Source organism: Balaenoptera ricei, chromosome 3 (genome assembly GCF_028023285.1).
Source record: "Balaenoptera ricei isolate mBalRic1 chromosome 3, mBalRic1.hap2, whole genome shotgun sequence".
Taxonomy (NCBI): Eukaryota; Metazoa; Chordata; class Mammalia; order Artiodactyla; family Balaenopteridae; genus Balaenoptera; species Balaenoptera ricei.
Window position 1 is genome coordinate 176,960,139 of NC_082641.1, and position 57,245 is coordinate 177,017,383.

Below are 57,245 nucleotides of genomic sequence, written 5' to 3' on the forward strand. Positions count from 1 at the left end.
CCTGGCCAGAAACACACACACACACACACACACACACACACACACCCCTCTTGTGATACATCAGCTTCCTCTGACTCCACTCTTGTCCAGCTCCTGTGAGCTGCAGGGCAGACCCTCAACCCAGAACCCAGGTCCTCACTGGAACCCCAAGATTTCTTAGCATTAGCTAAGTCTCAGACAGAGGTAGTCTGAAGCTCCAGTGAAAGCCCAACTAACTCTGTTAGTGATGAATGTTCACCAAATGTTTCCAATGCTCTCTCTTCTGAGAGAACATGGTAGGGCTGTTCTGTCCTGCCCCCTCTTGGTTGGGTAGGACCATGTGACTCGTTCTGACCAATAAGAAGTGAGCAGAAATGCTGTGTCATTCCTGGGCCAGAGTATTTAATTGCTGGTGTGAGGCCCGCCAGAGAGTTTCCTCTGCTATGGTGACCTGAAACATTCCAGATAGTTGCTGCTTCATCACCTGGGTCATGGAGTGTGGCACGTGGGAAAGAATCCCCAGGTGACCTGTGATGGATATGTCCTGGGAGTGAGAAATTAATTTTGTATTGTTTTAGGCCCACAGGTTAGCATAATCTAAATTATCCTGACTGATACACCAACCCATCTACATCATGGTACCTGGGTCCAGCCAAGGGCTCTCTATTAGTTTAATAGGGCTGCCATAGCAAAGGACCACAGACTGGGTAGTTTAAACAACAACTTTTATTGTCTCTGGAGGCTAGAAGTCCAAGATCAAAGTGTTAACAGGGTTGGTGGCTTCTAAGGGCTGTGAGGGAGAATCTGTTCTGTGCCTCTCTCCTAGCTTCTTAAAGTCTCAGGTGTTCCTTGGCTTTGTAGATGATGTTCTCCCTGTGTCTCCACATCGCTCTCCCTCTATGTGTGTCTGGATTCAAATCCCCCCTTTTATAAGGACGCCAGTCATAGTGGATTAGGACCCATCTGAATTACCTCCTTTTAACTTTATTACCTCTTAGAGACCCTATCTCCAAATAAAGTCCCATTCTGAGGTACTGGGGATGAGGATTTCAATATATGAATTTGGGGGGATGCAATTCAGCCCATAACAAGCTCCATTCCAACTCCAAGGTGCCAAGGGTCCCAGCCTTCCCAGCATCAGTGAGAGAAGGTAAGAGACATTGATGCTGCGTGACCAGGGGGCTCCTTCTAGATCCATGGAAGGCTTCTTTCCTGAGGATCAAGTGCTGTCCACAGGAATGCAGCCTAGCATGGAAACCTCAATAAATCCACTTCCCAGGGAGATAGCATAGGGTGGTGGGTAAGCTTATGAATATGAATCCCGGCTGCATCTCTTAGCCACTGTGTAACTTAACCCCCTCTTTGAGCCTCAGTTATCTCATCTATGAAATGGGATAATAATAATAATATGCTCTCCATAGAGCTATTGTGAGAATTCGAAGAGAGAATATGCATGCATCAGCACGAGGCCTGATATATGTCAATCTCTCCAAAAATGAATTATTATTGTTATTGCCGCTGGTGGCGCTCATATGTGCTTAAGGGAAAGAGGACATTATGTGGCTTCAGGGTGGGGGGGTCTCGAGATTCCTAGAGAGTGGGAGACATCTCAGGTATCTTTGCTTTACCTTCAGAGCTTGACCTCATTTGACAAACATTACTGAGCACCTACTATGGGCCAGAAGCTCTTCTACACAAGGTTCTACCAGTGCTGGAACTTATATCTGGTCATGTCTCAAAGAGACAGATGACAAACAAGTGAAGCAACTGTGGTTAGCGAGCATGATTAAAAGGCAAGAAAGGGACTTCCCTGGTGGCACAGTGGTTAAGAATCCGCCTGCCAATGCAGGGGACGCGGGTTCGAGCCCTGGTCCGGGAAGATCCCACATGCCGTGGAGCAACTAAGCCCGTGTGCCACAACTACTGAGCCTGTGCTCTAGAGCCCACAAGCCACAACTACTGAGCCCGTGTGCTACAACTACTGAAGCCCGCACGCCTAGAGCCCGTGCTCCGCAACAAGAGAAGCCACCGCAATGAGAATCCCAGGCACCACAATGAAGAATAGCCCCCCACTCACCACAACTAGAGAAAGCCTGCACGCAGCAACGAAGACTCAAAGAGGCCAAAATAAATAAATAAAAATTTTAAAAAAATAATAAAAAATAAAAGGCAAGAAAGCGGGGCAGTGGGAGTGAGGGAAATGCTTTAAACAGTAGCTTCAGACAATCTGAAGGTGGGATATTTGAGAACAAACATTTCAGCTACACAGAATAAAGAGCAAAGGGCTCCCAGGCAGGAATCTACGGAGAGTTGAGTAACAGAAGAAATGCTAGTGGAATTGAGGAGCAAGTGAGAGTGGAGCGGGAGGCAATTAGGGTGGAGATGTCAACAGGGGGCACACTTGGGCTGAATTTTCAGCTTAATGTGCCCCCCAGAATCTGGAAGGGGCAGGGATGTCGGGGGCTCGGAGGGGGATGTGGGGGGGGGGGGGGCTTAAGCAGCACCTTGGATAGCGCCCTTTGCTGTCCGTGGTGCTGACATCCTGAGACCTGTTTCTCCAGAAGGAAGAAGCCATTGATTCAACAATGGAGACCTACCCTCGAGGTGCTGAAGTTCCAGGTACAAATAGTCAGAACATCAGTAATGACCAGCTGATCATCCTAGTAACAACCGTCATTCATGGAGCGTCTCCTACTGGCTCAGCCCCTGAACTTGGGAGGAAGCTGTGATTGGCAAAATAATGTCTACTCCCCTCCAAATATGTATGTGTACTAATCCCTGGAACCTGTGAATGCGTCACCTTACATAGAAAATGGGCTTTAACCCACGCACCTATGGTCAATTAATCTACGACAAAGGAGGCAAGAATATACAATGGAGAAAAGACAGTCTCTTCAGTAAATGGTGCTGGGAAAACTGGACAGCTACATGTAAAAGAATGAAATTAGAACATTCCCTAACACCATACACAAAAATAAACTCACAGTGGCTTAAAGACCTAAATGTAAGACTGGATACCATAAAATTCCTAGAGGAAAACATAGGGAGGACACTCTCTGACATAAATCGCAGCAATGTCTTTTTGGACCAGTCTCCTAGGATAATGGAAATAAAAATGAAAATAAGGAAATGGGACCTAATTAAACTTAAAAGCTTTTGCACAGCAAAGGAAACCATAAACAAAATGAAAAGACAACCTACAGAATGGGAGAAAATACTTGCAAACGATGCAACCGACAAGGGATTAATCTCCAAAATATACAAACAGCTCATGCAGCTTAATATCCACAAACAACCTAATCATAGAAAAGGGGCTTTGCAGATATGATCTTGAGATGGGAGATGATCCTGGATTACCCAGGGGGGCCCAATGTTGTCACGAGATCCTTATACGATGGAAGCAGGAAGGTCAGAGTCAGAGAGGAAGATGGGGTAATGGAAACACAGGTCAGAGTGATGCAGGATGAGAAAGATTCAGCCAGCCATTGCTGGCTTTGAAGGTGGAGGAAGGGGCCATGAGCCAAGAAATGCAAGTGGCCTCTCGAAGCTGGAACAGGCCAGGAAACAGGTTCTCCCTCAGAGCCTCCAGAAAGGAACTCAGCCCAGCTGACACCTTGGTTTCAGCCCAGTGTAACCCATTTCAGACTTCTGACCTCCAGAATTGTAAGATAATAAATGCGTGTTGGTTTAAGCCACCAAGTTTATGGTAATCAGTTACAGAAGCAGTAGGGAACTCATCAAGGAGTCAAAGCTTGGAAAAGCCAGGTCTCTTCCTCTCAAAATCTAGGAATTGGAAGAAATGGGAATTCGGACCAAGTGGTCTGACTCCAGGCTTATGTCCTTCACTACCTCACCATGCTAAAAATATCTTCCCTGGTGTTATGGATTGAACTGTGGCCCCTCCCTTCCAAATTCGTATGTTGAAGTTCTAATCCCCACGCAATGAACTGAAGGTTTGTGCCCCCCCCAACCCAGTTCATACATTGAAATTGTAACCCCTAATGTGATGGTATCAGATGGGGCCTTTCGGAGGGGATTAGGTCATGACAGTGGAGCCCTCATGAATGGGATTAGTGCCCTTATAAGAGAGACCCCAGAGAGCTCTCCTGTCCTCTTTCCACCAAGTCAGCAGTCTGTAACCCAGAAAAGGGCCTCCTCCAGAATGTTGATCTTGGACTTCTGGCCTGCAGAAGTGCAAGAAATAAATTTCCGTTGTTTATATTACTTTACAGTAAGAAGGAACAAGGTACTGACCCATGCTGCAATATGGATGAACCTCAAAAACAAGTTGCTAAGTGATAGAAGCCAGATATAAAAGATTACATTTTATATGATTCTGCTTATATGAAATACCCCTGCAAAAGACAAATTTGTAGAGGAAAGCAGGGTAGGTGGCAGGTGTGGCAGGGTTGGGGGAGAGACAAGGGGCTGCAATGAGCTTGAGGGAATTTGAGGGGGGTGATGAAAATGTTCTAAAACTTGATTGCAGTGATGGTTGTACAACTCTATACTTTTTTTTTTTTTTTGGCTGCGTTGGGTCTTCGTTGTGGCATGCGGGATTTTTCATTGCGGCGCACGGGCTCTTCATTGCGGTGCGCGGGCTTCTCTCTAGTTGTGGCACGTGGGTCTTCTCTCTCTAGTTGTGGAACGGGCTTAGTTGCCCCGTGGCATGTGGGATCTTAGTTCCCCGAACAGGGATCGAACCCTCATCCCCTACACTGGAAGGCGGCTTCTTTACCCCTGGACCACCAGGGAAGTCCCTATGGTACTTTGTTATAGCAGCTTGAATGGACTAAGACACCCCAGTAACTCAGAATGTGTGTTTTTAGAGAAAGGACCTTCAAAGAGGCAATTCAGTTAAAATGAGGTCAGTGGGGTGGGCCCTAATTCAAGTGACTGGTGTCCCTATAAGAAGAGGAGATCAGGACACAGACACACACAGAGGGGGACCATGTGAGGACACAGGGAGAAGACAGCCATCTACAATCCAAGGAGAGAAGGTTCAGAAGGAACCTACCCTGCTGACACCTTGGTCTCTGACTTCCAATTCTCCAAAACTGTGAGAAATGTCTGTTGTTTAAGCCCATCAGTCTGGGGTACTTTGTTATGGCAGCCCCAGCAAAGCAACATACCTGGGGACTCTGGGAAGCTGCACCCCATCTCTGGCCTAACCTAAGCCCCCCTGAAGAGTAGCACCCCCCAAACCCACAGAGGCACCAGAATTAGGATGCTAGACCCATCCCAGCTGGTTCAAATCACGAGCTATTTCGAGGTGAGGAGGGGACTTCAGAGGACCATCTAGAGTCAGGACACACATGGGCCACAGGGCTGTGCTTGCCTGTCACATCCTCTCTGCACAACTTCACCCATCCACACGGCACCTGTCTCCACCGCTGTCCTGACACCTCCAGACATGTTCCCGGCACAAATCTCTCTTCAGTTCCCATCCCAAATGTCCAGAGCCCCTGCTGTCTCCCCTGGATGGTTCCTCTGGCTCCCCAAACTCAACATGGTCAAAACAGAGCCCAGCAGCACTGTCCCCTGCTCCTGGTCCTTTCCCCTCACCCTCATCTCAGTCAAGATGCCCTTCCCTGTGGAAAAAGGAACCCCCTATACAGCTGGTGGGAATGTGAATTGGTGCACCCACCATGGAGAACGGTATGGAGATGCCTTAAAAAACTAAAAATAGAACTACCATATGATCCAGCAATCCCACTCTTGGGCATGTATCTGGAGAAAACCATAATTCGAAAAGATACATGCACCCCAATGTTCACAGCAGCACTATTCACAATAGCCAAGACGTGGAAACAACTTAAATGTCCACTGACAGATGAATGGATAAAGAAGATGTGATATATATACACAATGGAATATTACTCAGCCATAAAAAAGAATGAAATAAAGCCATTTGCAGTAACATGGATGGACCTAGAGATTATCATACTAAGTGAAGTAAGGCAGACAGAGAAAGGCAAATACCATATGATATCACTTACATGTGGAATCTAAAATATGACACAAATGAACTTATTTGCAAAACAGAAACAGACTCACAGACATAGAAAACAAATTTGTGATTACCAAAGGGGAAAGGTGGGGGGAGGGATAAATTAGGAGGTTAGGATTAACATATACACTGTTATATGTAAAATAGATAGTCAACAAGGAGCTACTGTATAGCACAGGGAACTCTACTCAATATCTTGCAGTAATCTATAAGGGAAAACAGTCTGAAAAAGAATATATGTATATACATATGTGTGTGTGTGTGTGTGTGTGTGTGTGTATAACTGAATCACTTTGCTGTACTCCTGAACATAACACAACATTGTAAACCAACTATACCTCAATTTAAAAAAAAAAAACAAGAAAAGGGACTTCCCTGGCTGTTCAGTGGTTAGGACTCCACGGCTTTCACTGCAGGGGTCTGGGTTCGATCCCTGGCTGGGGAACTAAGATCCCACAAGCCGTGTGGCGTGGCCAAAAATATTTTTTTTAATTGAAAATAAATAAATGTAAATTTTTAAAAAAAGATGCCCTTCCCTGGTCACCTATGCCAAGGTCCCTCCGTCCTCCTTGGCATCCCCTGCCCCGAGCTCCCACCGAGCATTAATCTCTAAGTTCTGCCATATTTTCTTGTACACATTTCTTGGGTGTTGTCCCCTCCCCACCGTCTCCGTGTCCACTGTCCTAATTTCGGCCTTGTCATCTCTCCCTGGTCTCTGGCCCCCTGCCTCCGCCTCCTCCAATCCATCCGCTTCCAGAAACAGACCTGACCGTTCTCTCCTTTGCTTAAAAACTACCCATGTGCATTGCAGGTGGGAACATAAAGTGGTGTAGCTGCTGTGGAAAAGAGTTTAGCACTTCCTCAAAAAGTTGAACATAGAATTACCATATGTCCAGCAAATCCACTTCTGGGTATCTACCTAAAGGATTGGAAAGCAGGGATATTTGTACACCTGTTTTCATAGCAGCACGATTCACAACAGCCCCAAAGTGGAAGCAACCCAAGTGTCCACTGACGGGTAAATGCATAAACACGATGTGGTCCATCCATACAAGGGAATACTATGTAGCCTTTAAAAAGGAAGGAATTCTGACACCTGCTACAACACGGAGAAACCTTGAGGACATTATGCTCAGTGAAATAAGCCAAACACAAAAGGCCAAATAATGTATGATTCCACTCACGTGAGGTCCACAAACAAGTCAAATTCCTAGGGACAGAAAGTAGAGTGGTGGGGACTGGGGGCTGGGGGAGGGGAGCAGGGACTGAGTGTCTCATGGGGACAGAGTTTCAGTTTGGGAAGGTGAGACACTTCTGGGGATGGATGGTTGCACAATGTGAATCTATTTGGTGCCACTGAACTGTACACTTAAAAATGGCTAAAATGATAAATTTTATGCCATACATATACATACATATGTGTGTGGGCCTACAGGTGAATGTGGGGATGGCCACTCCCAGTGGGGGAAGCTCAGCCCGAGGCTGGGAGCGCAGGTCATGGTGACAAGCTCAAGGCCGTTTCCGGCCCCAGCCCGGGCCATCCTGAGCATGGAAGGTGGGGCGAGGTGCCCCCTGAACCCAAAGATGAGATACGGCCGCTTCCGAGAGGGGAAGGTTTATTGGTGTGACTGATCAAGGGTCATCAGTGCAGTGCTGCCCGTCCCCCGGGGGACAAGCCAGTCCAGTGTGTGGACCCTGGGGGCTGGGGGTCAAGGGGCACCCCGGGGGATCACAGGCATAGCAGCAGGCAGAGGGGGAGTGAGCCGCCCCCAGAGGGCCCACCCCTAGTCCAGCCCAAGGTGGGACCCCTCTCGAGGTCCTCAGGCATCCGCAGATCTGGGGGGGTTCTGCGGCAGACAGCTCCGGTGCCGGAGGATCGACTTGCCCTCCTCCTGCAGGGACAGGGGCGACCCCGCTCGTGTCACACAGCCCGGGACACCGGCACAGTCAGCCGGGTCTCCCCACCTTGTGGGGGGCCCGGGCCGCCCGCTCTCACCGTCTCGGAGGCAGTGCTGGGGCTCGCGCCCTCCGGAGAGCCCCCTTCGTCCCGCGAGCAGTCTGGTCCCGCGTCCTCCTCGTACTCCGTCAGGCAGTCCGACTCTTCCCCTGGAACGGCAGTGGGGGAAGTTGAGGGCGCTCGGGCTGGGCTGACCTCTCCAGCCACCAGTACACCGACCCCAGCCCCACCCTCCTGGGGACGCCCTCAACCCCCTCACCATCTGCACAGCCGTCGGAAACAGAAACATAGCTCGTGGGGGGCTCGATCCGGGACACGATCTCCGCCAAGTCGGTGAAGCCGGAGCTGGGGAAGGCGAGCACCTGCGGGGCGGCGTGGGTGAGGCTCTCGGGGTCGTCTGGGGTCTGGGGGAGACCCAGAGGGGACTGGGGGTGGGGGATGTGTGGTCAGAGTGGCCCCGTCGGAGAAGGAGGGCACAGGCTTACGTCTGCACGGCGGCTCTCGTTAAGATCTGCAGACCGTCGGTCCGTGAGCATCTTTTCAATGACGTCGCCCCGGCTCCAGCCCCCAAACACGGCCTTCCCGTACTGGTAGCCCACATCCTGCAGGAAACGAGGGGGCTGGGGCCATGTCTGCAACCCCCGGGGGTGTTCTTCTCTGCCTCATCTTCTCTGCTTATCCCCACCCTGCCTGCCCCTGCCCTGGCCCCTCAAAAGCCTGATGCTCTGGGGGAGCTGGCATTTGAGACTACACTGATTTCAGAGTCGGCCATACGTAGCACACTCACCCCCATGTCCTCTATCCTGTGCCCCTGCCAGACATTACCAATCACTCTTTGCACATTCTTTCCCACTCAGCCCCATGCAGTGTGCCAAGTACCAAATGATTCGAGATGGCGGTGTGCAGGCTTATTTCAAGGTCTGCAAATATGCGGTATACCCGTAAATATCACCATCTCCCATGCCCATAACAGACATCACTAATCCAGCATGGCATGTCTTCCCAGTGAGCCCAGAAAGGGAATCAGACATTTTTACTCAGGGCTCTGGGCAGCAGCTACTGATCATATTCTTTTCTTTCTTTCTCTTTTTTTTTTGGCCACACCGCACGGCATGCGGGATCTTAGTTCCCTGACCAGGGATCAAACCCGTGCCCCCTGCATTGGAAGCATGGAGTCCTAACCACCGGACAACCAGAGAAGTCCCAGCTACTGATCATTTTCAGTTGGCATGGGCTATGACACATTTTTCTGGGTCAGTGGCACATTATACACAGTGCTCCATCCAGAGTATCCCAGAAATGGCATTAGAAATCTCTACAGCGTGCTTCAGGCAGTGCAGCTGGCACATATTAAGAAACTTAGTTTGCACATACACATGTACATCCCCTTGCCACACTCACTGCAGACGTCACTGATTGATTACCATTCTATTCCCCACGGATCCCAAATGCAGCCCTAGAATCCTTCCCCTCATGTTGCTCTGGGCTTTCAGTAGTAAAGCTCTGCCGGACCACCCCACTGGCACCAAGTGGCTCCCACCCGCTCACATAGATCTGGTCGAACTTCCCAAAGTCCATGGTCTTGAAGCAGTCAATGGGTGGGCGCAGGTACTCGCAGTACGAGCTGGACTTCACGACCTCCAGCTGCCGCACGCAGGACACATAGGCCAGGCGAGACTGGATCTCGGCCATGTCTGGAACCTTGATCTTGTCTGCCCAGGGGTTCAGCCGCTTCCACAGCAGCCACCAACCAGAGAGGCTGTCCCCGTAGGTGCTGAGGTCCGTCTCATCCTGGCTTCCCACGTCGATGGCGATGACCGTCTTGGCACCCATGCTGCGAGCAATGTCCGCTGTGGGGCCGGGGGGTCAGGGGGCTGTTCTCCACCAGGACTGAGGCAGGGAAGTTCAACCCAGCCCCACAAACACCATCATGCACGTGGTCACGCAAAAAAAAACCATGCGAACAACATGCAGGCATGCAAAGGGTATGGCTGTAGAGGCCGATGATGTGGAGGAGGGGATGGGTGTTGGAGTTTTTAGGTCTGGGGAACCAGGGCCAGAGGAATGGAGAAGATGGAGGCAGAGGGATAAAGTCACTGGGGAAAGAGACACAAGGTCAGACACATGGGGGACAAAGATATGGAAGGAGAGTGACACGGAGAGACAGATTATAGTAAGGATACCAGGAGGCAGAGATGAAGGGATCAGAGTCATGGAAACAGACGGAGGGTCAGAGACACAGGGAGATGTGGGAATAAAGACATCGGGAGACAGAGCCGCGGGGAGAGAAATGCAGGGGACCAGAGACAGCAACAGAGATTCGTGGGAGAGAGAGATATCAGGGGCCAGAGATATGCAAGGAGAGAGAATCCAGGTGGAAAGAGGGATCTTGAGGCTGAGACAAGGGACACAGAGCAAAGAGCCGGATCAAGGAGATTCAGGCAGCAGGACGGATGGGGTGAAGGGTGGGGTGATGGCGCGGTGAGGAGGGTGCTGTAGCCGTGGGTCTGTGTGCCCCACTGAGGGCCCCTGAGTGGGTCTGGGGGTGCCTGGGGGGACATGGACAGGGTCCTGTAGCCAGGTCCAGTCCCCAAAGACACCTAAGTCTCCATCAGACTTTGCCCGTGTCCCTCACAAGCTTGTCTGTGTCTGTGTCTGTGTGTGTGTGTGTGTGTCTGTGTCTCTGTGTGCGCTGTACGCACCCCTATCAGGTATGTGCATGTCCTGTCTGTATGTTTGTGAACACACCCACCTCTGGGTATGCTATGCCTCTGTACACACACCCAGGACTGTTTGTATTCCTTTCCCGTGTCCCTAGATCAATGTCTAAGTATGTTTCTTTGTGCGTCCAAGTGTGCCCGTCCACCTGTGAGTTTGTACACACTTGCTCACACGCATGAGATTGTGTGAGTGCAAGTATCTGTACAGAACGCCTATGCAGGAGTTGGCAAGCTGTCTGTAAAAGGCCAGAGAAAAAATAATCTCGGCTTTCCAGGCCATATGGTCTCTGTTGCAACTACTCAACTCTGCTGTGCAGACATAGCCACAGACAAAGGATAAACGATTAGGTGTGGCTGTGTGCCAATAAAACTTTATTTACAAAATCAGGCAGGGGGCCAGATTTGGCTTGTGGGGTGCAGTGTGCGGATCCCTGATCTATGGGACCTCAAGCGCCTGTGTAGCCAGCGTAGGTGTCTACTTGTGTTTGCACGCCACTGGGTGTGTGGAATTTTAAGTTGCAACCCCCCTGCCTCTCATCTGCATGCTTCAAGTGAGTGGGTGTGAAAGAAAGCTCGTCGTGGAGGTGCCCCACCCACCTGCGTGTGTCCACGCTTGCCCTGTGTGTGTGCGTGTCAAATACAGCACGTGGGCGCATCCTTCACCTGCACACACACGTCTGCCATGAGCTTGCCCGCGTGTCTGTGCATGGGGACAAGCAGGCGGCTACTTGCCTGGCAGGTTGTTGATGTAGCCGCCGTCCATGAGGAGGTGCCCGTCCTTGGGGTCGCACAGTGGCGGCAGGTATCCCGAGAGTGTCATGCTGGCACGCACGTATCGCCACAGGGAGCCTGCCCGGCGGGACACACAGACACAGACACGCACAGGCACACTCAGACATACTTGGAGGCCCGGCCAGCCCGGGGGGCTCGCTGACCCGGCACGTTGTTGACGTAGCACCCGTCCACCAGCAGGTGCCCGTCCCTGGGGTCGCAAGGCGGGGGCAGGTAGGGGCAGTAGGAGGCACTGGCCCGGATGTAGCGCCACACGCAGCCTGCGGGGACTGGTGTGAGGGGGTGAGGCGCCCGACGAGTCTCTCGGCCTCCTGCCCGCGAGGACAGACATACCTGGGGCCTCTGGGGCATTAGTGGGTGACGATTAGTGCTCAGCACTCAGGCCAGGAGGGGTGGTCACTCATGTTAACAACGTCCCAGATGCTCGGCTGCCCCTTCCCCGCACCCATTCCCCACGTGGCTACAGTGGTTTTGGTGGGGCCGGCTGGGGTACCCACCATCTTTGTGGACACGCATGGCCGAGGCGGTGATGTCCGTGGTCACGTTGAAGTACGGCAGCCACAGGTCCTACAGGGACAGGGACTGAGGTCCAGGAGGAGTGGGGACTCCTGTGGGGAGGGGCAGGGGAGGGGCAGGCATGGGGGAAGAGTGCACCTCGATCTGCTTGTCCTGGAAGACACGGTGGATGCTGCGGTTGAAGGCCGACCCCGTGAACATGGAGGTGACGGGGTAGGTGAGGTCCAGCACGGGCTCCAGAACTGAAGTCATGCTCTAGGGGCAATGGGCCAGCGGGGGGTCAAACAGGAGTCACTTGGGAGTCACTGACTAGGCAGTCCCTAAGGGGCCTGATTTCTCCAGCTGGGAGCTGGAAACTAGGGTCACTAGCCAGGAAGTCACGGAGGGCGGTCATCCAAGGTCCTGGAGGTATCTCTATAAAGGATCCAGGTGGGTTTCACAGATTAAGACGGGGAGGGTCAGGAGAAACCCAGAAGCCCCTCTAGGGTGAGGTTTCAGGGTGCTCCTGGGGTGGGGGAACCCCCTCCCCGCAACACACACCTTGGCCCACTCCCGGGCCCGCTGCTTAGTGCGGCTGGCGCTCCGCTCCTCGGCGTACAGGGCCCCGATGAAGGAGCCGATGGACGTGCCGCCCACCAGGTCGACGGGGACCCCCGCCTCCTCTAATGCCTTCAGCACCCCGATGTGTGAGCAGCCCCTGCAAGGTGGAGACCCAGTGACCCTCTGGGGATCCCCTAAGCCCCACCCCCAGGAATCTTATCCCTTCTCCCTCACCTGCAAGGCAGGTGGTGCCGGCCCGCCCCTATGGGATCGCGCCCAGGGAGTCAGCTCTACCCCTCAGGGCCCCTGGCCCCGCCCCTGCCAGCGCGGACCCCGCCCCTCACCTGGCCCCGCCCCCGCCCAGCACCAAGGCGATGGTGTTGCCTGTGAGCACCCGCGCCAGGCGGGAGAAGTCGCTGTGCCGGTCTGCGCGCCTCGAGAAAACCTTCTCGTAGAGCTCGTGCTGGCGTGAAAGGAGAGAGACGCGGCCCATGAGGATGCGGGTGTAGGAGGAGGCGTCTGGACCTCCAAGACACTGCCCCGGCCCCTCTGGTCTCTAGGCCGCGCCCCTCCAGTAGCCACGCCCCTGAAAGGTCCAGCGAGCCGACCCGTCCCCTGCAGGGCCCCTCACCAGCTTGGCGGGGCTGCGGCGCGAGAAGAGGCGGCGCGGACAGCGCAGATGCAGGTGCCCCGAGCACCAGCTGCGCATGTTGAGCCACTCCACTGTGCGCGTGGGGCCCTGGCCCTCCTCGCGGTGCAGCAGGACCAGCTGCTTGAGGGCGCGCACTGCCGTGTTCTCCAGCATCTGCTCCAGCTTTGGGGGGCGGGGGGAGAAGGGGGAAGCACGGAAGTCACTCTCACCCGTGGTTTCCTCCCTGCCCCTCCCACACCTGGCCCCGTAGTTCCTGGTCACCTAGCCCCACCGGTGAGGGTGCACGTGGCCCGGCGCAGGCACCGGAGGGCAGGGGGCGGGATCCCAGGGATGGGGGTCACTGTGAATGGTCTCCGGACCTGGCCAAGCGTGGGCTCCTGGTCGCCAAGGCCCACGATGAGGATGCAGTCGGCCTGGCGCAGGCAGCGCAAGGTCCAGGGCGTCAGCGATGCGTCTGTCTGGTAGAGCACGATGCGGTGCGTGTCCTCCTGCTGGGCCAGCCACCCCGACAGCCGGAATTCTTGGATGCTAGGATGGGGGTGGGGGAGCGTCATCCTGGGGCTGGTCAGGGGTCCCTGCCCTCAGGGACCATGTAGCTCCATTGCTCTGGGGAGGGGGACCTGGACATCCAAGCCCCATACGTCTGCATCCTCCAGGGGCGGATTCACTCCACTGTCTCCCCAGTGACCAGAGGGATGGGGGGGCGCATGCTCCTTGTTTCACAGCCTAGATCTCAAATGAGATCTGAAAGAATCTTACGCTTTGAGCTTATCCCTCGCGCCCCACCCTAACCTCCTGCACCCCCAACACACACCTGTCCAGCGCAGAGGCCCCCAGGCGCGCCCGGATGATGTCACTGTTGAGGAGAAGTGTGGGGCCTGGGGATGGGTGAGGAAGGGTGTTTAGGAACCCAGGTCAACGGAGCTGGAGGGCCCTCCTATAAGACAATACCACCCACTCCGCTCCCACAGCCCTGCTCCAGCCCCCCAGCCCCACCTCTGACCCACCCAGGTGTCTCCATTCATTGGCCAATGCCCCCACCCACGTGCGCCTTGCCCCATGTAGACCGAAAGCCTGCCCTTGCCCACGACTGACCGATGGCTTGCAAAGCATGCTGCAGCTCCAGCATGAAGGCCACCATGGGCACCTCGGCACACACGGGCAGCACTGCCACTGTTGCCAGGTTGCTGGCTGGGTTGGTGAGCTCCGAGTGAGGGGGAACGCCTAGTCCCGAACCTGCTGAGACCCCAAAGGATGGTATTTGCTGTGCAGTCCTGTGTCCGGAAAGGTCACCTCTCCTCTGCCTTCTCAGAAATCCCTGTTCCTTGTTCCTCAGCTGAGGCTTAGTGATGCCGTAGTGAAGGTCATGGCCTCGATCCTAGCCTCACAGCCTCAGCCACTGTCCTTGATAAGACCTGGCTATCTGACCTTCAGTTCTGGCCCAATCTCCTCAGTGGCCTCCATTACACAACTGTATAACCATTGCTGTTTTCCACTCCACCTGCGTGGACTGATCTGTGCCCCTACACCATTCTGGCCTCGGGGCCTCTGTCCACTAAAGGGACTTGGACACAAAACTAGACGGAAATAAATGTATTTTTGATGCACTGATTGCTTCTCAGCTTCTCTACTTACACTTTAGACCAAGCCATCAACCCCCATCTCTTGACCGGACTTCTCCCTGCCTCCTCTCCTCCAGTTCTTCCTATAACAGTCTGAACAAGTTCAAATGCCTTTCGACGGCTCCCAGTCCCTGCATGACTTGCCCCCCCCCCCCGCTATTCCTCCCCCTCACTCACTTCCCTCCTTGAAGTGTTTCAACACCACCAAACCCTGTGTGCAGAGCCTTCAGAGTTCTGCCAGCGTCTGGCCCCATCTCATTTATCAAGTCTCAGCTCATTGTCCTCAGAAAAGCCTCCCTCCCTCCCTCCCCTAGTCATACCCCATCAAGACCCTATTTTGTTTTCTGCACAGTACATTATCCGACATTGTACTCTTTGTATTTTAAAAACTGTATCTTGCTTCCGAAGCTGTAAACCCTTCTAGGGACTTTGTCTGTCTTGTGCATTCTCCAGGTTCCCAGAGGTCTGAGATTTTAAAGTCCCTGCCCCTATATCTGCCCCAGAATCACACCAAGGGCAGTCCTGGCAGCTGGGTGGGAGAGAACGTGTATTTGTGTGCTTGGTGCAAGACTGGGGGAAAAGTTTATCGGGGAAGACCCTGGGCATGGGGGCAGTTCTTGGCCACGGCTCACCCCCTGCCTCCTACCCTCAGGATCCAGGTGCCAGGGCTGATGGGGCAGAAGCCCCTTGGGGGAAAAGGAGAGTAGAGGTTGCCAGGCTGGTCCAGGGTCAGGTCACCATAACACAGAACCTCAGGTCCATATTTCTGCACATCTCGAATCTGACTCAATTTCCCAGTGTATCCTAGCTGACGGAAACCACATCTCCCAGCATGCCCTGGGAAGGGACCCACACCACCATCACCCCCAGCATGCACTGGGACAGGGACCATCTCCCAGCATTCACCGGGACCAGGAACCACATCTCCCACCAGGCTGGTAACCTACAGAGCCACTTTCCAACATGCCCTGGGCCCCAAACACCACCCCATAGACTACACTTACCAGCACACTTTAGTCTAGGTTTCCGCTTCCTATTATGTGGACTCCATCCTCCAGCCAACCCTGATACCCAGAACCAAGCTTGCCCTAAAGACTCCACCTCTCAGCACCACTGATACTTCAGATTCCATTAACAAGCCGGCCCTGGGTCCAGGACTCCGTTTCCCAGCATGCCCAAGAACCCCAACTGCAGCCCACAGCATGCACCGGAACTCGGAACTCGGATTCCCACTTCCCGCTTGAAGCCCCGCCCAGAGCAGGTTATACGTGGGACTCCACTTCCCAGCATGCCCTGGGTTCATGGCTCCCTCTCCTAGCTCGTTCTGGGCATTGGACTAGATCCCTTAGCATTCGCGGGCGCCGGCCAGCTCTCACCTGGGAAGGGTCCTTGCAGCTGCTGCAAATTCCCCAGAATTTTCTGGCTCAGCAGGTGGATGAGGCGGGTCACGACCTGGGGCGTTGGAGGCCGGCGGTCCAGTGAGACTGGAGGAGCAGTTCTGCACCATCTTTTCCTCCTCTACCAGGGCGCCTGGGTCCCTGTTACCTGAGCCCCACCCCATGAGCCCCGCCCTCACTTGGAGGCTTCACCTCCTTCCTAGGGCTCCACCCCCATCTAACCCCCCTCTCCACACATTAGGCCCTGCCTTCTCTGGGTACCCGCCCCCACTCCTATCTGTCCAGCCCCCATTAGGAGAACAGCCCACAACCGAGCGAGCTGCACCTGCGGGTATCGACGTTTGATGTGGCCCAGGGTGCCCTCGGGGAGTTTGGCCAGCTCTGTGTCGCGCACCGCGTGCACCGTCGTGGCACGTGGCTGCCTGGTCAGCGCCTCCACCTAGGGGATAGCGTGTCTGACCAGGGCTGCGTGAGCCAGGAGCTTGATAGGTAGCGGGGAGGACTACCATGGGTGCAGAGAGGAGGCGGTACCGAGTCCCCCCCACCCCACCCCACCCCCCAGATGGGGGTGGAGAGAACCAAGCCTCACTACCCATCTCGGGGGTCTGAGGAAAGGGAGCGGACAGGAGGACAGGGGTCCACACCGGCGGGGGTCCCCTCTTCTGATGGAGAGAGGTCTGGAGACCGATTCAGATCAGACTCACCACCCTGGTGAGGTTGCCCCCATCGCCCCGCCCCACGGAAAGGAGCTGGGGAAAGTGGATCGCACGAGGTCATAGGTTGGGGAGGGAGCGTTCACTACCCCCAACAGGTTACCCGGGATGAAGTGTATGTTGGGCGTGGGGGGAAACTGGACTGGGAGAGGTTAGAGGTCAGTGGGTGGGGCCGAGCTCACCACTCCTATGAGATCCCCGCGGCCGTACTCGCCCACCAGCTCCTTCTTGCCGTTGCCACGCTGGATGACACTTCGCAGCCGCCCATTGAGCACGATGTAGGTGCAGTCGGAGCGGTCGCCCTGCCTGGGGTGGCGGTGGGAGGGGCGGGTCAGACAGGGTAGGGGTCCTCGTAGGCAGGGCCTGAGGGGAGAGGTGGGGGCGGGGCCTGCACCTGTACAGTGCGCGTCCCGCCTCCACCGCTGTCCAGTCGATGGCGAAGTCCATCTGGCGCACGAAGGGTGACATCCTCGCGGCCACGGTCTGCGCGGCGCTCAGCACTACACTGGGCTGTGCACGCATGATCCTGTGGGCGAAGGGCGGGGGTGCATGGGCCGGGGGCGCCCTAGAACGGCCCTTAGGGAGTGGAGAGGGTGGGTGATGGCCTGGAGGTGGGACAGGAAGGGCTCAAAGCTGCCCTGGAAAACTGTTGGCTGTTCAGAGGGATGGCCTCATGCAGGGCAGAATGGAGTTGGTCGGGGCTGCCTGAGCGTCACCCCCACCCAAATATCGGGCCCAGTCATACTCATAGAAGTCGGACTTGGAGATCCGCAGGAAGGTGCAATCACGCTGGGCTCGCAGCGTGAAGATGAGGGGTTCGCCGGTAAGCACGGCCAGCTGTCCCACCAGCTCTCCGGGCTGCACCACGAACAGGCACACGTCTTCGGCCTTGTCGATCATGCGCTGGTAGACGTGCAGGCAGCCCCAGAGCACGAAGTGCAGGCTCACATCCTGTAGGGCAAGGGCCAGGAGATGGGCACAGGGGCACCACCTCACCCACAACTCAGGTCAGTGCACTCCAGAGGAAAGGTTAAGGAAGGAAAAGTTGGAGGGAGTGAAGGCTTTCTATAGCACTGAGCTGAGCAGCATATGTATCTATATTCCCACTCAGCACCCAGAGCAGACACTGCTAATGGATCACCCAACTCAGCCCAGATTAAGGCCCATGAATTCTTTTCAACACAGCCAGCAAGAGCCTACGAAGACTGGCTACACAGGAGCATGGCTGAGCTTAGAGACTCTTTGCTTGTGCTGGGCAACTGCATAGCTGCATGGCCAAGAATAAAGTTGGATTCTCAGCTTATGCCATATTAAAATGGATCAAAGACATGAATCTGAGAGCTTAAACTATAAAACTCTTAGAAGATGGGACTTCCCTGGTGGCGCAGTGGTTAAAAATCCGCCTGCCAATGCAGGGTACACGGGTTCGAGCCCTGGTCTGGTAAGATCCCACAGGTCGCCGAGCAACAAAGCCCGTGCACCACAACTACTGAGCCCGCGTGTCACAACTACTGAAGCCTGCGCGCCTAGAGCCTGTGCTCCGCAACGAGAAGCCACCACAATGAGAAGCCGGTGCACCACAACGAAGAGTAGTCCCCGCTCGCCGCAACTAGAGAAAGCCCGCGTGCAGCAACGAAGACCCAACGCAGCCAAATACATACATACATACATATATACATACATACATAAAACTCTTAGAAGAAAATATAAGGGTCAATCATGGTCACACTGAATTTGGCAACAGAATCTTGGATATGATACTAAAAGCCCAAGCAACAAAATGAAAAATAGATAAACTGGACTTCAACAAAATTAAAAACTTTTGAGTTTCAAAGGGCACTATCAAGGCAGTGAAAGGACAACACACCGTATGGGAGAAATATTTGCCAATCATATATCTGCTAAGGGTCTGGTATCCAGAATATGTAAAGAAGTCTTACAACTCAGTACTAAAAAGACAAATAACTCAGTTAAAAAATGGGCAAGGGCTTCCCTGGTGGCGCAGTGGTTAAGAATCCACCTGCCAATTCAGGGGACATGGGTTCGAGCCCTGGTCCAGGAAGATCCCACATGCCACGGAGCTACTAAGCCCGTGCACCACACCTACTGAGCCTGTGCTCTAGAGCCTGCGAGCTCCAACTACTGAGCCCGCGTGCTACAGCTACCGAAGCCCTCGCGCCTAGAGCCCATGCTCCACAACAAGAGAAGCCACTGCAATGAGAAGCCCACGCACTGCAACAAAGAGTAGGCCCCGCTTGCCGCAACTAGAGAAAGCCTGCGTGCAGCAACGAAGACCCACTGCAGCCAAAAATAAATAAATAAAATAAATTTTTAAAAAATGGGCAAAGGCTCTGAATAGACATTTCTCCAAAGAAGATACATGAATGGCCAGTAAGCCCATGAAAAGATGCTCAACATCATGAATCATTAGGGAAATGCAAATCAAAACCACAATGAGATGCCACTTCACACCCACTAGGATGGCTTGAATCAAAAAGTGTTAGAGAGGATGTAAGAAACTGGAATCCTTACACACTGCTGGTGGGACTGTAAAATGGTGCAGCCACCGGGAAACAATCTGGCCAAAAATTTTAAAGTCCTCAAAGAATTAAAAATAGAGTTGCCGGGGACTTCTCTGGTGGCACAGTGATTGAGAATCCACCTGCCAATGCAGGGGACACAGGTTCAAGCCCTGGTCTGGGAAGATCCCATATGCCACGGAGCAACTAAGCCCGTGCGCCACAACTACTGAGCCTGCGCTCTAGAGCCTGCGAGCCACAGCTACTGAGCCCACACGCCGCAACTACTGAAGCCCGTGTGCCTAGAGCCTGTGCTCCACAACAAGAGAAGCCACCGCAATGAGAAGCCCGTGCACCGCAACGAAGAGTAGCCCCCGCTCACCGGAACTAGAGAAAGCCTGCATGCAGCAACAAAGACCCAACGCAGCCAAGAATAAAAAGAAAAAAAAAATAGAGTTGCCATATGACCCAGCAACTCAACTCCTAGGTATCTACCGAACAGAAATGAAAACGTGTCCACAAAGACATCTGCACATAAACGTTCATAGCCGCATTATGCCTACTAGCCAAAAGGTAGAAATAACTCAATGTCCATCAACTGATGAATTAAGAAGCAAAACGTGGTCCATTCATACAATGGAACAGTAGTCAGCCGTAATAGAACGAAGCAATGACACATGCCACAACATGCATGAACCTTGAAAACATCATACTAAGTGAAAGAAGCCCAGACACAAGGGGCCACATATTGTATGATTCCATTTATATGAAATGTCCAAAACGGGCAAATCTATAGAAACGTAAGATTAGTAGTTGCTTAGGGCTGGGGCTGTTTAGGAGGTAGGAGACTGATGGCTTAAGGGTATGGTGTTTCTTTTTTAAGGTGATGCTCTAAAATGCACAGTGGTGATGGTTGCACAACTATGTGAATATACTAAAAACCACTGAATTGTACTCTTTAAATGGGTGAATTGTATAATGCATGAATTACGTCTCTAAAACTATCACCAAAAAAAAAAAAAAAAAAAAAATCCCCTTTGGGAAGTTCCCTGGTGATCTAGAGGTTAGGATTCGCCACTTTCACTGCTGGAGCCCGGAGCCTGGCTTCAGTCCCTGGTCAGGGAACTGAGATCCTGCAAGCCGGGCAGTGCATCCAAAAAAAAAAAAAAAAAATCCCCTTTGCTCCCAGTTCCCTTGTTCCACTCCATCCCTGTTGACTTCCTTTTGTTTCCTACAGATGGAATAGCTCTACCACAGGACATTTGCACAAACTGTCCCCTCTGCATAGAATGCTCTTTCCTTCCCCTTGCACCTAGTTAATTCGTCCTCATCCTTCCTCCTTCTCTGGAGGTCACTTCCACAGAGACACTGCCTTGACTAAACCAGACGTTGTGGACTGAGAACATCTCCTTTGTAGCACTAAGCACATATGATTTAGCAACCATTTGTGTAATCCTTTGACTGTAATGGCTGTCAGAACTATGAGCTTCCCAAAGGCAGGGGACCCCACTGGTGTTTCTTGCCTCTGCAACAACCCTGGGACACAGCAAACGCCCCTCTCCCCTCTGGTTAGCCTGCCCAGCTGGATGCCGCTCTGTCCCACCCTTTCAAATAAGGAACTGAAACCGCCCAGAGACAGAAAGGTTCCTTCCTCATTCATTACACAAACCTGTCTGACACCCCACAAAGCCCCAGATGAGTGCCAAAACACTGCAAGGATCCCTGGGAGAGGCCCAGGCCCAGGAGACATACACACACGCTGGGACCTTCCAAGATAGAATTCCCAGACTGGGTTTGGGATATAAATGGGAGTGATTAATAGTAGGCTGCCATTTGTCCTCAGATTGGGAAGCATGTTTTTTTCCACTGCAGGACTTCTCAGAGCCTTGAATATGCTAATAATGCTCACTGGGAGCTGCCAAGAAGGGGTAAAATAACCTGCGTTTCTCCAACATGTTGCACACAGACCCCTTGTGATATGGCTGTTCCATGAAATACACTTTGGGAAATGTTTGTGGAAAGCGGGGTTTCTCAACCTTGGCAACACTGACATTTTGGACTGGAGAATTCTGTTGTAGGGGGACTGGCCCATGCAGTCTCGCATCCCTGGTCTCTAACCCATTAGATGACAGTAGCACCCTCCCAAGTCAATCAAAAATGTCTCGACGTTGCCAAATGTCGTTGACAACGACGTTGAAAACTATTGGTGTAAAGTTTCAGAGGGGGGCACAGCAGACCAGCTTTGTCCCTAACAAAGTCCTGAAGACCCCGAGGAGCCTGGTGTGTTAGCAGGCTGGGCTGGGGCTGGGGCCGGGCCGGGCTGAGCCCAGCAGAGGCTCCTAGATAAGCAGGGGCCCGGGGCCCCTGCAAGGGCCATGGTGTGACCACACTTCCTCAGCCAGTCCCTCAAGTACCTCAAACAGCTGGCACAAAACTTCCTCTGCAGAAAGGAGCCCACCCTGCAATGAGCAGCTCGACGTGGCAGCTCAGTCAACTGATCACGTGATATAACAACAACCCTTAAGTCAACCATACTCCAATAAAAATTAAAAACAACAACAATAACCACCCAGCCAGCTAATAGCTGGGCCACCCCCAGCCCCTCCCCCAAGCCCCGGGCTCCTCCCCTGAGCCTGGGGCGGTGCTGTGGTCTCAACGCCTAAGTCATGTCACCCCTACTGTCACCCCCACCCCATCCCCCGACTGGGAGCTGCTGCTCCAACCCTCCCCTGGCCTGTCACCCTTGCAAACCCTAGTAGCTGCGAACTGGGTATTTCCTGTTTCATCCTCACAACAATTCTAGCAGAGAGTTATGACCCTCATTCCGCAGGCGAGGAAGATGACAAGTTTCTAGATGATTCACCCAAGGTCACACAGGGAGTCAGGGCAGAGTCCAGATTTCACCTTTGGCTTCCTCCCTAACCCTCCTCCTCTGTGCTCCTGGGCTGTGACGTCACAACGGGTCTCAGTTTCCCCGCCTGGAGAATGGACGGCTTAGTGGGATGCACATTTTCCCACACCTGTGTGTTGCCAGGAGGCACTGAAATCCAGCTCGTGGGGCTAGTTCCCGGCCTCCAGGTCCAGATTCTGACCTGCACCCGTTTACTGAGGGCCCCCATCCCAGCAGGGACCCAGGAATGAGAAGCAGACAGAGCATCAGAGTATGCTGTAGAGTTGAAAGGTCAGAAAATGGAGGTTGCAGGAAACGCCAGGACAGGGAAGAGAAATCTAGGGGTGGGGGTCCTAGTGTAAAAGGTTCAGGGATTAGAGGAGAAAGGTCAATATGTCCAGAGAAAATGGGGAGGGAGGGCTGTGAGTCAGAGTCATAGGATCCAAAGGTCAGGGGTTGGAAATCATATACTGGGAGGTCTACACCTAAGGTGTAAAGGCAAGGATCAGAGATCAGAGAGAGAGGCCTTGGGTCGGGGCTGCATGATCGGCGTCCAGGGCTCAGCCTCACCTGGTCCCCCTGGCGGGCAATGATGGTGCCGGCTTTGGTGTGATGCAGCAAGACGCGGCTGTTCAAAAGGGAGGGGTCCTGGGGAGGAAGGAAAGGGGGTTGAGACTGGCCCAGCCAGGCCTCCCACCCCCCAACCTGGTCCCCCAGACGCCCTCAGCTGCCCACCTCAATCCGCATCAGCTTGGCCAGCTCCCGCTTCGCCGCCTCAAAGATGCTGCTCGTCTGGCGGCCTTGGTAGGGCCCGAAGGGGCACCCGCCGGTGGCCGACTCGTCCTCACAGTAGCTGTATTCACAGGCGCCGGCTGGCTGCTCCCGGGCCTCCTGAGTAGGGGTCTGTGTGGGGCAAGGCCTGTGACCTCCCTGCTCCCACCCGACCTTCCTCCTCGGGGGACTCCACCTGTGGCCAGACCAGGGTCCCAGGAGGGGACTGGGGTGGGGTGGGGGAAGAAGGCAGGTCCTTACCCGAGCCAGGGCTGCCTGGAGCCCCACTGAGGCCTCTTCCTGCAGGGACACGGAGATCCGGCCCCGCTCATATGCCATGTCGAAGTCCGAGCGAGGGCCACCCTGCAAGCCTGCAGTGGGCAGGGGGCAATAAACGCAATAAAGATGAGAGTGACCATAGCTGGAGTCTAAGCAAGCACTACCTATGTACCCGAGGCCATGGCTACACAGACATGATTAATCGATCACCGCTCTGTCCCTCGCAATCCTTCTCACCACAGTTGGGAGGGCACCATCTCAACGACTACCCGCAAAAAAAAGACATGAGAAAGTGCTGCCAATATTCCCATTTCACGGATGAGAAAAATCAAGACTGGCAGGCCTGCATCCAACCCAGAAATTCGATGGCCTCCCCCCACTCCACTTGGTGCCCCAAACCTGAGATGTCCACGGGCATCGAGATGCAGCGACTCAGCAAGGGGGCCGAGGGGGCTTCCAGGGATGTGGGCTTCACTGGGTCCCCTGGGGGAGACGCGTGTTCAGGCTCCAGTTCCTCAGAGCGCCCAGGACTGGGGGTGGGGAGCTGAAGGGGGCCTGGGGAGGGGTCATCTCAGAGTCCCTGGGGCCTGGGGGACTAGGAAAAGTGATTCCAATGGGCCCGTGGGACTGAGGCCAGGGCTCCTGGGGGAACCAAACAGGAGTCACACCTGGGTACCTAGCTAAGCGGGTCCCTGGGGGGCTGGGCAGGTCAGGTGGGAGTATCTGAGGAACTGAGACAGGCATTCAGGGGCAGAGCCTGGGCTTCTTGGGAGTGGGCTGGGCCAGCCTACGGTTCCTGGGGGTCAGGCAGGGGCCATCTTGGGTACCTGCAGTTCCAGGCAGTGGGGCCCCGGTGGGGTCAGGCGGCCGGCCAGGCGTCTCCCTCGGCTCCTCAGAAGCCGAGGTGCTGACCGTCCGCTTGGAGCCACGCACAGGGCTGGTGCGGGCTGGGAGGCCCGGGCTGGGGAAGAGGCGCAGGGGCTGGATCTCCTGGGGGCAGAGGGGATCCTGTGGCGTGTCCGGGGAGGCACACGCCACACACCCCTCCGGCCCCTGGTGCTCTCCACGTAACTCACATGGCTGAAGAGCTCATTGGTCAGGCCCAGGTAGTTGTGAAGTGCCAGGAAAGTGACCCGCTGCAGCCTCACCATGATGATCTTTGGGGACATGGTCGTCAGAGGAGGGGGCCAGGGAGAAAGAGGGTGAGCCACAGGACTTAGCACTAAGGGGGTGAGGCCGTGGATGGGGAGATGGAGATGGAGCTAAGGTCAGAAGGTCAAGGTCGGAGCAGGAAGGGGCTGGGCAGGGCCCTAGGAGCCAGGGAGAAACCGACAATCAGGCGGCAGAAACCTGGGGACATGGGGTGGAGGCAGCTCATGGGAGGAGTCAGGGAGGTCTGGCTGCTCAGGTCCGATAAGCACAGCTTCAGTGCCTGCTGGCTGCTGGGTCCCAGCGCCGGGAGCCTGTGACGGGTGGGGGGTTATGGAAGGAAGTGGACGGCCCGCTGACCTGCACGACCCGCACCAAGCTCTCGGGATACTTGGTGAAGACGGCTGAGAAGGCCTCGACTGGAAGCCGCAGCACCGTGGAGTCTCGGGCCGCCCGAGCGGACACAGTGCGCTGGGGGTGCTGGTGACCCTGGGGGTGCAGGGGGCACAAGGAGAATCAAGGTCAGGGGCTGTGAGAGCCCCCCTTCCCGCTCCCCCCCGACCCCTCCTGATGCCACTGCCTTGAGGGACCACTGGCAACATCAGGGACGCATCAGAGATGGGGGCCCTGGGGGTGACCCTCTCCAGCCCAGCCTGGTGGCTGTGGCCTCCCAGCCAGCCTCCCCAGCCCCCTCCGTACTGGTCACTCACGGTGATGACATCCAGGATGCTCAGCAGGCTGTTGACACTGTCCCCAGGAACCACTTCCTTCACCACACACTCCTTGCCATCCTGAGACACGGGGTGGCGGAGGGGCGCACTGACCAGCGCTGCCCCTGCCCTGCCAGCCCACATCCTGCCCCCCGACCACGCCACTGGTCCTCACTCTCCCTCGGTGATCACTGACACCCGGACCCCACTGAACCTTCCGGCCAGCATCACTAACCATAACCGGTGACTGGGCAGACCACCCCAGATGCCCTTGGACACCCGTTCCCAACTCCTGCCTGCACATCTCATAAGACCACCAATCCTGGGAGTTCCCTGGTGGTCTAGTGGTTAGGATTTGGCGCTTTCACTGCCGTGGCCTGGGTTCAATCCCTGGTGGGGGAACTAAGATTCCACAAGCTGTGCCTCGCGGCATTGCCAAAATTAAAAAAAAAAAAAAAAGCCCACCAACCCTGCTGACCAAAAGCACTGCCTGTCCCCAGTGACCGCTGCACCATTGCTCATCCCTGCCGCCCATCTCCCCGTGGTGCCCCCCGGAGGGGGAGCCCACTCACAGGAGCCGGCAGACAGAGCTCCAGCAGCCCATCCTGCACCACGTAGATGCTGGCATCGGGCTGGCCTGGCCGGAAGACGTAGTCACCCTGGCTGAGCCGCTGAAAGACCATGTGCCGGCACAGCTCCAGGAAGAGCGGCTTCTCAAAGTGGCCCAGCACCCTGTTGGATAGGGACTGGTGAGTGGAGAGATGCAGGAGGTCAGGTCAGCCCCAGCTCTGCAGCCCCCTGCCTGCACCCTGACACTGACCGGACGTTCTTGAGCATGTAGAGCACCTCGGAGGGCAGGTGGGAGTTGGCCAGGTCGCCCTCGGTCAGGTCAGCCTCCAGCACCGCAGGCGGGGGCTCCTTCCGCTGCAGCGTTGGCGTCTCTTTCTGGATGCGCAGGATCCTGGTGGGAGGAGAGGGGAGCGAGGGGGGGTGGTGAAAAGCAGGGAGAGGGCTCAGGAAGACCTGAGATCCCCCACAGAGCCCTTCCCTGGGGTCACCAGAGCAGGGCTCAGCAAACTCTGGCCCGCTGGCCAAATTAGGCCAGCCACCTCCTTTTGTAAATAAAGTTTTATTGGCACAAGCTATTAATACATTCATTCATTTACATATTGTCTGAGGCTGCTTTAATGCTACAACAGCAGAGTTGAGTCGTTGCAGCAGCGTTGCGTGCAGCCTGCAAAGCCCCAGATGTGGCCCAAAAAAGAAAAAAGTTGCTGACCCCTGAAATAAAACCCTGAGGTCACCCTTCACCAGTCACAGGCTCCCTAGATGGACCCTCTCATTAAGTGGATCCCTGACACAGCTTCCAAGATATGGGCAGACCCCAGAAAAGTGCCTCTGTTCATCATGGGACCCCATATATTGCACGCCTCCATCATGTAGCCTCTGTCATGTAGGCAGAGCCTTGGGGTAGCTTCCATTATATCAGGAGACCCCAGATACAGCCTCTCTGATCCTTGTAAAAATCCCTGAGATAACCCTTCCTCCCCAGTCTCAGACAACCCTGAGATAGCCTCTTTGATGGTCACAGAGACTCTTGAGATAGCCCTGGTTACATGCAGAGAATCCAGATACAGCCCCTCTGCTAACCATGGACCTAGGAGAGCTCCTCCCTGGGAGTCACAGTTGCTACTGAAGACAGTCCTTCCACCAGTCACAAAATGCTCAAGATAGACCCTCTAGAATGAGCTTGAACTGAGTTCAACTCCACATTACAGAGAAATCCAGAAATAGTTCCTCTTCTGATCAGGAAGATCCTTGGGCTAGCCCTTGCCCAGGTCACAGAGAGCTGAGATAGCTCTCTCAAGGTCACGGCACCATCAGCGTAGCTCCTTAAGGGTGTGCAGACACTGAAACCTCCCCCAGGAGGTGGACAGACCCTCAACTAATTGTGAAAGATCTAGAGATAGCCCTCCTACTCAAGTCATAGAAAGCCATGGGATAGCACACCTGTTGACCATGGACATCCCTGGAATGGCCCCTCAGTGCGAAGAAACACTTGAGACAGACCTTCAAAATAGACTCTGTGATGTCAGGAGACCCCAGAGCCAGCTCCTAACTTGGAAAGATCCCTGAGAGAGCCTTTCTCAGAGACCCTGAGGGAGCCCTTTGCTGATGATATGCCCTGACATGCCCTTCCTGTGTCTCTAGCGCCAAAAGATTCTTGAGATGACTCCTAGGGAACAGAACCCCCTAACAAAGCCTCCGTGTAGTGTGGGAAAAATCCAAGGGAGGTGACATAGAGAGATGCTTTCTGATGCAGAGAGATTGCTGAGATAACCCCTAGGGAACAAAAGCCAGAGATAGCCCCTCCTGCAGGCCCCAGAAAGACCTGCGATAACTCCAGTGAGACTCTGGAATAAACCCTCTCGTGTGAGGACCCCAGATTTGACCCCTAAGGGTATGACAAGACATCCGAGATAGTGCCTGGGGATTAAATAACTCACGGATGCCCCTGTGGCAGGGAACATCACTGAGAGAGCCCTCATGTGATAGAGACAGCCTGTCTGGTGGGGGAGAGCTCTGAAATAGTCCCACTGACATGGAAAGACTCCTAAGACAGTCCGTGGGGTTCAAAGAAGCCTGAGATACACCCTTCGGTGTGGGATGATCACTCAAAAAACCCTGGACAGCCCCAAGTACACCTAGCACAGCCTTACTTCTTAGCAATGTTGAGCATCTTAAGTTTCTTCTTCATGCGTGGCCGGGAAGTGGTGGAGACGGAGGCGTCCACCAGCGAAGAAGTGGATTGTGATACCTGGGAGGATTAAGGTGGGGGGGAGGTGGGAGGAATGCGTCAACTGCCAGTTCAGACCCTAGGGAAGAGGAGGGGGGCAGATCCAGAGGCCCTTGATCAAGGAGGGCGGCCGGCTTACTACGAAGTATAACTAGGGAAAGGGCAGGGTCTCTGTGTGGCCAGTGGGAGCCCCAGGGGGTCCCAGACTCACCTTCCGCATAATCTTCCGGCCATAGAAAAGCACTTTATCTCTCTTCCGGAATCGATACCGCGGGCCATCCGGGGCTGGGGTTTCTGGGGATAAGTGCGGAGAGGGGCATTCTGAGCTCCACGCACACTCCGCACGGGCCAGAGATGGCGACGCTGCGTACAGGCTCCAGCAAATCCCATCTCTACTGCCTCAGGGGCCCGGACATTTCAGCTTCCCATCCCTCAGCACCCCCAGAAGGCCCTCTGGGTCCTCACTCGGCACTCGAAGCCTCCGCACCAGCAGGAGGATGAGCACGGCCGTGACCAGCACCGCGACTCCAGCCCCGATCATCACACCCAGCACCTGCGGGACGAACGGCACTGGCTGCGCATCGCATACCCGCTCCGCCAAGCCTTCCCCGGGGGCCGGGACGCCCGGGACCTCATCCCACTGAGCCAAGGCCGCCTCCGAGATCGCAGTCGGCCCGGGCCTCGACGTCCCCATCTGCAAAATGGGCCAGCGCTGCTCCCTCCCCTGGGGAGCAACGCTGTCTGGAGGCTCGGCGGCCCGCAGTGCACACCGGGAAACGTAGTTCCGCCTGAACAGACGCAGACTGGTTCTCGCGGGACCGCGATGATGCGCGCTGAGCACGTCGGGAATTGTAGTCCCCGCGGCGCCACACAAACCCCCAACCCTTACCATTCCGGTTTGCAGCGGCGCCTCCATCAGTTGTTTCAGGCTGGGCGGCAGGTCTGGTAGTTCAGACTCCTGGGGAGAAAGAAGCAGGACGAACCCGGGCAAGTCATCACTCTGGGCCCGCCCCTCCCCTGCTGCAAGCCCTGCCCCCTTCGTACCCACTGCCGGGGCGGCTTCTCCGCAGGCCTGGGGGCGACTGAAGGGGCGCTGCGGAGCAGAGGGGTGGGGCAAATTGACCTCGGGGCCCGAGCTAGGGAGTAAGGTGGGTCCCCGGGTCCCCCACCAGGCTCCCCTTACCTACGCACCAGGCCGACCTGATGCCCCACTTATCCAGACCCACCCCGGGGCCAAAGGGCAGCCGGCCGGGCACCCACTGTTAGCAGCCAGCGAACAAGTCCCTGAAGGGGCACGGATCAATCCTGATCCACCGAGCCCTAGGTCGCACCCCAGCACCCCCTGCGAAGACTGGATGCCCGCACCCCACGAAAACTGGGCCCGAGTCATGGGGCCGGGGAGATGCCTGGCTCCCGGCCCAAGCCTGGCCCCGGGGAGACAGAGGCTGGGGCACGGGGGAGTGCAGCCAGGAGCTCCTTCACAAGGGGTCGTGGTGCAATGCCGAGGTCTCAGTAGCATCCTGGGACGCTCGGAGTGGGGTGGGCTCGCAAAGTGTTACTGGGTGATGCTGGAGGTTTACTGTCACGTAATAGTAAAGTTATGGGGTCTCTGATGGTGCGGATTATCACTGGGACTCCAGGAACGATGCTGGCGCCATTGCTGGGAAACGTAACCAGGGACGCTGGAATTACGGGTGGGGGGGTGGGGGGGATCACTAGGAAGTTACCGAGAGATTCTGAGGACTACAGGACTATTACTGGGAAAACCGGGAGCTGGTTGGGCACGTCCCTGGAGTCGTTCGAGCATGATACTGAGGAATGCTGGAATATTACTGAGACTTTTCTGGGAGGCTGAGGCTGTTTCTGGCGCCATTCGAGTATTAATGGAAATTTGGGAGAGTCACTGGGTCCTTGAGACATTACCTGTAAAATTCACGGGGGACTAGTCCCCTTCCAACCGAGGGTGCACCTGGCTACCGGTGCGAAAACACCTGCCGGAAGCTGGGGCATGGGGGAGACGGGAGAGTCAGAAAGTCGGGAGCTACCGGGAATCGGCGGAGGACACACCTTGGGAAAGCCGAGGGCTCGCTAACAACCCGCGAAGGGACGGGGCGAAGAAAACCCGGACTCACCCAAAGGGCCGCAGCCGGGATCCACTCTGCGCCAACTCCGTTAACGTTCTGCCCAGCGCCGCAGGCGCGGCCCCTTTAAGTTATTCACCACAGGGTGCGCCACGGCCCCGCCCCCGCCATGTTTGGAAGGTCGCGCTGAGCCAGCCACACTGAGTGTGGCGACGCTTTAAAGGGACCGAAGACCAGTTGGCGCAGGGAATACCCCTCCCGCTAGAAATGAGAACAAGTTAATTTTCCCGTTTATTTAACACCCACTCTAACCCTCCCTGTCCCACTCCAATGTCCGACCCGACTAGCCCAGGCCCTCACAGGGCGCGACAGGGAGCCGGTCCTTAAAAAGCAAAAGCTAAAATAAATAAGCATGGGTCTCCGCAGTCCGGCGGCTAATGTCCTATGACGGTCCCGGTCCGAGTCAATTCACCAGCAACGAATGCTCCTCCGAAGCGTCCCTGGAGGAGGGTCGGTGTCAGCGGAGGGGGAAGGCATCAGTTCCCTCAGGCCCGCTTCCCTTCCCCTGAGCCAATCCCAAACCCAAGCCAACCCGGCCTCCAACCTGCCGCAGCAGCAGAGGAGGCTGCAGGCGGAGCCGCTCCCACGGCGGAATTTGCCAGAGGTGGGGCTGTCCTGGCACTGCGCGATGTAGGCCTGGAGCTCGCTCTCCTCTGCGCCCGCTCCGCCCGGGTGCTGGGGAGAGATGCCCGGCGGCCCGGCATGAAAGTGGCCTCTGACGTTCGAGGCCCTTGCGATGTGCCCTCCCCTCCCCCTCCTCCCCCCATCCCCTCTCCAGTCATCTGGATCTTCTCACCGGTCCTCGTGGACCAACCAGGCTCCCACCTCTGGGCCTCTGCACCGTGCCGTGCCCTCCACCTGCTGTTCCTCGTGGTTTGCTTCACCCGGAGACATTCCCTGACCACTGAATGTGTGCACACCCTGAATCTTGGTCAGTTGGTGCCCTCCGCTGTGGCTCCAGCGCCTCGAGCCGTGCCTGACCCAATCTGGGTGCCTGACAACCACCCACTTGGGCGGGGGGCGGGCGGGGTGCAAACATCTGCATTCCCAGCAGCAGTGAATGTTCTGGCTTTTAGCCTTGTCTTCATCTCTCCCAACCTCACGGGGCCAATATCTCCTCTCCAAGTCCTTTCTGGCTCTAGGTCTTTGCTTTGGCTGTTCCTTCTCCCTGGTGCTCTCTCTCTTGGGCTCCTGTCTCATCAATCCAGAACTTCCTGAGAGGATGGAAAGGTGTGAAATCTATGCTGTCCAAATCTGGTAGCTACTAGCCACATTGGCTTTTGGGCGCTTGCTCTGTGGATGGTGTGAGTGAAGAACTGAATCTGGAATTGTATTTCATTTTCATACTAGAGACTACTATTGGACAGCACATTCTAGCAACTTTCCTGGACTCAGCCTGATACGAGTCTAAAGCAGGGGCCTCTGTGTAACCTTCCATACTTCCTTTACACCTCTCATCAGTTGGCTGTTATACTCCCGTTTGTGCATCATTCATCCTGCCCTCCAGTCTTGGACAGACCATGTATGCCTGTTTCCTCAGATGCCTGGCACCCAGCACCAGGCTTGGCACACAGTAGGCTGTCACACGTGTTTGCTAAAAGATCCTGTCTATCTGCCACGCCCATGTTCTGCTCTGACCCTCGCAGCCTGCAGGACAACCACCCTTCCCCAGACCCACAGAACAGAGGGTCTGGGAGCGGGGCTTCCGGAATGAGACAGTCGTAGGTTGAGCCGGGTTCCACCACATGCTTGGTAGCTGACCTTGGGCGAGTCACTGAAATTCTATGGCTTGGTTTCCCTGTCAGTGAAAGCAGACGCAGGAACCCTACGTGGCCCGAGCCCCACACCTTGATAAAACTGAGAGTGTGGCAGCTGTGACTGGGACGGTATGGGTCCCTCCTGGGCCCCCCAATTCCGAGCCACCCTCTCCTTTGGCCTCGTAGAGTCTCCCACATTCTCTCCCTGGGTCCTCCTCTCCGCACCCCGCCGTGGCCAACCACGAGGGACTCAGAGCCCGAGTCTGGGGCCGTGCGTGCACGCACGCACGCACGGCCCCATGGGGAGGCGGGGGGAAGGCAGGCCGGGGGGGCGCGGGGGGACCGGCAGCTGACCTTGATGGTGTCGTAGGCGCCGGTGATGAGCGCAATGAAGAGGCTGAGCACCATGTAGATGAACAGGCTGATGAAGGAGTACAGGTAGAGCTGGGAGAACAGCCAGACCAGGCTGCTGCGGCCCTGCTGCGCCTGCATCGCCGCGAACGTCACGAACATGTCATCGCCGTTGATGAGCGAGAAGAGGCACTCGGACACCATGGACAGCGAGCGGAACTGCCGGCGGGCAGGGGGGTCGGGGGTCAGAGGGAGCTGCGGGCACGGCTGGGGGCCGGGGTTGGGGGGTCAGAGGGAGCTGCGGGCACGGCTGGGGGCTGGGGTTGGGAGCTTTGGGGGTCAGAGGGGACAGCGTACAGAGTACCAGTAGTCACGATAGGGCCAGCTGGCGGGGGGGGGGGGGGTCAATGAAGAATGACAAGGTCATAGAGTCAAGGCTAGGGTCACCGGGGATCAGAGGGGACAGTGGGTAGAACTGCTGCAAACTTGCTGGTAAGGAACCAGGGGTCAAGGTGGGTCATTCAGTGTCACCAAGTCAACAAAAGATAGACCAGGAGTCAGGGGGCTCGGGAAGTAAGATGGGGAGCCAGGGATCCCTCATCTGTGGGTCACGAGCGCCACCCACCGGTCCCGGCCAGCCCCTACCTTCACATGGTAGGGCCCCAACACAATCCAGCCGCAGAAGCAATAGCCCAGGTAGATGACGGCCACGCAGCAGCAGAAGCGCATGACGCTGGGCAGGGCCACCCGCAGCGTGGCGATGAGGATCTGCGGAGGGGCGGGGGGAGGGTGGGGGGGGGTGTCAGCAATGGGGGCGGGACCACAAGCCAGGTGGGCCGTGAGCCTGCGGATGGGGTGAAGCCTGCCCAAGGGCATGATGGGGTGACCACAGAAGCTGGGATGACCGTCGACAAGGCAGGGTGGTGCTGAGCAGGCCCGAGGGCACCCCCTGGCTGGACTCAGCTCGGGGGAGGAGTATGAAGGAGCAGGCTCACGTGACCCCTGCCCAGGTGGAGTGACAGGTGTGCCTGGTGTGGGCACGTATGCGGAAGAGGCTCCTGGCGAGTCATCTGCAAGGGCCGGTGATGGCGATACGTGTACGAATTTATCTGGGGGTGGGGGTGGGAATTAAGGGACACGTGGCCGCCTCTGGGAGGGCCCCGCCTGCGTGTCGGAGGCTTACGTTGTACTTGTGGAAGAAGGTCAGGTAGCGGATGACACCGACCCAGACGAGCAGCGTCGAGGTGCCCAGGAGGATGCTGCAGACGTCATAGCTTGCCAGGTTCTAGGGGCAGGAGCAGCGTCAACCCCACCCAGCCTGGCCCTTCCCTGGGGATGGGGCCCCGGGCAGGCATCAGCAGGGGTGGGAGAGGGGGCCAGGGTCTGGAAGGACACCCTGGGGCTCGGGGGCAGGGCGTGGGCAGGACCCACCTTGGCTTCGATGCCGATCTTCATGATGGTGCCTGAGATGGTGAGCACGTCGCTGGTGACCAGCAGGATGTACCAGCCATTGACAAATTCCAGCCGCTCCCACAGGCTGATGACCTGTCCCCGCTGCCGCCGCATGAACCTGACAAACTCCTGCAGGGGGAGGTGGGCGGGGTGAGGGCCGGTCCGGACATGGGAGGCGTGCCACCCCGGCCTTGGTGGTCCCAGAGCTGGGTAAGGCTGGGGGCGGTGCTCACGTTCTGCAGCAGGAAGCCTCGGAGCAGCGAGCGGGCACACAGCAGGAAGGAGAAGGCACAAGTGAGGATCACGACCACATCAAACAGGAGCCGGAAGCTGTTGTCTCCTGTGGGGAGGGGGCCGAAGGCAGGGCCAGGAGTGGGGCAGCTGGGCCAGGCCTAGGGGGCTTCAGGGCTGGTTTGGGTTGGTCATCAGGCTCATGGGTTTCTCTGGGTAAGTCGGGAGTTTGGTCCGTGCTGGTCTGGGGCTTGGGGAATTCCTGGGCAGGTTGGGGCCCCTGGTCAGTGCTAGTCCGGGGCTTGGGGGCTCACCATGGCCGAAGACGCTGGGGTGCTTACACTCCTGGATGTGGGCCTGGGTCTCCAGGCTGATGGGGATACGCCCACTGTGTGCCTTATTGTCAAATGTGATCTGCAGGGGTGTGGCGGGGCGGGACGGGACAGAGTAAACCTCAGCAGACCTAGGCTCCCAGAGGCGCAGGACGGATGGTCTCTCCAGCCCCGGCCTCCCCCATCACCCCCACGCTGCCCTTCGCCGAGGGTCCCCAGCTCCAGGACTCAGAAGTCCCATGCCCCCCATGCCACCCCATCACTGGCCGGCCCCTCGCCCCACACCCCAGGTGTTGCGGGCTCACCAGGATGCTGAAGGTGTAGCAGTCTGGGATTTCATTATTGATCAGGCTCTGGAGGTTGATGGTCTTCAGCTGGAAGTGGATGGTGACGTTGATCAGCCTGGGTGGGGGGAGGCTTGGGTGAGGGGGAGGGGGCTCTTCCCATCCCTCCTGCCCCGAGTGCCAGCACTCCAGCCCCACGCTGACTCTGCCGCTGGCAGAGGAAGTGCTCAAATGGCAGCATCGGCGTGGCCCACCCCTGCCCCCGCCTGTGGGGAAGCAGCTGCCCCTCCCACCACCCCCGCCCCTGAAGATGCCTGGAGTCCTGCCCCCCACCCTCCTCGGCCCCCTTCATGGGGCAGTACTTGTGGAATTTGAGCGTGAGGTTCTTGTAACTGGTGCTGCCATCCAACAGGGAGAGCTCATCACTGGGGGGCACAGGGGGTCTCTCGGGAGGGTCCACCCGGATACAGTCTGAAGACAGGGAGTCAGGGAAGGGACACTGGGGACAGGGGAGGCACAGGCAGGTCTCCCCAGAGTCCCCGACAGACCCCTTCCCTGCTTTCCTTCCCTCTTCATACGTCGACATTTGTCGTTTGTTCCTGCTGTCTCCCCCCAGGGTCAGGCCTGGTCTGTCTCATTCCCTACACAGACCCTAGTGCCTGGCGCTCAGTGGGCCCCCAAATGTTTAGGGAATGAATGGAGTGAAACATAACACTCAGCCCTTTCCTCGTGCCAAGCATTCTGCTAATCGTCAAATTATTAATGATCGTGACCACCCCGTCTCCTGGATGAGCAGGAGGCAAAGTGGGATTTTGAAGATTTTTTTTTTTTGATGTGGACCATTTTTAAAGTCTTTATTGAATTTGTTACAATATTGCTTCTGTTTTATGTTTTGTTTTGTTTTGTTTTTTCCAGCTGCCAGGCATGTGGGATCTTAGCTCCCTCACCAGGGATCGAAACCGCACCCCCTGCATTGGAAGGCAAAGTCTTAACCACTGGACCGCCGGGGAAGTCCCTGAAGTGGGATTTTTTTTTTTTTTTTTTTTTTTTTTAATCCCGACAGCTGAGCCCTGCCCGGCCCACTCACCAGTGATGACCATCGGGTCGATGTCAAAGGTGTCATTGGCTGGGTCCACGTGGCCCCGGTGGTAGTAGCACTGGCAGAGGGCCAGGGCCGAGCCATTGGCCCAGGGCCCGCCCCCGCCCCGCACGTAAGCATACCGCCCCAGGGACACGTCGGGGAGCATCAGGTACTGTGGGCAAAGGAGGGGAGGGTCAGTCAGCCCCGCCCGTTCTCCCGGGCGGGCCCACCTGCCCTCCTGCTCCTGGTCGCCCGCACCTGGTCCACGGCGTAGAAGATGGCCTGGTACAGCTGCTCCCGGGTGTAGGCCGCGAAGGTGTCATCCGCCCCGTCCGAGTAGCCCAGCAGGAAGAGGTGCCGGAAGGCGATGGTGTTCTCCTCCCGGAAAGTCACCGCCAGCTGGTTGCTGAGCCCAAACAGGATGAGCTGGCGGGAGGGACGGGGAGGATTGGCACTGCCGGCACGGGGTCTCCCACGGCGCATGAGTGGAGGCAGAGAAAAGAGAGGGCCCACCCCGTGAGGGCGTGACCACCACACGTCCCCAAGGCGCAGCACACAGTGGCCACTCACAGAACTCGTGGCAACAACTAATGTTCATGAAATGTTTACCGGATGAATGTTCGAGAGTCAGCACGGCATCAGACTGCCAGGGTCCGAGTGCCACCTTCCAAGGCTCAGCTGCTATGTGACTTTGGACAAGTCCCTTAACCTCTCTGAGCCTCAGCTGTCCTATCTATAGAAAGGGGCAAGAGCAGCGGCTAGGACCTCAGAGGGCATTTGTGAAGCTTAAAGGAGCTGCTCCCGTGCAGATCCGAGAGGGCTTCCTGGCGGATTAGTGCCACTGTCACTATCATGATATGGGGCTGTGGGGTCAGGACTAGGCTCTGACTCCAAGATTCCCCTTCAAGGAAAACAGCGACCACAGGTGGCATTCTGCGGGGGGGGGGGGGGCCCTGAAGGTCTCACCTGCACGGTGACCACCAGGATCTTCACCACCTGCAGCATGAGCTTGAAGGGCTTGCGGCCCTTGGCCCGAAATTTATCACAGGGGCTCATGAAGAAGTACTTGAGACGACGGCGGAGATCCTCCTCTTCTGGAGGGGTTGAAGGGGCTGGGGAAGGCCCCACCCGGGTCCCATACCCAGGTTTGGGTGTCAGGAGGCGCTCAGTCTCTGTGGGATGGGAGAGGGCAGTGGGGACCAGGCCTAGGCAGGTTCACCTGCCAATAGGGGAGGCAAGTCCCAAGCTCCAGCCAAGAAAGAACTCTGAGAGATCTAAGGAAAACCAGAAAATCCGTAACATTTTAGGGATCTATGCAGCAGTGCTGGCTCAGCGGTTTCAAGTTACTCAAAAGAGCCTGAGTTGATTCCTGTCCCTGCTCCAGGGCACTCAGCTTCCCTGAGCCTCAGCTACCTCATCTGCAAAATGGGGCAATAAAATCTCTCACCAAGAAGCTAACGATTTGACACTTACAAAGCATTCGGTCTCTGAGTCTCAATAATTCTTCAATGAATAGAGCCTATTCTATTTTTTTGGTTTGTTTTTGGTTTTTTTTTTTGGCTGTGCCATGCGGCACGTGGGATCTTAGTTCCCCGACCAGGGATTGAACCAGGCCACAACAGTGAAAGCGCTGAGTCCTAACCACTGGACCCCCAGGGAACTCCTGAATAGAGGCTACTCTAAGAACCACTTATTCCTTTCAATCCTGACCAGTCCAAGAGGAAAGCCCAAGTTTTCAGCAACGGCTCGGGTCATAGCTGGTCACAGCAGCCCAGAACTGTTCCTGACACAACCCACCATCCCCACTGGGAGAACCCCGCTTCCTTCCAGGGTCTGGCTGGCCCCCTGCCTGGCATGGCCACCAGGATGAAATGTAGGCACCGTCAGAACCTGTCCGGCAGGGAGGGCCAGCCGCTGGTCCCTTTGGAGCTCAGATGCTGTCGTGGGTGTTTACAAGATAGTTGGATGGGAAGTCAAAGAGGAGGCCGCCTCCCTGGCTGGGATCACAGCTAATCCACCCCAGACTCTACCAGCCAGGACATCTTTCAGGTGTCTGCAGCTAGCTTAAGAAGAGAAGATCAACACAAAGGGCATTCCTCCAGGCTGCCCTGTGAGAAGCGAGTGAGCTTCCTTGTGTTTGGAGATCTGAAATTGAGTTAGGCGCCTGCGCTTAAAGTGGCAACCCCGCCCCCAGCACTCCTGCCTAAGTTTAGAGAAGCTGAACATTTGCCTCCTGGTTTGTAGAAAGAAAGCCTGGGTGTCAGACGTGCGAGTTGGAGAAGCTGGGGCCCGCTGTCGGGGTTCCAGCAAAGCTGAGCAATCCGAATCTAGGCTCAGAATGCAAATCCTGGGACCCTCGCCGCCCGAGTCGGAAAAGCTGGCGATCCGCCAGCTGCCTGAGTTGAGGTACTCAGAGCAGAGCCTGGGTTCAGAAAGGGCGGTCGGAGTCCCGCCACTCCGAGGTCAGAGAAGCTGATGCCCACCCGCCGCTCAGGTTCTAGGAGCCGTCTGCCCATATCTACGCCAAGGGGACGCTGAGAGGTCAGCACCGGAGTTGAGGAAAGGGAAACCGGGAGGTCCGCCGCCCCAGGTCGGAGAAGCCTCCCGCCCGTCCGCCGCACGCGTTCTGGGACTTGCGGGGCCGCCCGCGCCCTCACCTGAGCCGCGCGGCCCTACGGGCACTGCCATGCCGGGGCGGGGAGCGCCGAACGCCGGCGGGCGCGGCGGTACAACCTGCGTCCGAACACCCGCTGCTGTCACTGCGGCCTCGCTCCCTCGCGGTGCAGCTTCAAACCCTCCCGCGTCAGCTGACTGGAGCCCCAGTCACGTGACCAGCGCGGCCCTGGAGGCAGGTGACAGGATCCGGTCCCTCCCCGTGCGCCACGACGACCCCTGCCGGAGCAGCACGCATGCGTGCCTCAGCTGGCGACTTGCCCTTAGGCGGTCCCGAGGTCCTAGCGCCGACGGGCGGAAATGTGCTGGGGGATGGGCTGGCTGCTGGCTCCGTCCTGGCTCCCAGTCATGCCCCAGTCCAGTGCTAACCTCTTGACTTCCACGTCCAGTGTTTGACCCCTTTCCCTCCGCGGTGTCGGATGACGATCCCATCTCAAGGCTGCCCCGCTCCATCCTCCCAGAAACTCTGTGTTACTCTCAACCCCCTCTCATCCGAACTATCACGAAATCCTACTTCATTTCCTAATTACATCCCAAATAGGACCACTTTTCCCCACTCCTATGGCTATAAACCCAGAGTCCCCCAACATTCCCTATGGCCTGGACCACTGCAACAACCTCCCTGATCTTAGGCTTCCATTCCGGATCCCCTCCACTCCACTCTCAATCCAGCAGCCAGAAGCATCTTCAAAAAATAATTCATATCAGTCCAATGTCAGAACCTGCTGGTAGCTTCCCATTTCTCTGGGATGACAAGCAAACTCCCCACTTCAGTCTACCAGGGCCTTCTGTTCTGGCCCCGCCTAACTCCTCCCCTAGCTCATCTCTCAGCGGCCCCAGGGCCTTTGCACAATCTTGCCCTAGAGCATAAAGGTTAAGAACTTAGGCTCTGGAAGGCAGACAATTTGGGTTTAAATCTAGGTGCTCCCAACCACCACTTCTGGGTCTTCCAAAAAGTCCCTTAAACTCCATGTGCCTCAGTGTCTTCATTTGCAAAATGGGAATACTCATAGTTACCTGCCTCATGGAGCTGCTGAGAGAATTAAATGAGAAAATGCTAGAGCATAGCACAAGCCTGGGCAAACAGTACTGATGATTAAATTAGAGGTTATTGGGATTATAAAGTCCTTCCTTGGGAAGGCTGTCCGCCATCTAAATCAGAAGTCTTGTTATGCTTCTTGTTGAATGTACCATACTCTGTAATTACTTTTTAAATGTTTCTGAACTCGGTCTCTGAGCTCTGTGAGGGCCAAGGCCATGCTTATCTTGCTCCCTGCTGAGACCCAAGCAATCAACAGATGTTTGTTGAATGCATAAATGAGTGACCTCCTTTGTCCCGTGGTGTACCTGCAACGTGGGCTTTGAAGGGCAAGGGGTAAGTTAGGGGAGCAGACGGGGCAGGGCCGCCCACATGGTTTCATATCAGCCTCCACTATCAGCCTGCTAGACGGTCAACATGCCAGAAATCCCACCATTCCTGGGAAAGCCAACTCCAAAACGAAGGGAGTTAGACCACCCACAGGATAAGTCTGCCCCTGACTGGGGTGGCCAGGTCTCGGGGAGCAGAGTGGCAACTGCTGGGATGGACCAGTGTGAGACCTTGTCGGGGAAGCTAGGAAGCCTGGAGGATATTGTGGGGGGAGCCAGGACATTGAGGTTCTATTTGTATGTTTGGCTCTGGCCATACCCTCCCATCTCCAGAAGAAGAGGCTGTGCATTAGAGAAAAAACAGCAACAGCAGAACCACAACACAGAGCCAGGAGGAGTGGGAGGATTTTACTAACTGCACAACACACAACTTTCCCAGGCCCCTGCGGGTGCCAGCATGCCCTTCAGCCATCAGGCCCCAGCAGTGCCCCTTGCTCCTGCACCCACTCGGGACTCTCGCCGGTAGGGCGGACTGGGCTGACAGTATCATGGGTGGGAGAACCGGGGTCAGGGTGGGACTCAGAGCTGGGGTCAGGGCTGGGCGCGGGATCCGGGTCGGGGCTGGGACCAGATCTGTGACCAGGGCTGGCCACAAGGTCGGAATTGGCATTGTGCCCAGGCTCAGGGTCAGAAGATTTGACAGAATCAGGGGTGGGGGTAGAACCAGAGCCAGGGATGGGTTTGGGGCTGGGATTGGGGGGGGAGCCCAGCGCAGAGCCAGGGTCAGGGTCAAGACCAGAGCTGGGGCCGGGGCTGAGGCCCAGGCCTGAACCCAGCACAGAGACAGCATCAGGACCCAGAAGGGAGACCTGCCCCGGCCTCAACATCGAAGCGGGGCTGAGGCCCAAACCGGCGGCGGCCGCAGCAGCTGCAGCGGCCGCGCCCTCATGCACCCTCTTGTGCTTGGTGAGGCTGGAGGCTTGGCCGAAGGCCTTGCCGCAGAGCTGGCAGCGGTAGGGGCGCTCGCCCGAATGCACGTGCAGGTGCTGCAGCAGCGCCGAACTCTGCCCAAAGGCCTTGGAGCAGTGGGGGCAGGCGTAGGGCCGCTCGCCTGTGTGGATGCGCAGGTGATGCTGCAGGTTGGAGCTCTGGCCGAAGGCCTTGCCGCAGTGCGGACAGCGGTAGGGGCGCTCGGCCGTGTGTGTGCGCTGGTGCTGCAGCAGCGCGGAGCTCTGGCCGAAGGCCTTGCCGCACTGCGGGCACGGGTACGGCCGCTCACCCGTGTGCGTGCGCAGGTGCTTCAGCAGCGCCGAGCCCTGCCCGAAGCCCTTGGCGCACACCGGGCACTTGTGCGGCCGCGGGCCGCCGTGCGTGCGCAGGTGCTGCGCCAGCAGCGAACCGTGCCCGAAGGCTTTGCCGCACACGGGGCAGTGGTGCGGCTTCTCGCCGCTGTGGCTGCTGCGGTGCTTGAGCAGCGTGGAGCGCCAGCCAAAGGCCTTGCCGCACGCCGCGCACTGGTAGGGCCGCGCGCCCGTGTGGATGCCGCGGTGCTGGGCCAGCGTGGCGCCGTGGCTGAACGACTTGCCGCAGTCGGGGCAGCGGTAAGGCTTCTCGCCGCTGTGGGTGCGGCGGTGCTGGCTCAGACCCGAGCTGCGGCGGAAGGCTCGCCCGCAATCCGGGCAGGAGAAGGGCCGGGGCGGGCTGGCAGGTGCAGGGAGCACCGCGGGGCCGGCGGCCAGGACCTCGGGGGTGGCAGTGAGGTCGGACGAGAGGGGGTCCAGGTCTGGGGTGGCAGCAGGACTGAGGGTGTCGCTGTTAGGGTCGAGAACCAGGGGGACGGGGCCGATGACGTCTGGGTCGTCAAAACTTGAAGACATGGGGTCGAGATCTTGGGGATCCGAGTCACGGATCCCCGAGATGGAGCTCGGTGCTTCCACATCGGGATCCAGATCCTCGGAGACAGGCTCCAGATCTTCATAGCTGGGGTCCACATCTTCAGAGACAGTGTTGAGGTCTTCCGGCTCAGGCTCTGGGTTTTCAGAAACCGGGTCCAGCTCTTCCCTCTTGGGGTCTAGGTCTTCTGAGTCGGAGTCAAGCTCTTCATAATTGGGCCTTGGGCCTTTGTGGCCTGGGTTCCTCACTAGGACGGACCGCCGCATCCCCAGTGTGGAAGTGCTGGCTGCTTCCGGGGCAGGATCTACAGGGTGAGGGCAGAAGGTGAGTGGAGGTAGGTTCTGGGGAACCGGGGGTCTCTTTTGGAGCCTGAGCAGGGAAGGGAGAGGGGGCCAGACCATGCCCCAGATCCCACTCCGGGGCACACACATGGATCATTCTCTTGTCTTGTACTGCAGGGAGATTTTGCACTCGCCCCCGCCAGGGCAGGGAGAAGAGGGACCCTGGTGGGACATGGTTGGGGGGGGAGGGAACTCCCTTCTCAGCCCCACACCTGGATAGAAGTCGTGGGACCCAGCACTAGAGGTCTCCAGTACCCAGCTCCATGGCTCTGCCCCTCTCTCCATCCTGGGCTCCTCCTCTCGTGGGCAGCTTGGGTCCTGTGGAGGAGAGAGAGTCTAGATACCTATCCCCTTGACCACGGCCCCTTCATGGGGAAGAGGGTGGGTGTCTGGGTTCCCGTGCTTTCCGCTAAGTACGTGGCCTGAATTCCAGTCCCATAGTTGGGGGTGGCATGTTTGGGGGTTCCTAGTAGGGAGGGTGACCCCTGGCTCACCTCCTAGAGAAGAAGCATCCTGACCTCTGAAGCCTCTATCTGGGGGATGAGTGGGGCGGGGGCAAACAATAACTGGTACTCCTCACTGGGGGAGCGCAGAAAGACCCCTGGCTTGCTTCCTGGGGAAGAGACAACGTGAATTCCAAACCTTACAATTCTGGGGTAGGACTGAGTCAAAACACCTGTATTCTGTCTTAGATAGAAGATCCTGAATGCAGATTTCTAAAGCTAGAGTGAGTGTGGGGATATAATATGTGGGACCCCTGGAGGGAGCAGGGAGACCCATGGATCCATTAGCCAGGAGGGTAGGGACAGGTGTCGGTGTACCTGTTTGCCCGAGTAGATAGAAGATCCTGAATTCTAACCCCTAGCTGGGGTGGGCAAAATAATACCTGGGGCTCCTCTTGGGTTACTGGAGGGACCCTGGGCCATCACCTAGGAAGGGGAGATTCCTGAGTGACTGAGCCCACGACCGACGTACGGGAATGGGTGTTAGGAACTTTGGTCCCCTCCTGGAAGAAACATCCTGAATTCTAGCTCCGTGGCTAGAGGTAGGGAGGGGGGCAGAGAAACAAGCTGGGAAGCTCCGCTTCAGGGGAGCAGGAGGAACTCAGCATTACCTGAAGGGGAGGTGATGCCCAGCACGTGGCTAGGCCTTGGGGAGAAAACAACAAATAGATCTATTCCTGGGAGACAGGGGAGGACCTTTGGCTCTCCTTCTGGGGAGGGGGACCTCCCGAGCCACAACCCCAGAGCTGGGAGTGGGTACGCAAACAGAGAGGCCTGAGTTCCTAGTTCACCTCCTTAAATTCCACGATGGAGGGTCAGGGGACAGTGCTGAGTCCCCTCCTGGATTCCCAGGGGGCAGGGGGACCCTTAGATTGGCTCCTGAATTCCCATCTCTGAGCTGCAAGCCGGGAGGAGAAATAACTGGGGTCCTTCTCTGAGTTCCTCGGGGGCAGGTGGAACCCTGGATCACCTCCTGGGGAAGGGGCTTCCAGAACTCTGGACCCCAAGACTGGAGAGTGAGGGGAACAATAACTGGGGTCCTGGGGGAGGGAGGGAACCCCTGGATCCCCCTCTTGAGGATGGGCCTCCTGAACTCCCTACCCCAGGCTGAAGGGTGAGGAGAACAATACCTGGGGCCACTTTTGGGTTCCTGGGGTGGGGGGTCTGGATCGCCTCCAGGGGAGGCGGGCGTCCTGGACTCCCGCCCCCACCCCAACTGAGGGGTTCTCTCCCCCCCCGCCCCCGCCATACCTCCCGATTGACGGCGCCCAGCTCGGGCCGGGCCCTCCCCCGGGGCCGCAGCGGCGGAACCGGCGCGCTAGGCCCGCGGGTCGCGCGGCCCCCTCCCATCGCGCCGGCGTCTCTGCTCTCCCGGGCCGGGGCTGGCGGCGCGCGAGGCGAGGGAGGGGGGTGGACAGAGGTCGCCCAGGGCCGCGCCCCGAGCCGGGGCCCCCCGTCCGCCCGCCCCCCTCACCCCCGCCCCATCGCGGCCGCCGCCCGCCCGACCAGCTCACGGGGACACTCACCCGGCGCCCCTCGCCCCAGCCCGGCCCGCCGCGCCCGCCGGCGCCCCCGGGGCCCGCAGGAAGCCCCCCGCCCGCCAGCCCCGCCGGCGGCCCCCTCGGCCCTGCGGCCCCGCCAAGCGCTCCCAGGGAGCGAGAGGGGCCGGCCGAGGGCCGCAGCGGGAGCTGCTGGGACTTGTAGTTCGCCCGCGTCCGCCTCGGCCGTCGCCATCGCTGCCCCCGCCTCCCCCCGGGCCAGCCTTTGTCCCGGCCCGGCCACCCGGCCGCGCGGCCGCGCCTTTGTCTGCGCCGCGCCCCGCCCGCGCTGTCCCCGCCGCGGCCTCTCCTCTTCTGCGTCTCTCTCAGCCGCTCTCGATCTCTCTCCGCCTCTTCCTCTCTCTCTCTGTTCCTTCTCTGTCGCTCTGTCCCTCTATTTCTATGTCTCTCTCCATTTCAATCTCTTTGCCTCTCTTGCCCTCACTTTTTCTACCTCTGTCCCTCTGTGTCTCTATCCTCTTCTCTCTCCCTGTCTCTGCCTCCTGCCCGGGTCTCTGACTCTCTCTGGTTTCAAGAAACACCGAACATTCTCTCTCTGTCTTGCAGACTGGCAACGCACATCAGCATAGTCAAGACGCTGAGAATTTACAAACTTGTTTATCTTTGCTCAGTCCAGCATTTCCCTCTAAGACTCCTCCTCCAAGGAAAAGAGTTGGGGATACTGAGTGTTTCCTCCTCCTCCTCCCTGGTCACGCACCGCTGTCACTGGTGGACTCCCCGTGCCTGATGCCCCCTCTGAAGCCTAGACCAGATCTGGGTAGACTTTACCTGGAGACACAGATCCCTGTGAAGAGGGTGTGAAATACAGCCCCGGCAGCTGGCAGCTGGGCTGTGTGATGTTCTTCCCTGAACATAAACAACGATCCCAGAATATAAACAATGATCACACAAGGCCGCTCTGTGACCGCGTCTGAGCCGAGACAGACACAAGGACACTCTGCAACCACAAAAATGAATACACACACACCCCCTTCCCCCCCCCCAACTAACTCAGATGACCGCCGCTTCTTCCCAATGACTGCCCCATGTTCATCCTCCCACTTCTGAGATAAGAATCACCAAAATACCCAGTCCTAGTCGCCGATCTGCTCCCTGCTTCCTGACAGCACCAGGCTAGAATTGCTTCTACTCTCCTCTTCTTAAAATTACCCAGCACAAGCCTGAATCCTATAAGATGCCCTCCTGTCCCCCAATTCTTCTGGAGATGCCCCATGGTTCCCCGCTATGGGATCTTCCTTGCTGCACAAGCTAAAAAAATTTTTTTGACTACAGGTGTGCTTCTGATGGTCTTTGGCTGGTGAATTTTGACAACACCTACCCTTGCATGCAAATCAGGCCTCCAGGAGACTTCGCTCTTCCTTCCAGAACCTTCTAGATCTGGGCTGAACTTATGGCCTGAGACCTGCTTTCCAGCTCTCTGTGGAGAAGCCAGCAGCAGATCTGAGAGACTTGAGACTGCAATTGGATTATGTTGCTTGTTCTTTATCCTGCTGGATGATCCCATTACAAATAATACTTGTAATGACAGCTGTCATTTCAGTCTGCCCAGTATGTCTCTCAGCACCTTGCTTTCCCTTTGTGGAGCCCCCTCCACTACTCCAGATGGACCCGTGTCTAACACAGCCCCCCCAGTACCATGCGATCTAAACATACCAACCCGAGAACCCCACCCCCTGGCCACAATGAGGTCTGGGACGAAGCCATGAAGTTGGAGAATCTCTTTCTTCCTTTGGGATCATGAGCTGTTTATAGGCTTCATTCTGCCTGCACCCACCTTCCTCAGTTGTCTGGAAGAACAGTCTGCAGACTGAAGCCAATCTATACCAGGATGTAGAGGTGAGAGACAGAGAGAAAGCTCTAGCTATATTGGTTGAGCTCTTGGACATAGCCATACCTGAAGCCGGAAGCCCACAGTCTTTTCAATATCACGAGCCAACAAATTTCCTGAGTATTTGAGCTAGTTTAGTGGGTTTCTGTCTCTTGCAGTCATGACAGTCTTGACTAATTTAGACATGATTTCCAGAAAAGGGAAGGGTATTGAAGGAAATAACTTAAAATGTGAAATTGGCTGAACAAAGGTGAAGTAGAGGGCCAGGGCCACCTTGACATATATATTCATTATAATGTGAATAGGGCTTCAAGATTTGTGCAGTGCACAACCTCCCCAGATATATGTGGCAGCCCTGTAAAAGGGCCTTGCTCAGGAAACCAGAAATCTGTTATGTTGAAGAAAAATAGCCGATTAAATTGTTGCCCATTTTATCTTCGCACTCTGTGTGTCACCTGAGACTGTGGCTCGAGCAGCTTTGGAGGAAAATATCAGGATGTTGGAACATGTGGGAGCTTTCATGAAGTCTTCGGCAAGGTCTTATAAGATAGACACAAGCTACCTCTATGTGCTCCTTCTTTTTTTAATAAATTTATTTATATTTATTTATTTGGCTGCACTGGGTCTTTACTGCTGCACATGGGCAGTACTCTTTGTCACGGTGCATGGGCTTCTCATTGCGGTGGCTTCTCTTGTTGTGGAGCACGAGCTCTAGGTGTGCAGGCTTCAGTAGTTGTGGCTCGCGGGCTGTAGAGCACAGGCTCAGTAGTTGTGGCACCGGGGCTTAGTTGCTCCGCAGCACGTGGGATCTTTCTGGACCAGGGCTCGAACCTGTGTCCCCTGCCTTGTCAGGCAGATTCTTAACCACTGTGCTGCCAGGGAAGTCCCCATGAGCACCTTCTTAAAGCAGAGTCTAGCACCTGCTCAATTTTGTGAGATTGCTAGGGCTGAATTCTCTGCCCCAAGCTAAAAGAGGAAGTTAGTACTGAGATGGGGAGATAAGATTGGGCTTATCAGAGATCTGGTGGGCTCTTAATGCCTCAGCCTTTCAAGCATTGAACACTGAACACTGCCTGTCTATAAAGGCACAATTACCCTCATTGGGAAGAGCCTATTGGCTGAGTCTTTCTGCCCTCTAGATTGTGACCTGGGGCAAGATAGATGCTATGGGGCTGGGCAGGCACAGGTCTGTTGCTAGGAGACAGGATCCAGCAAGATTGGGCTCCAGACTCCAAGATCCTGGTGAGGTTTGGGGAACCAAATCACCCAGGCATCCAATTACAGCATTCCATCCCTCTGGGCACAGTGATTGGTTCACAGCTGGACATATGACTCAAATGGGCCAGTCGGAGGGTTGTTAAATTCTAACGTGAGGAGTTGCGGGGGAGACCTTCACTCCTTCCTTTGGGGCTTTAATCATTAGGATTTGGGTTTTGTTTTGTATTGTTTTTGCTTTTGTTTTTTGCCACTGCTTGGACTGAGAGGGGGCAAGGGAGAGAGCATGCCTGATGCGGAATTAGCAGCCTTGATGTTAGACCTAATTACAGACTTTCTTGTTTCTAAGTCAATAAAATCCCTTTCTGTTTGAGCAGATACAGCTGGGTTTCTGACACTTGCAACAAAAATACCCAAGACGTTAACAAAATTTAGGCACTGTTCATTGAGCTGCTGCCAAGTGCGAGGCCCTGTTTTAAGAATGGTATATGCGGGCTTCCCTGTTGGTGCAGTGGTTAAGAATCCGCCTGCCAATGCAGGGGACACGGGTTTGAGCCCTGGTCCAGGAAGATCCCACATGCCGTGGAGCAACTAAGCCCATGCGCCACAGCTACTGAGCCTGTGTTCTAGAGCCCGTGAGCCACAACTACTGAAGCCCACACGCCTAGAGCCCGTGCTCCACAAGAGAAGCCACCGCAATGAGAAGCCTGCATACTGCAATGAAGAACAGCCCCCGCTCTCTGCAACTAGAGAAAGCCTGCGCGCAGCAACGAAGACCCAACGCAGCCAAAATAAATAAATAAATAAATAAATAAATAAATAAATTTATATATATATAAAAGAATGGTACACACATTTTATTTACTCCTTGTAACCACCTCATGAAGGAGGAACTGTTGCCATCCCCATTTTACAGATGAGGAAAGTGAGGGTCAGAGCATGAAATCATTTGCCTAGGGACAGAAAAAGACAAGTCTGCTGCTCAGCAATGATTACCATTGACAAAATGTTTTCCTTTAAAAATTAATCTGTTTTCCCATGTTCAATCCTATTTTACTCATCTTATTTCATAAGTCTTTTTAGTTTTTGTAGTTCATGTGAAATGCCTTTTCTGGGGGGTAAGTGGGATGTAGGAGGGATAGACATAAATCCATAGAATACATTCAGAATCATCATAATGTAGCGTCTTTACTACATTAGATGTAGATGTCTTCTGTACTGAAGACATCTTGAGTAAAGTTTCTGTTTTTTCCTGGCAACCCATCCTGGGGCTGGTCAGTTCCATTGTTAGAAAATGCTTCAAGTTGTGCTGAAAACTGCTTCCTTGTAACTCCTACCCATTATTTCTCATCTGATGCCTCGGTTGTTTAAACCATTCCTAGAACCAGGCAGGAGTACACATAATCCTGCAACTGGAGCTACATGGAATCAAAGCAAGCTTTCTGAGCTTCCTGGCAGGCAAGGCAAAAAGGAAAAGCTTTTTGTACATGTAGTCTGGTAAACAAGCAGACCGGCTTTACCAGGAGAGCCTAATTTTATCCTAAGAATCACTGTAGGAAGGGTTTATTGCAGTGGTTCTCAACCAGGGGCAACTTTTCCCCGCAAGGGACATTTGGCAATGTCTGGAGACAATTTTGGTTGTCACAACTGGGCAGGGGAGAAGGAATGTGCTACTGGCATGTAGTGGGTAGAGGTCAGGGATGATGATCCTACAATGCACAAGACAGCCTCCAACCGCAAAGAATGATCCTATCCAGAATGTCAATAGTGCCGAGATTGAGAAAGCTTGTTTTATCATGAGGTAATTCAGACAAGTGTCATCTACATCATTAGTGGAAGCAAGCAGAAGAGGTGTTCTGCCTCTAGCAGACCCTCTCATGGTCAACATGGATACCATGACTGCAGCCAAAATGTCCATCTTGTCCCCTTGGGACCCAAAACTGGACTCCTCTCCTTCCTGTGGAAATGACAAGCTGGTCTCACAGAATTGCTGCCCATGGGGAAAGGGCTCCTGGACAGGCTTGAGGTTGGCTCTTAGTGGCCCATTGGATTGGGGGCCTTGGTCTTTAAAGGTCTATCTACAGGGTCAGGGGGCGGTGTTCATTCCCTGAAACCAGACTCTCAACAGCCTGCAGAGGCAGGGCCCAGGCACGGCCACCAAGGCCCATCTTATCGTTCCAGACAGATCTGGCTTCTTGGTGCTGATCTCATCAGACCCCAAGACTTTCAAGGTGGGGTGCTGTCCAAGGTACTAGTCCTTGACATACTTGATGTCCTTGACATACTTACCAGCTTCAAGACTCCACCCCATACTCCTCCTTTCCACCCTTTTCATTCTGTCTCTGGCTGAACACCTATCCCCTTGGGCCTGATCACATCCTGATGACTTTTGTTGATTTGCCCCTGGAGCCAGCTGTGATCTGGGGGCCAGCTGCCCAGCTAGCCAGTGCACCAACCATTCAGCTTCCAGCCTCTGCTCACAATAGGGGACATTGCTGGGCCATTCTCAGCATGTCCACCCTTTCATGCCCCCTCTGAGCCTCACCCAGTCTCTCAGTGATTGAGCTCCATCCTACACCCTCCTTACCTTCATCCTTGGAAAGGAAGCTCTCCCTTCTTGACCCCCAGCCACGCACACTAACCAGTGTGTACATTTCTCATTTATAACAATCTAATGAGAGAGAGCTATTATTTATCTCCATTTTACAGATGAGCAAATAGAGGCTCAGAGGGGTCAAATGACTTGCCCAAGACTACTTTCCAGGACATGGAGGAGTCAGGATTTGCACTCTGTCCATTTAGCCCCAGGAGCCTACATTCTCAACCTCTCGCCACACTGCCTCCGTTCAACACTGCAACTCCATCCTCCCACACCATTCAGAACTTTTGGCAGCGAGAATTCCCTGGCGGTCCAGTGGTTAAGACTCGGCGCTTTCACTTACGTGGACCTGGGTTCAATCCCTGGTTGAGGAAGTAAGATCCCACAAGCCCTGTGGCACAGCCAAAAAAAAAAAGAAAGAAAGAAAGAAAGAAAGAAAGAACTTGTGGTATCACCTGAACACCTTACAAGCGTCGGACCACCAAGCTTTTGCACAAACTGAGATGGCCTCCCTGCCCAGAGTGGGATGACACCCAGGGTCTGCAGAAGTTCAGGGCTTCTCCATGGAGTCATTCTCTCCTGTACATTCTCTCACCAAGCCCACAGGCACCCTATCCTCTTTCATGGCTGATTGATGGAAAGTGGTGGGATGTTGCCAAAGTGGTGTTTATTGCTGGCTACGGCATGGGTAGGTAGGGGTCTGGGGGGCCCGAGGGTCCACCTTCCCAGCCCCACAGCCCCACTGGCGAGGGGAGCCCAGGGGCACATGACTCTCCTGGAGGTCGTCCCATCTCAGCACTGCTGGACCCTGGTACTTGAAAGCAAACTCATCCTTGTTTACGGTTGAGAAGAAGCACTGTCTCCCCACCGGGGGCTCCAAGTGGCTATACTTGCCCTGTGGAGTCAGGGTGGGGAGCCTCGCAGGGCAGCCTGGAGGATGGCTGGCCCACCCTGGCCCCCCTGTAGTTCCCGCACCACCTTGGCAACATCAATGAGTGGGGAACGGCTCAGCGCAGTTTGGCTGATGATTGGGTCCTGGGGAGGTGGGCAAAAGGGAACCCCAGGTTGGGCTGACCCAGGATCTGGATGAGAAGCTGGAGAGAAAGCAGGTGGGCCCCTGGAATGACCCCAGGGCTGGGTTGACCCTAGGTGACTCTGAGCTAACCCCTGGCTTGGAGTATAACTGTGGCTGGTGATACGAAGATGACCCTGACATGACCCTGGGGCTGAGCTAGAGATGACCTGGGGCTGGGATGACATTAAGATGACCCCGAGCCTGGGGTGACCCTAGAGTGACCCTGAGCGGACTTGACATTAACTCTGAGTCTGAGTTGATGGTATAATCTTCCTGAGATAACTCTACACTGATTTCGGGGGTTACCTGGTTAGAGAGATACCCCTTCCCCCTCCCTCACCCGCTGTGGCATCTCCTCAGTCATGGAGGCTGGAGCTGTTCCGTGTGGCTTCAGCATCTTCCGGTTCATGGTTGAAAAATCTGTTTCTGGAGATTTGGGAGGGGTGGCTGAGCTGAGGGGCTGAGGGAGGAAAGGCAGGGCCCAGGGGGAAGGGACACGGGAGACTAAGGATGGGGTAAGGGTTCAAGGGCGACGCCTGGGGTAGTGCATAAGTTGTCAGGGGAGGAGGATGGATTATGAGGCAGGGAGGATGGGGCAGCCAGGGTAGGGCTGAGGACGCCAGGGGCAGGACAAGGGTAGACTAGCGAGGGTCGGGGCCTGGGGGGGAGGGGTGGGCAGGAAGAATAGGCTAGCTGGTCACGGCTCGGAGCCAGAGTGTCGCAGAAGAGGAGGGGTAAGAGTCAGGAGAGAGCAGATATGGAGAGGGGCGGGGCCAGACCAGAGGGGCGGAGTCATGCAGCGGTGGGGCCATGACGGGGTGGGGGGTGGGCGTTGGGAGTCACGATCACGAGGGAGTGGGGTTGTTCAGGGTCAGAGTTGGTAATCCTGGCTCATGGGGTGGGATCTAGCCCTTCAGGAGGCGGAGCCAGACTAGGGCAGGGGGCGTGGCGGGATTGGCCGGGGGCGGGACCACAGCTGTGGCAAGGGCGGGGCTTCCGAGGTGGGGCCGCGCTCACCGCCTGTGCCCTGGGGCAGGTTGCTCTGCAGCAAGTGGAGGTTGAGCGCTTTCGGCGGCTTCTGCATCCCAGAGGGTAAATAGTCTGTGTCCATGGAGGTCTGGAAGAACTGTCCAAGAAGCGACGGCTCCCCTAGGGTTATGTGACTCTGCAATTTCTCATGAGGCACGTGGCGGCTGGGTGGCTTGGTCGCGGGCAGCGGCTGTAGGACCGCATGGCATCTGGGAAGCTCCCGTGTCAGGGATGTCCCATGGCCAGGACGGAGGGCAGAAGTGGGCGCTGTGTGACCCTGGACGGCTCACACTCTCTCTGGGTCCCACGTGATGGCGCTGGGAGTTGGTACTGTTATCTCAGTTTACAGGCAGAGCCACTGAGGTTTGGAGTGGTTAAGCGACTCACCCTACGTCCCGCAAACAGATCCAGGAGATCCCCGCACACGTGTCAAGCTCCCTCCCACCTCAGGGCCTTTGCACTTGCTGTTATTCACTCTGCTTGGGAAGCCCTTTTCCCTGATGAGCCCTGCTGCCTTCATCCCCTTCCTGCTGACCTGGCCGTGGAAGAAGTGCGTGGAGGTGGTGAGGCTGCCCGGACCAGGGCACCCATTTCCTTCCAGGATGTGCGACTCCAGAGTCCGGTCGTGGTGAAGAACAAAAGGCTGTGCCAGTGGCAGAGTAGGTCCTGGGCAGCTCTGAGAGGCTGCTGTGGGAGCGAGGGGCGGGGCAGGCAGCAGGCTCTCACCTGGCTCCCGGGCATAGAAGTGTTCACCCTTGGCGGTCCTGTCGTGGAAGAGGCCATCTCCAGGTCGAATAGTCACACAGTGGATGTGGGCTGAGGCCTGGGCCTTGTCATACCTGCAGATAAGGAGGTGGGAGAAGGAGGACCCATCTGATCTTGTCCCTTGCAACTCCTAGGAAAAAGGAGAGAGGGACAGGCTTTCTAACGGCCGAGCTGTGGGGTGCTAATCGTGGGAAGTGTGGCATAATAGTGGGTCTTGCCTGTGGGTGATGGGAGAATTCAAAGGCACAGCATTGGCCCTAGAGCCTCAGGTGACACATCTCACATGTCATTGAGAGCCGTTTGCCCCATCTTAGTAGTAGGCCATGGTCCCCTTCGTACCTGTCTGGGGGCAGAACCTGGGGCCTGTAGGCTTGTTTCTGCTCTGCACACATGGGCCCATAGCCAATCTTGAAGTCTCCCAGTTCTATGCTGGAGGAGGCCTGTGGGAGGACAGGGGTGGGAAGGGCAAGACCACCCAGTGCCCACCTCTGCTCCTCCCACCCCCAACCCCCCAGCAGCACCTCTCCTCCTCCCACCCCCCCTCCCCACCAGCAGCACCAGCCCAGCCTGGATTTACCCTCTTACACGTCAAGGCAGGTGGGCCTGGAAGGGCCTGGAACTGTCTCTGGTAGGAGGTGCTGTCATCCTGTCTCCTGTGTTCCCACTCCAAAAATAATAAAAATTAATGAGAACAAGGGCGTTCCTTTGTGGCCTAGTGGTTAGGATTCTGGGCTTTCACTGCTGTGACCCGGGTTCAATCCCTGATCGGGGAACTGAGATCCTGCAAGCCGCGTGGTGTGGCCAATAATAATAATAATAATGACAACAAGAATAGCTACCAAGTTTTGAGCCCAGTACCTAGGTTAAGTGCTTTCCACCTCATTTGGGGGGCCGATATTATTCCCCCCTACTTGAAGCCTCCTTGAAGCTCAGAGAGGTCAAATAACCTGCCAGAAATAATAGAAATTCAGAACCAGGTGGAGTCAAAGCCAACTGACAATCCATGAACCCAGCTTGGAGGGTCTGTAACTAGTGATGTCTACCAGAAGGTCCTCTGTACCACAGAATTGGAAAATCATATGAATGACAGCGACTCTTTGTTGAGTGCTCAGTATTTGACAGGCGTATTCTGCACTCGGGGCTCTTTCGGCTTCACCAGTAACTATAAAGTGGGGCCCTGTTGTTGCACCCACTTTGCAGATGAGTGAACTGAGGCTGGGAGAGGTCGACTTGCTCAGAGTCACACAACTACTAAGGTCGCAGGGCTGGGGTGGTGGTGGGGGGGAACACTTAGCAGATTTGTCTGACCCCCAAACCAGCTTTCATGACTTCGGGCCACCGCACAGCACCCTGGAGAGATTCGGGAGACCTGCCTATTGTGTGGATGCAGAAACTGAGGCTCGAGGAGGTTCCAGTGTCTCAGCCTCTGCACTATTGACATTTGGGGCTGGATAATTCTTTACTGCGGGAAGCTCTCCTGTGCGTGGTAGGATGTTCATCAGCATCCCTGGCCTCCAGCCGCTCCCTGACGGTACCACCTTCTCCCCCCAACCCCCACGCCCAGTCGTGAAGACCAAAATACGATCCCCAGGCATTGCCAAATGTCCGCTGGGGTGGGCGCAGAATCCCCGCTCGCCATGAGAACCATTGTGTTGGGTAAATTGCCTAGGGTGCCCGGGTGCGCGCTCACCGAAGTGGCAGGAAGGCTCGCGGGGCTTCGGGCAAATGTCGTGGAGCGGGAAGAACTCCTGGTGCGCGGTGGGCGGGATGGGCAGCTTGGCTCAGTCGCGGGATGGCACCGAGTCGCGGTCGAAGACGAGGCGCGCGCCGCGGATCTGCTCGCTGGCGCTCTCCGGAAGCGCCGGCCAGCCGAAGTGGGCGCGCGCGGTGGAGAGGCCGGTGCGGGCGCGCGAGTCCGCTTGCGCGTGCAGGTTGCTGGCCTGCATGGCGAGCGTGCGCTCCCGTGCCAGTTCCCGCTCCCGCTCGCTCGACAGCAGCGGCGACGCGGGCGCATACGCGCAGTGCGTCTCCGACAGGAGCTCCGGGCCGGCCCAGCGCGCGTCCTGTTGGAAGAGGGACGCGCGGGGCGGCGGCTGGCACAGCGGCCCACGGGTAACGTTCCGGTAGGCGGGAAAGTCCCGGTGCGACGTGGACTGCTTGGCGTCCACGTGCAGCCGCGGGTCGGGCCCCAGCGCAAAGTGCGAGGCCTTGAGGAATTCCAGCCAGGACATTGGGCACGGCAGGAGGGGTCCCGCGGCCATCGCGGGACACAGCGCCACCTGTGAGGGCGCGGAGAAGGGACTGAGCAGGTGCCCGCGGGGTCAGTGCTGCCTTTTACTCCTTTCTCTGTGCCAGGCACTGGACATCATAATAAACAGGTGTAGGGGATTCCCTGGTGGCCTAGTGGTTAGGACTCCGGGCTTTCACTGTGGGGCTCGGGTTCAATCCCTGGTCAGGGAACTGAGATCTCGCAAGCCGGTTGGCACGGCCAAAAAAAGAAAAAAGAAAAAAAGGAAACAGGTGTAGCCCCTCTGCCTGCTCCCAGGGAAAGTAGAGCTATAGATCATCACTCGTATGGCACTTACAGTGTGCCAGGCACGGTTCCAGGCCCCCAGAGGGGGTCCATCTTTAACAGACCAAGAGCCTTGCCTTTGTGGAGATGGTAATGGGGCCCAGAGGGGACAAACAATAATGTATAAATGTAATCACATAACTTGCAGAGTCAGTTACAAGCTGATAAGTGCTGTGGGGAAAAAAGTCACACAGGGTAGAAGGATGGGGTTTCGGGTGGAAGGGTTGTAGTTTCAAATAGTCAGGGAAGGCATCACTGAGATGATAGTTGAGCAAAGACCTGGAAAGAGGGGCAGCGGGGCATTTTGGTATCTGGGGGTAAGAGCATTCTGGGCAGAAGAAACAGCAGGTGCAAAGGCCCTGAGGCTGGTGCAGAGAAACGGGAAGAGCTGTAGAATTAACCACTGTATTTGACAGTTTGCTGCCGGAACCCACTCTCCTCACTCTCAGTCAGTTGTCAAGGCCATGGCTCTCCGCTCCTTCATGTCTGGGAACCCACTTCCGTCTCTCTGCCCAACCCTGGCCACTGTCCCATCTCTGCCACACACCCCCTCACTGGTTTTCCTGCCCTCTGCAGTTGTCCCAGGTCCTGACTATTCCTTCTGTCCTCAAGCTGTTTGAGGTTTACACACCTCCTACTCATTTCTCTGGGCTTTTAGCTCTGGGCTCCCAGCACCCCACTTAGCCGACTGCGACTTTCTGGTCTTTGCTCAGAGCTGAGGTGTCTCCCTCACCCTCCTCTCTGCACCTTAGAGGCCAGACCCTTGGATGCCACCAGCACCCCTGGCTCAGCCTCACCTCCTGCGGGAGGCCCTCCTGGATCACTTCAGCCCACAGCTATTTGCTCATGTCAATCTCTTTAGAAAACACATATCAAAGGTTTGAACGAAACCACAGTGGTTTTTTTCTTTTTTTCTATCATTTCACCACCTAAAATAAAATACTTGAGGGTCAAGAAGATTTCAGATAGTCTGTGGGAGAATCTGGCAACTGAAATGACTAGCCGGGCCACCTTGGAATAAGTAACTGGGCTCCTGTGAGCTTCATTTTGTTTCCTGATCAGGGATGAGGGGAGTGTATTTACCTCGGGGGCGGGGGGAGGGGGCTAATGAGTCTTAGAAGATGTGCTTGGCATGGGCCTGACCCCTGAGACTCCCTCTGTCCCTGGTCTCCCAGAGGATGCTCAGATGTTCCATCTGAGTCTGCATCCAAGTGTGGTCCAGCCCTGCCCACTGTGACCCAATAAGCTGCCTGGGACAACGCTATCACAATGGCCCCCCAGAAACTCTGGCGGGGGGGGCAACGGGAGGAAAATCAGGAGCGAGGCCAGAGGATCTTGCCTCCTGAGAGCTCAAGGGAGCCTGGCAAGTGACTTGACTTCTCGAAGACTCAGTTTTATCATCTGGAAAACGGGGCTGGGAATGGCAACCACTTCAGTGTGGAGGATTTGATGTCAGAGGCCGCTGATGTCCATTATCCCCATTTCCCCAGGTTTTCCTCCTTGTCTGCTTTCTAACACTCTTCTGCACAGGATAGGCCAAACTGTCTGAGTCACTGTACCGCTTAATGCCACTCCAGGGCTCATATACCTCCAGTGTAGCCTTAGAGACCTCTGTGCTCTCCACCTCCAGCCCCAAGACCGCCAGGAACACACATGTATTTGAACACATAGGGCTTGTTACTTGTTACAGCGGGGAGGGCATACTCTATGGACCTATCAGACTTGGGCTTGTCTTAGATGCTTCCTGGGAGGTTTCAGTAAGCGGGGCTTTGCTCTGTGTTGGATGCTTTTACCGGTTGGAAATATGACTTCCTTTTTTTGAGATGTTCTGACAAATAAAAATAATATATAAAAACATCAGGACAGGGAAGAGGGGGCGGGGAGATGGGAAGTTGATGCTTAATGGGGACAGAGTTTCAGTTTGGGAGGATGAGAGAGTTCTGGAGGTGGATGGTGGGGATGGTTGCACAACAGTGTGAATGCACTTAATGCCACTGAACACTTAAAGATATTTAAAATGGTGAGTTTTATGTATATTTTACCACAATACAAAAAAATTTTTTAAAGGAAAAAGCAATTTCTTAAAAAAAAAAAAAAAACAACTAACAAACAGATGAAATAAAAATGTAAGGGTGGTGAACCTGTCCCAGTTCATGGTGCCCTAAATCACCTACTGAATGGGA

General features: G+C 56.0%; 4 protein-coding genes across 14 annotated transcripts; all 4 read right to left on the reverse strand.

Annotated features, from left to right (window-relative positions):
- Positions 1-7,588: 7,588 nt before the first annotated feature.
- PNPLA6 (patatin like phospholipase domain containing 6) lies at positions 7,589-30,313 on the reverse strand. 6 transcript variants are annotated; one of them, XM_059918597.1, is made up of 34 exons: positions 30,146-30,313; positions 28,903-28,971; positions 28,479-28,566; positions 28,225-28,307; positions 27,937-28,034; positions 26,037-26,177; positions 25,789-25,948; positions 25,217-25,297; positions 24,867-24,995; positions 24,434-24,514; positions 24,185-24,347; positions 23,757-23,840; positions 23,340-23,449; positions 23,043-23,198; positions 22,878-22,955; positions 17,644-17,849; positions 17,293-17,424; positions 17,081-17,204; positions 16,511-16,624; positions 16,165-16,240; positions 14,262-14,402; positions 13,981-14,044; positions 13,526-13,694; positions 13,146-13,328; positions 12,859-12,977; positions 12,515-12,671; positions 12,113-12,229; positions 11,956-12,025; positions 11,399-11,515; positions 9,495-9,796; positions 8,432-8,548; positions 8,206-8,308; positions 7,986-8,095; positions 7,589-7,881 (listed from the first exon to the last, which is right to left on the reverse strand). In XM_059918597.1, the coding sequence occupies exons 2-34, from the start codon at positions 28,927-28,929 to the stop codon at positions 7,810-7,812; spliced, it is 3,972 nt and encodes a 1,323-aa protein (XP_059774580.1). In that variant the 5' UTR covers positions 28,930-28,971; positions 30,146-30,313; the 3' UTR covers positions 7,589-7,809. The 6 variants fall into 6 exon arrangements, with proteins under 6 accessions (XP_059774580.1, XP_059774579.1, XP_059774578.1 ...); XM_059918596.1 differs by having other exon boundaries at positions 14,262-14,405; XM_059918595.1 differs by having other exon boundaries at positions 23,043-23,210.
- A 59-nt stretch (positions 30,314-30,372) lies between these two features.
- On the reverse strand, positions 30,373-38,455 carry MCOLN1 (mucolipin TRP cation channel 1). 3 transcript variants are annotated; one of them, XM_059918599.1, is made up of 15 exons: positions 38,300-38,455; positions 36,609-36,814; positions 35,901-36,068; positions 35,649-35,814; positions 34,924-35,032; positions 34,583-34,679; positions 34,260-34,359; positions 33,948-34,054; positions 33,694-33,843; positions 33,446-33,547; positions 33,258-33,332; positions 32,908-33,030; positions 32,266-32,481; positions 30,699-30,829; positions 30,373-30,594 (listed from the first exon to the last, which is right to left on the reverse strand). In XM_059918599.1, exons 1-15 carry the CDS (start codon positions 38,328-38,330, stop codon positions 30,558-30,560), a joined length of 1,818 nt encoding a protein of 605 aa, XP_059774582.1. In that variant the 5' UTR covers positions 38,331-38,455; the 3' UTR covers positions 30,373-30,557. The 3 variants fall into 3 exon arrangements, 2 of the variants coding, with proteins under 2 accessions (XP_059774582.1, XP_059774583.1); XR_009502554.1 differs by lacking the exon at positions 30,373-30,594 and adding an exon at positions 30,951-31,368 and having other exon boundaries at positions 30,749-30,829; XM_059918600.1 differs by lacking the exon at positions 33,258-33,332.
- Positions 38,456-40,072: 1,617 nt separating this feature from the next.
- Positions 40,073-44,009, reverse strand: ZNF358 (zinc finger protein 358). Of its 4 annotated transcripts, none has more exons than XM_059918602.1 (3): positions 43,947-44,009; positions 42,130-42,235; positions 40,073-41,880 (listed from the first exon to the last, which is right to left on the reverse strand). In XM_059918602.1, exons 2-3 carry the CDS (start codon positions 42,200-42,202, stop codon positions 40,148-40,150), a joined length of 1,806 nt encoding a protein of 601 aa, XP_059774585.1. In that variant the 5' UTR covers positions 42,203-42,235; positions 43,947-44,009; the 3' UTR covers positions 40,073-40,147. The 4 variants fall into 4 exon arrangements, with proteins under 4 accessions (XP_059774585.1, XP_059774584.1, XP_059774587.1 ...); XM_059918601.1 differs by lacking the exon at positions 43,947-44,009 and adding an exon at positions 43,672-43,785; XM_059918604.1 differs by lacking the exon at positions 43,947-44,009 and adding an exon at positions 42,412-42,525.
- Positions 44,010-50,288: 6,279 nt separating this feature from the next.
- On the reverse strand, positions 50,289-54,751 carry SAXO5 (stabilizer of axonemal microtubules 5). Its single transcript, XM_059919858.1, is given in 9 exon segments — positions 50,289-50,516; positions 51,037-51,122; positions 51,714-51,915; positions 52,261-52,370; positions 52,452-52,564; positions 52,830-52,930; positions 53,068-53,154; positions 53,840-53,859; positions 54,181-54,751. Coding segments are annotated over 9 exon segments (1,518 nt in total).
- Between the last annotated feature and the right edge of the window lie 2,494 nt (positions 54,752-57,245).

Coding starts and splice junctions, on each gene's coding strand:
- PNPLA6 (XM_059918592.1), bottom strand. CDS start 28,707: ATGGGGACGTCGAGGCCCGGGCCGACTGCGATCTCGGAGGCGGCCTTG. Junction 24,996..25,216: donor GCATCCTGGATGTCATCACC/GTGAGTGACCAG, acceptor CTGCACCCCCAG/GGTCACCAGCACCCCCAGCG. Junction 8,096..8,205: donor TTCCGACGGCTGTGCAGATG/GTGAGGGGGTTG, acceptor CTGCCGTTCCAG/GGGAAGAGTCGGACTGCCTG.
- MCOLN1 (XM_059918599.1), bottom strand. CDS start 38,330: ATGGCAGTGCCCGTAGGGCCGCGCGGCTCAG. Junction 34,360..34,582: donor GCTACACCTTCAGCATCCTG/GTGAGCCCGCAA, acceptor ACACCCCTGCAG/ATCACATTTGACAATAAGGC. Junction 32,482..32,907: donor TGGGGCCCTACCATGTGAAG/GTAGGGGCTGGC, acceptor GCCCGCCGGCAG/TTCCGCTCGCTGTCCATGGT.
- ZNF358 (XM_059918601.1), bottom strand. CDS start 43,770: ATGGGAGGGGGCCGCGCGACCCGCGGGCCTAGCGCGCCGGTTCCGCCG. Junction 42,236..43,671: donor TGGGCGCCGTCAATCGGGAG/GTATGGCGGGGG, acceptor TCTCCTCCACAG/GACCCAAGCTGCCCACGAGA. Junction 41,881..42,129: donor GTCCCACGACTTCTATCCAG/GTGTGGGGCTGA, acceptor CTCACCCTGTAG/ATCCTGCCCCGGAAGCAGCC.